This window comes from Dendropsophus ebraccatus, chromosome 7 (genome assembly GCF_027789765.1).
Source record: "Dendropsophus ebraccatus isolate aDenEbr1 chromosome 7, aDenEbr1.pat, whole genome shotgun sequence".
Classification (NCBI taxonomy): Eukaryota; Metazoa; Chordata; class Amphibia; order Anura; family Hylidae; genus Dendropsophus; species Dendropsophus ebraccatus.
In genome coordinates, this window is record NC_091460.1 from 124,933,575 (window position 1) to 124,993,239 (window position 59,665).

The 59,665-nt window shown below is 44.9% G+C and overlaps 2 protein-coding genes across 3 annotated transcripts; both read right to left on the reverse strand.

The window, feature by feature from the left end:
- Nucleotides 1–11,070: 11,070 nt before the first annotated feature.
- Nucleotides 11,071–24,565, reverse strand: LAMTOR3 (late endosomal/lysosomal adaptor, MAPK and MTOR activator 3). Of its 2 annotated transcripts, XM_069976793.1 has the most exons (8): nt 24,495–24,542; nt 22,505–22,550; nt 21,822–21,856; nt 19,484–19,518; nt 16,931–16,989; nt 15,504–15,637; nt 14,064–14,127; nt 11,071–12,043 (listed from the first exon to the last, which is right to left on the reverse strand). In XM_069976793.1, exons 3-8 carry the CDS (start codon nt 21,828–21,830, stop codon nt 11,970–11,972), a joined length of 375 nt encoding a protein of 124 aa, XP_069832894.1. In that variant the 5' UTR covers nt 21,831–21,856; nt 22,505–22,550; nt 24,495–24,542; the 3' UTR covers nt 11,071–11,969. The 2 variants fall into 2 exon arrangements, with proteins under 2 accessions (XP_069832894.1, XP_069832893.1); XM_069976792.1 differs by lacking the exon at nt 22,505–22,550 and having other exon boundaries at nt 24,495–24,565.
- Nucleotides 24,566–29,699: 5,134 nt separating this feature from the next.
- On the reverse strand, nt 29,700–49,636 carry DNAJB14 (DnaJ heat shock protein family (Hsp40) member B14). The gene is made up of 8 exons (XM_069978376.1): nt 49,366–49,636; nt 43,999–44,164; nt 42,551–42,696; nt 40,199–40,384; nt 37,869–37,963; nt 36,625–36,734; nt 35,719–35,885; nt 29,700–34,802 (listed from the first exon to the last, which is right to left on the reverse strand). Exons 1-8 carry the CDS (start codon nt 49,496–49,498, stop codon nt 34,678–34,680), a joined length of 1,128 nt encoding a protein of 375 aa, XP_069834477.1. The 5' UTR covers nt 49,499–49,636; the 3' UTR covers nt 29,700–34,677.
- Nucleotides 49,637–59,665: the final 10,029 nt, after the last annotated feature.

Below are 59,665 nucleotides of genomic sequence, written 5' to 3' on the forward strand. Positions count from 1 at the left end.
ACGTTAAACAATGACATCTGTATAAGGATTTGTGGTCTACAAAATTTCTATCTTCAAAGTGAATGGGACCTCTTTTTGTAATCTGTATACCATGCATGTTGTGTAAGGGTCCATTTAAACAGATTATCTGCCAAAGACTTGAAGCCAAAGCCAGGAGTGTATTTGAAAAGAGGAGAGATCTTTAGGCTTTCCTTTATGACCTGATCTGTTTAGTCTGTTTCTGGCTTTGGCTTCAAATGTTTGGCAGATAATCTGTGTAAATGGACCCTAAAGTTTATAATTCAGGGTAGTGAGGTTATGCAGTGGCCACAAAAGGAAACTGAAGATCATTTCATTGAAAAATATAATTACAGTGGCTCAGAATCTGACATTTGTGCGGAGCATAAATATTGGAATTTGACATTTGTGTCAGTTACATTCTCTGTTTGCTGGTGTACTTTATCATCTACTGATCAAAACCAAACCTTGGACTTTGTTACAGTGATAAGAGAGGGGTTTCATTGAGAGGATGAACTCTGCTATCTTTTTTTCCTCAAATTCATTAGTAGGGACCTAACTGAATAAAAAGTTCAAGTTATACATGTACATAGTTGTTGAAAGGAGTCGGTCAGCTGTTTGTGCTGCCCAAACGACAGGCAGCCTAAAACAGACATGGATGACTACAATGACTGTGTCCTGCTCTTTCTAGTCTATTTGCTGATGACACAAGAGTGCAATAAGGTGGATATTTCTAGGGGTGTCAGTTGTGGAAAATTATTTTGATTTACTAGATAAGTGGTTAAAAACAATGGAAACTGCAGTTCAATAATTCCAAATGTAAAATAATGCTCTTGAGGGGGAGGAATCCTCTATGCGAGTATCTTATCGGCAGTTCTGTGTAAGCAAAGACTTCAGAAGAGAAGGATTTAGAGGTAGTGATTTCTGACAGCCTAAAATGAGTCACAAGTGCAACCAGGCAATAGGGAAAGCAAATTGTATGCTGGGTTGTAATAACTACTACTGTACAACATCTTAAAGTGTCACTGTCGTTTAATTTTTTTTTTTGCAGAAACTTTGTAATTTGGGTTTATTAGCCAAGAAAATGCATTTTTATCATGAAAAATCAGTTTGAAGCTCTCTCCCGTCTTCATTGTTCTCTATGAAGAGGGGAGGGGTGGAGGGAGATGAGGCATCAAACAGGACAACAGAGTTAATTTAGATACATCACCAGGCTATCTCCTGACAGTCAGCACTGACCTCTCTGACCTCTGAATAGGGGCTTTCAGCGGCTCCCTGCTGTGTAATCCTTTGTTCTCTGCTGCTGACTAATCTCCCTCCTCCCCCTTCCCCTCTCACAGCACAGACAGGATCCGTCTGATATAAACCAGTTGAAATTTCCTGATAATGAGCAGTGGACAAGAGAGAGGAGGGAGGAGGGGACCTGGGAAGTGTCTTTTAAATGCAGATAATGGCATATTTGTCTAATAAACCCAACTACAAAGTTTCTTACAATTTCCTGTACTATTGACTTCTGCAAAACAAATTTCAATGACAGTGACGCTTTAAAGGGGAACTCCAGATAAGGTAAACTTGTTTTACATTAGATAGACACAGCTATATAACTAAGACACAGCTATATAACTAATATATTACCATGTCTGTGTGGTTCGGCCACACTGGTAGCTGATTGACATCCAGGAAGTGAAGAAAACTGGCCTCTGTGCCAATCCACTTTGTCTCCTGCTCCCACTGCTCTCCCACCTTAGGAGACAAAGGTTACATTGCTCTGTCTCACATTGTGTGTGTCTGCTGAGGACAGGCTGATGATGCAGACAGGGCGTGATGTTCTACTTGGCTGGATCCCCCAATCCCCTGAGTGATTCACCATCTCTAACTGGCCAGAAGCAGCTGCTGCACTGATTTCTCTGATTGTGGAAAACTCTGCAGTGAAATTAGGGCTGTGTTCACACATGTTGGCGTTTCATTGCAGTACTGAAGCGTATTCACAGAAATGATGCAGTAACACAATTAAATTATGCTAAACGGCAGAGAGGATTAGAGACGGCACTGCCAATCCCACCTGGACAAAAAACACTATATCCCATGTAAGATAATATTGACTAAAGTCCTTATTTTGGGCCTCAACTTCAAAGATAAAAGATGCTGGATCATATGTGTGTGGAGATGAAAAGAAAAAAAAAGAAAATTAAATTCAAAAAGTTCTTTACATTATTCCAATATCCGCATAAACTGGGGAAAAAATTTAAAATTTTTGCGCAAACTTTTTTCAGCGCCAAACGGCAGACATAGAGGGGTTGATAAGTAGAGATGAGCGAAGCTCGAGTCGATCCGAACTTTCGGCACTTGATTAGCTGTGGCTGCTGAACTTGGATAAAGCCCTAAGGCTATGTGGAAAACATAGATATAGTCATTGGCTGTATCCATGTTTTTCAGACAACCTTAGAGCTTTATCAAAGTTCAGCAGCCCCAGCTAATCAAATACCGATCGTTCGGGTTCGGATCGACTCGAGCCCGGTTCACTCATATCTATTGATAAATTCATCCCTCAGTGCCTCACAAATAGTCACATAATATTGGCTATGATCATCTCATAGCAGAACACAACACCTTTTCCATCTTTAGTATAATAAAATCATGTTTTTTTTTTTCCAGAAGATAAAAAAAATCCTTTTTTTTTTTTTTTTTTTTTTCTGCAATGGAAAAATTCTACTTGTAAAGTATTCGAGTTTGACAAACAGCAGCCGTCCTAAGTATTTCACTTACGTATGGTGTCAACTACACCCACTCCTAGAATGTGTGCGAAAGTGCCATGCACTGTATTATTCCTTGGCAGGTCAAATGCGAAGCCCATTACACAGATATCAGCATCCATTTAACGGAGTATTGTGAATGTGGATTGCTTAAACTTCTTTCAAAACTCCCATCCACTAGGTAGAAATCTTGAACTTGTTCCTGACCCAATGTAACCATCTGAGCGATCATTCCATGAATGAACAAACCCTTGTTTGTTTATTGCCCGATCACATCTATTACGAGGACATTATTCAGGATTACTTCTCCCATGTAAACAGGGCAGGTGCTGGCAATAAACAATCTACGTCTATTACAGGAGGCATTTAAACAAAATAATAATTTTTTTTAAATTTTTTTTTGTCAGCCTGATAGCTTTCAGATGAAAATTAAACTGTTTCGAGTCAACATTCTATGGGGGAGATGGTGTAAAGTGAAACTGTCTCAGTTGCCCCTAGCAACCAATCAGATTCCACCTTTCATTCCTCACAGGCTCTTTGAAAAATGAAAGGTGGAATCTGATTGGTTGCTAGGGGCAACTGAGCCAGTTTTACTTTACACCATGTTTGATAAATCTCCCCTATAGCTTTAAAGGGCAACTGCTCTGCTGGAAGGAATCTATATCTTGCGTGTATTGGATGCAGGGCAGGAGCACGGCTGCAGGTTTTGTGAGAGCGTATCCTGCCACACACTAAACATTATAGTTGCCCTTTAATCAATGCTTCATCCGCCTGTATAAAAGGACATTTATTTACAACCCATCTAACCTAAAATATTTATCCAATGTGAACAAAGACTGTTTGTTTTTTGTTGGGCCAGTCCTAGGACAAGCTTATAGAATTCTACAGCATTTAGAGTGTACCTGTCATTTGATGTGTGTACATTAGTAGTGCTATTTCTGTCCATTCTATAACTTGTCTTTCTAATTTTTCACTAGTTTTCCTTAAGTGATTACAAGGCCCGATCACTGAATCGTGGCCCTTTTACATTTATTATTGCCCACCACACATCGCTTCTTTACACAGAAAGATTATCTGCCAAACATTTGAAGCCAAAGCCAGGAAAGAATTTGAAGAGAGGAGAAATCTCAGGCTTTCCTTTATGACCTGATCTCTGTTTATAGTCTGTTCCTGGCTTTGGCTTCAAATATTTGGCAGATAATCTTTCTGTGTAAATGGACCCTAACACAAGACTATGTGAGGCCTTGTTTGTTGGGTTATCACTGGCCGATTATCAGAAAGGAGAAACTATCTAACCTGCTGTTATCTCCCTATAGGGCACAGAGTAAAGAGGAGTGAATTAACAGTAATAACAAAGAGAAGAGCTTCCTTCCTCCCCTTCCACCAGTTTCCCAGGACTGGATCTAGCGTTTCCCAGGAACCAGGGAGAAGTGTCAGTAAGCTAAAAGCAGGCTGATGAGCGAAATGCAGAGATAAGGAAGTTCTTCATTTCGTTATTACTGTAAATTCACTCGTCCGGTCAAAATTAACCCTTTAAGGACGGGGCACATTTTCGTTTTTGCGTTTTCGTTTTTCCTCCTTGTGTTTAAAAGGCCATAGCACTTGCATTTTTCCACCTAGAAACCCAGATGAGCCCTTATTTTTTGCGTCACTAATTGTAATTTGCAATGACAGGCTGAATTTTTGCATTAAGTACACTGCGAAACCAGAAAAAAATTCAAAGTGTGGTGAAATTGAAAAGAAAAACGCATTTCTTTTATTTGGGGGGTCTGTGTTTTTACACCATTCACCCTGGGGTAAAATTGACTTGTTATGCATGTTCCTCAAGTCGTTACGATTAAAACGATATATAACATGTATAACTTACACTCACCGGCTACTTTATTAGGTACACCATGCTAGTAACGGGTTGGACCCCCTTTTGCCTTCAGAACTGCCTCAATTCTTGGTGGCATAGATACAACAAGGTGCTGGAAGCATTCCTCAGAGATTTTGGTCCATATTGACATGATGGCATCACACAGTTGCCGCAGATTTGTCGGCTGCACATCCATGATGCGAATCTCCCGTTCCACCACATCCCAAAGATGCTCTATTGGATTGAGATCTGGTGACTGTGGAGGCCATTTGAGTACAGTGAACTCATTGTCATGTTCGAGAAACCAGTCTGAGATGATTCTAGCTTTATGACATGGCGCATTATCCTGCTGAAAGTAGCCATCAGATGTTGGGTACATTGTGGTCATAAAGGGATGGACATGGTCAGCAACAATACTCAGGTAGGCTGTGGCGTTGCAACGATGCTCAATTGGTACCAAGGGGCCCAAAGAGTGCCAAGAAAATATTCCCCACACCATGACACCACCACCAGCCTGAACCGTTGATACAAGGCAGGATGGATCCATGCTTTCATGTTGTTGACGCCAAATTTTGACCCTACCATCCGAATGTCGCAGCAGAAATCGAGACTCATCAGACCAGGCAACGTTTTTCCAATCTTCTACTGTTCAATTTCGATGAGCTTGTGCAAATTGTAGCCTCAGTTTCCTGTTCTTAGCTGAAAGGAGTGGCACCCGGTGTGGTCTTCTGCTGCTGTAGCCCATCTGCCTCAAAGTTGGACGTACTGTACAGAGATGCTCTTCTGCCTACCTTGGTTGTAACGGTTGGCTATTTGAGTCACTGTTGCCTTTCTATCAGCTCGAACCAGTCTGCCCATTCTCCTCTGACCTCTGGCATCAACAAGGCATTTCCGCCCACAGAACTGCCGCTCACTGGATGTTTTTTCTTTTTCGGACCATTCTCTGTAAACCCTAGAGATGGTTGTGCGTGAAAATCCCAGTAGATCAGCAGTTTCTGAAATACTCAGACCAGCCCTTCTGGCACCAACAACCATGCCACGTTCAAAGGCACTCAAATCACCTTTCTTCCCCATACTGATGCTCGGTTTGAACTGCAGGAGATTGTCTTGACCATGTCTACATGCCTAAATGCACTGGAGTTGGAGTTGCCGCCATGTGATTGGCTGATTAGAAATTAAGTGATAACGTGCAGTTGGACAGGTGTACCTAATAAAGTGGCCGGTGAGTGTATATTGTATCTGATGGCCTGTAAAAAATTCAAACCATTGTTAACAAATATACGTTCCTTAAAATCGCTCCATTCCCAGGCTTATAGCGCTTTTATCCTTTGGTCTATGGGGCTGTGTCAGGTGTCATTTTTTGCGCCATGATGTTTACTTTCTATCGATACCTTGATTGCGCATATACGACTTTTTGATCGCTTTTTATTAAATTTTTTCTGGATTTGATGCGACCAAAAATGCGCAATTTTGCACTTTGGGATTTTTTTGCGCTTACGCCGTTTACCGTTCGAGATCAGTAATGTGATTAATTAATAGTTCGGGCGATTACGCACGCGGCGATACCAAACATGTTTTTTTATTTATTTGTTTACTTTTATTTAAAACCTGGGAAAAGAGGGGTGATTCTGACTTTTATTAGGGGAGGGGGCTTTTTACTATTAACACTTTTTTTTTTTTTTTTACACATATACTAGAAGCCCCCCTAGGGGACTTCTAGTATATATACTTTGATCTCTCAATGAGATCTTTGCTGTATAGATATACAGCAAAGATCAATGAGATCGGCACTCGTTTGCCTTCGGCTGCTGCAGCCGAATACAAACAAGTGCCGAGTCGGGGACAGCGCCATCTTGGACGAGTCCCCGGCCGGCATCAGACAGGGAGATCGCTCCTCCGGGACAACGTCCCGGAGGAGCGATCTCCCCCACTAGACACCAGTGAACGGTTGCCTCCGGTAATCAGAGGCAGCTGTCAACTTTGACAGCTGCCTCCGATTAGCTAATTAGCGGGCACGGCGATCAGACCGTGCCCGCTAATAGCGGTGGTCCCAGTCTACACGTGGCACCCGGGACCGTGTGTAGATGTTAAAGTGTCACTGTCGTTAAAATTTTTATTGCAGAAATCAATAGTACAGGCGATTTTAAGAAACTTTGTAATTGGGTTTATTAGCCGAAAAATGAATTTTTATCATGAAAAAGCAGTTTGAAGCTCTGCCCCCTGTCTTCATGGTTTTCCTATAGAGAGAGAAAGTGAAAGCAGCAAAACAGGACAACAAAGAATTAATTTACATTGACATTGGGGGCTCTCTCCTCTGACAGTCACAATTGACCTCTCTGACCTCTAATTAGGGCTCTGAATAGCTCCCCCACTGTGCAATCCTTTGTTCTCGGCTCTCAGCTGCCCCACAGATCTGACTGATGAAAAAACAGTCGAGATTTCCTGATTCTGAGGTGTGGATGACAGAAAGGAGAGGAAGGGGGGCCTGGGAAAAGGCTTTTTACATGCAGAAAATGGCAGATTTGGCTAATAAACCCAATTACAAAGTTTCTTAAAATCGCCTGGACTATTGATTTCTGCAAAAAAAAAAAAAAAAAAATGTTAACGACAGTGACACTTTAAAAGATTCTGCTGGGAAGGTAACAACCATGAATAGTAAGATCTGTTTATGTCGAGCGGTCATTTCCTGTCCATACATCAGTGGAAGTTTTAAAGATGAGTACAAGGCAGACATTGTGGCGGGCCTTGGCATAAATAGCAAGAAGAGAGAGGAACTGCAGGCCTATGGCACAGATGCTCTAGGCCCCACGCCACTCAAATAAGATTTTTTTTTTTTTTTTTAAACAGAATAGGGAGAAAAATAGACCCCAGCACCAGCCATGGATTCAATAAAGCTACATGAGGTACCAGTGCCTTACAGGGGGGCTCTGTACAGATTTGCCTAAATAAAGCGACTAGTAGCATCAAGCCATGCTCCAATTGCAACTGCTACAGCCAAACCGATTACCTCAAGCTAAGATACACCCTGGGCTACCATACATCACAACGTACAGCTCAGCGATGCCTTTCTAACTTAAAGAGGTTAACTTGGGGGACACGAGAGAGAGAGAGAGAACATTTGCTTGTTGTATCCAATTTTCAGTGATATCTCAATAAATTCCACATAAGTATGCTCTAGTCTTTTTACTATATTGATAAGGTATATATCTATATATTTTTCAGTCAGTTCCTGTTGTCTACATGGATCTGATTTAGCATCTTCTCTTACCAGGTCATTGACGTACAATAAAAGAGGAGAAGTCCAGCGAAAATTTTTAATAAAGTATTGTATCTCCCCCCCCCCCCCCCCCCCCCCCCCCAAAAAAAAAAAAAAAAAAAAAGTTATACAAATCACCAATATACACTTATTAAGGGAAATGCTTATAAAGTGCTTTTTTCCTGCACTTACTACTGCATCAAGGCTTCACTTCCTGGATAACATGGTGATGTCACTTCCTGGATAACATGGTGATGTCACTTTCTGGATAACATGGTGATGTCACTTCCTGGATAACATGGTGATGTCACGACCCGACTCCAAGAGCTGTGCGGGCTGTGGCTGCTGGAGAGGATGATGGCAGCTTGTTGTATCCGATTTTCGGTGATATCTCAAATTCTAAATAAGTATTTTCTAGTTTTTTTACTATATTTATAAGGTTACCCCTCTATATTTTTCAGTCAGTTCCTGTTGTCTACATGGATCTAATTTAGCATCATCTCTTACTAGGTCATTGACGTACATTAAAGGAGAAGTCCGTCAAAAATTGTTATTAAAGTATTGTATTGCCCCCAAAAGTTATACAAATCACCAATATACACTTATTACGGAAAATGCTTATAAAGTGCTTTTTTCCCAGGCTTCACTTCCTGGATAACATGGTGATGTCACGACCTGACTCCCAGAGCTGTGCGGCTGTGGCTGCTGGAGAGGATGATGGCAGAGGGACACTGAGAGACACAGGGCACTGGAGGGACACTGACCATCCCTCTGCCATCATCCTCTCCAGCAGCCACAGCCCGCACAGCTCTGGGAGTCAGGTCGTGACATCACCATGTTATCCAGGAAGTGACATCACCATGTTATCCAGGAAGTGAAGCCTTGATGCAGTGGTAAGTGCAGGGAAAAAGCACTTTATAAGCATTTCCCATAATAAGTGTATATTGGTGATTTGTATAACATTTGGGGGACAATACAATACTTTAATAAAAATTGTTGCTGGACTTCTCTAAGCTTAAGGTTACAAACCCACTTGCCGGATCTGCAGCGAGTCTCCTTGCTGCGTTTTTGCAGCGAGACTCGCTGCAGATCCTGGCCCTATACTTTCAATAGCAGAGAAACTCGCAGCAGGGATGTACATCCCTGCTGCGATTTTGTCTGCAGCCCGCCCCATTAACCCCCCGGCCGCCGGACATTATACATTACCGGGTCCCCGTTCCTGTTTGCTTCGGGGCTCCCGATGTCTTCACGGCCCGCCCGGCCAATCAGTGCGCTGCGGCGGGGCAGCGCACTGATTGGCCGGGCGGAACGTGCCGGGAGCCGCCGAAGCAAGCAGGAGCGGGGACCTGGTAATGTACATCCTGCCTGCCCGCCCCCCTGCAGCCCCCGGCCGCACGATCGCCCCCAGCCCCCGGCCGCACGATCGCCTGCAGACCCCCATCCCCCGGCCGCACGTTCGCCCGCAGCTCCGCAGCCCCCGGCCGCATGTTCGCCCGCAGCCCCCAGCCGCACGATCGCCCGCTGGGGGCGATCGTGCGGCCGGGGGCGATCGTGAGGTCGGGGGCTGCAGGGCTGGGGGCGATGGTGCGGTCGGGGGCTGCGGGGCTGGGGGCGATCGTGCGGCCGGGGGCGATATACATTACCTGATCCCGGCTCCGGCTTGCTTCAGCGGCTCCCGGCACGTTCCGCTCGGCCAATCAGTGCGCTGCCCCGCCGTGGCCGGGGGGTTAATGTCCGGTGGCCGGGGGGTTAATGGGGCGGGCTGCAGACAAAATCGCAGCAGGGATGTACATCCCTGCTGCGAGTTTCTCTGCTATTGAAAGTATAGGGCCGGGATCTGCAGCGAGTCTCGCTGCAAAAACGCAGCAAGGAGACTCGCTGCAGATCCGGCAAGTGGGTTTGTAACCTAAAAAAGATTCTTTGGGTGCAAATAATGATGTAGGTTACATTTCTCTTCTGTTCAATTTGTTGATGCATTTTGTTAATTAATAAAAATATATTAACTTTTTTTTTTTTTTCTACACTAAAGCATTTATCCACACCTGCATCAACTATTTGCATAGTGCTGTATAAATGTTATGCAATAAGTCAGGAGAGGGTGCAACTTTATTTGTTAGTGCATTACAGAACTATAAGCTGAGATTTCTATAGGGTGACTGCAGAAAAAGAAGGGTTTTACAATGGTCTAGTGCTGACATCTAGTGGAGAAAGGAGCATTCCTACTGGTATATGAACTTAGCTGCATGTTAAAGGGGTTATCCGGCTAACCCTCATTTTGAGTCTAAAATGACGGCCGTCATTTAGCTGTCTGGCTGCCCATCAGTGCAGTGACGGCTGTTGGTACTTTATTCTATTTCAGGTGGACTAATTGCCCTTTGGGTGTGTGTTTAATTAAAAAGTCCATTGAATTTAATAGTAAAAATGGTTAAAAGGACACTGGAAAACGAAAAATTGTGTGTGAACAACAACAAAAAAATACTCGTTGTTTGCGATAAGCATCCGAAAATAATTGGCATAATCACTATTTTGACGTCTGCACAGATAATGTCTGTTATTTTATACACTGTGGGGGAGATTTAGCAAACATGGTGTAAAGTAAAACTGGCTCAGATTCCACCTTTAATTTTCCAAAGCGTCTGTGAGGAAAGTGGAATCTGATTGGTTGCTAGGGGCAACTGAGCCAGTTTCACTTTACACCATGTTTGATAAATTTCCCCGTGTGCATTGGACGTCCGTCATTCCCTTGACTTCAATGTATTGCACTGAAGTCAATTAAATCGCAGCAATAACGGACGCCTTTTCTCGGTTTTTGAAATTGTGTGAACATAGCTAGACTCTCCTCCAACACAAAGACCAGCGTACAACCCCAACTTTCAAACTCTCTCTTTTTCTTTATACATTTATACACGTTTACATGTCAGCTGAAATATCCAGCAGCATTTTGTGTACAGAAATCACCTACCACTGATAAATCTCAAATAACATAGGGGAAATCCCATCTAAAGAAGTTATCCCAACAAGCTGATCCTAGAGTATGAAACCCTGCTCATCAGCTTGTTACCCCATTTTCTTTGGTTAGAGGATAACTTTGTGAGATGAGAATATCCCTTTAAAAAGGGATCAAATTAAACTTTCTTAGCAACTTTCAAAAGGATATTGCATCTCATTACAGCATCTGTTCACAAAATATCTGAACGTACGGCAGGTCCAATCTTAGAGTTAAAGTTTAATGTGGTTTTGGATAGCAAAAGCAAACAAAGAAAACAACCGATGCACTTGAGGGGGTACCCTAGTAAAATTTATTTTATTTTTTTTCAGATCGACTGGTTTCAGAAAATTATATGGATTTGTCAATTTCTTCTATTTCAAAATCTCAAGTCTTCCCATACTTATCAGCTGCTAAATGCTCTGCAGGCAGTGGTGTTTTCTTTTCAGTCTGACAGTGCCACCCCATCCAAGACAAAAACGGTCCAGAGCAAGAGAGGTTTTCTATGGGGATTTAACGCTGCTCTGGACAGGTCCTTTCTGGGACAGAGATGTCACAGAGACATACAGAGAATACACTACTTCCTGCAAGTGGTGTATTATTTCCAGTCTGACACAGTGCTCTCTGCTGCCACCTCTGTCCATGTCATGAACTGTCCAGGGCAGCAGCAAATCCCCATAGAAAACCTCTCCTGCTCTTCAGAATGAAAAGAATACGCCACTTCCTGCAGGACATACAGCAGCTGATAAGTATGAATAGACTTGAGATATTTAAATAGAAGTAAATTACAAATCTATATAACTTTCTGAAACCAGTTGATTTGAAAGAAAAAGAGTACCCCTTTAAAAGTCTCTTACCAACATACATTTTGTCTTGCTATGCAAGGAATTAGTCGGTGAATCGCCCAGTGTAACCACAACTACACACATGTCCTAAACAGAGCGTAGCTCTTTCTTCTGGGTGAATATGAAAGTCAGACATACACCTGATACAAGTACAGATGTCTTTCATTTCTATAGCAGAAAGGGAGATAATTCAGGGCACTGAAGGAACTACATCATGTGCTAAGCATCCGATTGCTTTGGAAAGTTCATGATTAATGTTTGAGGATCACAAAGATCAAGAATTCTCCACCACTTGCCGCAGCTCCTCAAACAGGGGACCAAGCTCTTTTTCTAAACTAAGTATTAGACCTAGAAGAAAAAAAAGAAGGTATATATGATCCCATATATTTACATCCATGTTCAATCATTTTCTAAGACATCTTCAGTCTACTGACAGACTACAAGCTACTACAACCACCACCTTTACTCTGTTTTAAGAAATAGGAAATGCTCCCAAGCCCTGTGTAACATACTCCTAAGGCTAAAAGTAGAAATTATATCAATTCCCTGATAAAAATATTTTATTTTTAACCCTTTCAGGAGCGAGCCCACTAATCCATTGCATTAATGAAATTAAAGCAATGTTCCTCCCCGCCTTCTAGAGCCATAGCGCTTTTATTTTTCCACCTACAGGGCTGGTTGGGGTGTCATTTTTTGCACCATGATCTCTAATTTTTATTAATATCATATTGGTGTAACAGCAAAATGTTGATCGCTTTTTATATATTTTTTTCAGATATATATTTTTGCCATCCTGGTGGGTTTTTTTTTTCCTTTCAGCCGTTCACCGTGTGAACAATAATGTTATATTTTAAGAGACGGGGCAATTCCGCACACTACGATATGCAATATGTTTATTTAAAAAATATATATTTTTATTTTTATAATGGGCAAGGAGGTATATTAAACTTTTATGGGGGGGGGGGTATAAGGTTTTTTTTTCCTACTTTTAAAAACTTTTTTCATCACACTTTTTTCACTTTAAAACATGTAACATCAATAGATTGCATATACTAATCTATGCTATTCCATAGCATAGCATAGATCAGTGTTATAAACGATCTATGTACAGAGCCTGCCTGAGAGAAGCCTCTATACATAGAACGCCAATCAGACAGGACGTTGGTAAGTGACTTACCCCCGCCGTACAAGCGATCGGGACCCTCCTGATCACTTAGTGACAAGGGCTTGTCCTGTCCCTGAGTACCCTAAACACCGCGATTGCTATAGATCGTGGCTTTTAAGGGGTTAATGACAGCCAGCTGCTATCACTGCAGCGGTCCCACACACATCTACAGCCCCTCAGTAAGGAATGTAAATATACATTCCTACTGCGTTGGGTATGTGCAGTGGGAACGTATATATACAGATTGCTGACACAAAGTGGTTAATATGCAGTCTCCGAACAGGCAGCACAGCGTTGTAGAGCTCCCCACGCCTTCCCCGGTAATTAGAAGAAAAACACTTTTATCAATGCGGCGGGGCAGTGCCCTAGAGCATCAGTGCCATAGGTCTGTGGTGCCTCTCTCCCCATCTCCATCCAGCCCAGGAGCATTCTGAAAGTGAAGCGAAGCGGGGAGAGAGGCCTTACCATGTAAAATACAGTGCACGTTTGTAAAATAAAATATATATATTTTTTTTTTAAATGAAAGGTTCTCCCTTGTCAAGGCATGGACCCCTATGGTATGTGTCATGGTTTGGAGATGATCCACCCATGACTATGCTTGTTCCAACTTGGGACTTCCCACAATACCTACTATTTTGGAGATGATCTAACCCAGCCATCTAGACATCACAAAGTGGCTCAGAGGTTAAAGGGGTGCTCCAGCATGGGGGCACTTTCTGGGGGGGACCCGGGAGGAGGTGGCTGAAATAAAAGACATCCACTCACCTCCCTGGTTCCAGCGGCGGGTCACTCATCGCGGTGCTCCGGTCCCCGGCCGCTTCCTGGTGTCTGACGCCGCCCGAGACGGGATCAGAGCGGACTTCAAACGGATCCCGCCTCCTTCACTGAGTGGCTAAGCGGCCCTGAGACGTAGCGTCTCGGGCCGCGTCAGACACCAGGAAGCGTCCGGGAATCGGGGACCGGAGCGCCGCTATGAGTGACCCGCTGCTGGAACCAGGGAGGTGAGTGGACGTCTTTTATTTCAGCCACCTCCTCCCCGGTCCCCACCGAAAAAGTGCCCCCACACTGGATAACCCCTTTAACACTTTTTCCACAGGTTGAGCGTTTGGGTTCAGATGGTCCCGAGCCTGAGATACGCTCATCTCTACTTGTCATCTGTACAGATGGGTGCAAGATAAGCAAATGTAAAGAACAAACACCCACCTGTATTGGCATTGCTGCTGGCTATGAAGCTTACAACTAATGGCAATCTGTTGAACTGGACAACCTGAAACACAAATCAATAATTTACAAGAAAATAGTTAGAAAGTAATACTGTGGACCTTAAAGGACAAGTGCCATGAAAAACTTTTTCCCAGTAATTGAAGCACATTACAAAGTTATATAACTCTGTAATATGCTTCAATCACCTATCTGCCCCCCTTCCCTGTCTTTTCCCCCCTCCACCCCCCACCAGGAAGTGTCCTATCTCACACAGACCTGATTACTGTCGTCACCTTCACCAGGCAGCTCCTTCTTGTGAGGATGAGTCATCAGCAGGAGGGCTGCTCTAGGTCCTGTTACACCAGCCTCCCCCTCCCCTCCTTGTCAGGTGACTCTGCTTGCTCAGCTTATCTTCTCTAGTGACATGACTCCTTCACTGAGTCCAGGGCAGCAGGAGAGAGGGGATGAGGGGAGGGGGAGCTGCCTATGTGCCGGAGTCAGTCAGAGGGAAGATAAGCAAGTGAGAAGTGACAAGTGATGGCTTGCTAATGGGAGCTGAGCAAGCCTGTCACCTGACAAGGCAGGGGAGGGGGGAGGCTGGTGTAACAGGAGAAGGAGCTGAGAGAAGAGCTTGGTGACGGTGACGACAGTAATCAGGTCTGTGTGAGTCAGGACACTTCCTGGTGGGGGGTGGAGGGGGGAAAAGACAGGGAAGGGGGGCAGATAGATGATTGAAGCACATTACAGAGTTATATAACTTTGTAATGTGCTTAAATTACTGGGAAAAAGTTTTTCATGGCACTTGTCCTTTAACATTTCCAGGATACTTGAAGAGGACTTTCATTCTATCTAAATAATGATTTATTGCACAATGGAAGGTTCAATCATTTTAATTCCCACCATGAATGCTGGGCATATGACTCCTGGCAGCTGCAGAAGTTGGCTGCTCCCTAGAGACTCCTGGAAAACATGGATGCAGCTATAGGCCATATCCATGTTTACCTGGCAGCCCTAGGGCAAGATCCAACTTCTCCATCCGTCGGGAGTCAAATGTCTAGCATTTGGGGTCGGAGAACACGGATGAACCCAAACAGATCGGAAAGTCCACTCAACACTATGAGGGAGATCTATCAAACATGGTGTAAAGTAGAACTGGCTCATTCGCCCCTAGCAACCAATCAGATTCCACCTTTCATTTTCCAAAGAGTCTGTGGGGAATTAAAAGTGCAATCTGATTGGTTGCTAGGGGCAACTGAGCCAGTTTCACTTTACACCATGTCTGATAAATCTCCCCCCATATATATTAAAATCAAGGTAGAGGAAAAATTAAGGTTATATTGCGGTCTTGAAGGACTTTAGGAAATTGGGGACAGGAGTCTGGTTGATGCAAGTGTGTCCTCCACTTTGCATTAGTAGTGCCACCTCTCCAACCTCACCTACCTGATATGTGTTGTAGTAACAGATGATGCTCTTGTTTTTGGACAGTCCCAGCTTGCCTCCCTGGTCAGTGGCCAAAGCAAACGTGGAGAGGAAAGACGGCCGCAGGGCATGTTCAGGGGAATTCTCATTAGCAACTGATCACAAAGAAACCAAAGGCAACAATGAGGAAAACAGTGCCTGAATCAGAATATTCCTATAAGTCACTTTCAAGATGTGATAAAACCTATGTCTGGGGGGGGTGGGAGAATAATATACACTTAGCTCCACGGCTCCCACGCCCTAGTATGCTGCTCTAGTCTTCATTGAGAAGGCTGAGACGAGACAATGCTAAAGCCACTAAATAGCTGAATATACCTGCAATGTCACTGATGCACAACGGGACACGAAGCAGCATAGTACAGGTGGCGGCACGGGAGCCTGGGAGGCAGGTGTACGTTATTCTTTTCACTCACCACTTCCCCGTGCACAGAGCACAAATGAGTCCTTGACGGACAATCCCTTTATAATTTACTCCTGAAATAGGAGGGAGACGCCCTCCTGTTAAGGTCTCTTTAAAAGCGATATTCAAGATTAGAAAAAACATGGCCAATTTCTTCCAGAAACAGTTCCACTCTTGTCCCCAGATGGTATGTGCTATTTAAAGGGGTTATCCAGCGTGGGGGCACTTTTTTGGGGGGACCAGGGAGGAGGTGGCTGAAATAAAAGACATCCACTTACCTCCCCGGTTCCAGCGGCGGGTCCCGCATCACGGCGCTCCGGTGCCCGGCCGCTTCCGGGTGTCTGACGCCGCCCGAGACGCTACATCTCAGGGCCGCTCAGCCACTCAGTGAAGGAGGCAGGATCCGAGCGGACTTCAAACGGATCCCGCCTCCTTCACTGAGTGGCTGAGCGACCCTGAGACGTATCGTCTCGGGCGGCGTCAGAAACCAGGAAGCGGCCGGGAAACCGGGCTCCGGAGCGCCGTGATGCGGGACCCGCCTCTGGAACCGGGGAGGTAAGTGGACGTCTTTTATTTCAGCCACCTCCTCCCCGGTCCCCCCAAAAAAGTGCCCCCACGCTGGAGCACCCCTTTAAGCTCAGTTCCATTGACATGAATGGAGCCAAGTTGTAATACCACAATACAGTTATACCTCTGTTCTAAAGCATAATCCGTTCTGGAAGGCTGTTCCAGAACCGAGCAGTTCAAGAACCAAGCTGTTTTTTTCCCATAGGGAACAATGTAAATGTGTTTAATTGGTTTTTACACTTAGTGGGTCAGGTGCAGAGAGCCCAGCCCACAGAGGGTTAAGAGTTAAGTGGTTATGCAATAACCTCAGCTGTCCATGTAATACATAGGTGGCCACTATGCAGTGCTACATCAGCTCTCTGATACTGGGACTTGAAGATGGAAATGAAAACATGTAAATTAGGATTTTAGGGCGAGTTACCTTTAATCACTGGCACGCCATCTCTGTCTGACACTACTATGGCATGGAGTCCTTCAACACTATCAAAAAGACAATCAAAAAGTAGGTGACATTATTTCATATAAATGATACACAATATAAACTTCTCTGCCTCCCTCTGCACAATCTATAATGTTAGAACTATATTCCCAGTGAGCCCACAGGTAGACATCTGTATAAGAAAGAACATGAATCCACACAAGACCCCTATGACAACGTTGTACATTGCTTTCCTTCCTCACATAGGGGGAACTCATTAACCCCTTCCCGTCAGTAAAACTTACAAGTCGGGGGTTGTCTTATACACCGGGTATGGTCGCCCAAACAGTAGGGGGCTCAAAAATGGCCCCATCCCCACTGTATGGGGCGACCACTATAAAAAAAAAAAAAAACAGTTAACTCACCTTGGCTGCCCGGGAGAAGTTCAGTGATCTCCGTCTCCGGCACAGGTAGTATACGTCACACTGCCTGCAACGGGAACGGTACGGGAGGCGCGCTGAGGCCAGGAACGGCCCCAGGTGAGTTAAATGTTTTTTTGTTTTGTTTTTTTAATTTAGCTGCAGTTAACCCCTGCCTGATTGCAGCAGGGCTGCATTCAGGCATGGGTTAACATTTTCCGGCGTATAAGGCAAACCCCTGACAATCTGCTTAAAGCTGAGTTCACACTACGTATATTTCAGTCAGTATTGTGGTCCTCAAATTGCAACCAAAACCAGGAGTGGATTGAAAACACAGAAAGGATCTGTTCACACAATGTTGTAATTGAGTGGATGGCCGCCATATAATGGCAAATATTTGCTGTTATTTTAAAACAACGGCTGTTATATTGAAATAATGGCCGTTATTTACTGTTATATGGCGGCCATCCACTCAATTTCAGCATTGTGTGAAAAGAGCCTTTCTGTGTTTTCAATCCACTCCTGGTTTTGGTTGCAATTTGAGGACCACAATACTGACTGAAATATAAGTAGTGTGAACCCAGCCTAAAAGTGCAGAATTGTCCGATCTATTAAAATATAACATTATTGTTCCCGCACGGTGAACGACGTAAACGGAAAGAAAAAAAAAAAAAAAAAAAACGCACCAGGATTGCTGATTGTATTAAATTATATATCAGAACTTTTTTTTTTTTTTTTTATAAAGAGCGATCAAAAATTTTGTTACACCAATATGATATTAATAAAAACTAGAGATCATGGTGCAAAAAGTGACACCCCAACCAGCCGTGCAGAGAGATATAATAAATTGTGGCGGAAATCTACACTAGTTCGCAGCTATTATCCCCCAATTTTTTATTAAGAATTTTGCTTTTTTCCTCCTCGCCTTTTAAGAGCCATAGCTTTTTTATTTTTTTAACAGGGCTGTTTGGGTCTTATTTTTTACACCACGATCTCTAGTTTTTATTGGTACCATATGTGTATAGATTATATGTTTTGGGATCACTTTTTATTATTGTCTTTTCTGATCTACAATGTAATTTAAAAAATTCAGCAATTTTGGTGCTTTTTTTATTTTAAACATCGTTCACCGCATGGGAACACTATTGTTATATTTGATCAGTGTTATCTGCCATACTTCACATACAGTCTGCCTGTGACTCTATTAGAAGATCGCAGAGCTGACTGCAGAGAGGTAAGTAAGAGACCTACAGTAGTCAAGGAAAGTGACAGGAGCACAGTTAAATGTTGCAGGGGTTTATGATGGGCAGAAGTGTGATCGCGATTAAGTGAGCTCAGAATTTCAATAACACCAGCATATGATATGCTTGTAAACTGTCCCCTCATAGTATGGTAGGCAGTATTTCTCCTCATACTGGAACTCATTTGCACATTTCTATGTGTGGGTTTCATTCCTGGTTTTGGCTAAAAATACTGACCAAAGTCAGTGTAAAGCCACTATAAAGGGCAATGCACCCCATACACTTGCATTCTATTAAAGGGGTAATTGAGCCAAAAAAAAAAAATAGTTTCAAATCAACTGGTGCCAGAAAGTGACAGAGATCTGTAATTTTTTTTCTATTAAAAAATATTCATTCTTCCATTACTTATCGGCTGCTGTATGTCCTGCAGGAAGTGGTGTATTATTTCTAGTCTGACACAGTGCTCTCTGCTGCCACCTCTGTCCATGTCAAAAACTTCCAGAGCAGCTGCAAATCCCCATAGAAAACCTCTCCTGCTTTCCAGACTGGAAAGAATACACCACTTCCTGCAGGACATACAGTAGCTGATAAGTACTGGGATACTTGATATATTTAAAAAGGAGTCAAATACAAATCTCTGGCAATTTCTGGCACCAGCTGATTTGAAAGAATTTTTTTTGCTGAACTACCCCTATAAAATCTCAGTTACAGGGGAATTCCATAAGCTTTCCTTAACTCCTGCTATTTCACTGCAGAGTGGTCGTACATGTATGACTAGTCAGATTTATATTTTTGGGGTTTTATTTATAGAGACCTTAGAGTAGCCTAATACACCAATGCACAAATGTTCAAGGGACAGCTAGACAAGTCACATATAAACAAGAAAAATAAAGTACCTTGGAAGCTTTTTGTACAGGAACCGCCTTAAGTCCTAGGAAAAGAAAAAGCAGATCAGTATGACCACTGAAAACTGGCAATCAAGAATAGGGCGGTAGGCTTAACCCCTTAAGGACCGGGCCTGAAATGGCCTTAAGGACTGGAGCAAATTTTATGAATATGACCTGTGTATGACTTTATTCATTAATAACTTCGGGATGCTTTTACCTATCCGGACGATTCTGAGATTGTTTTCTCGTGACATATTGTACTTCACATTTCTAGTAAATTGGAGTCGATACTAATAACGAATCTTTATGAAAAAACCCAAAATAGCGTGAAAAATTGTGAAGAAATGCATTTTTCCAGCTTTAAAACTTTTCTGCTTATACAGAAAATGGTTATACCACATAAATTATATATTAAATAGCATTAGCAACATGTCTACTTTATGTTGGCGGCATTTATTAAACTATCTTTCATTTTTTTTAGACAATAGAAAGTGTAAAACATTAGCAGCAAATTTTCAAATTTTCAGTAAAATTTCAAAATCAGATATTTTTAGGGACCTGTTCAGGTTCAAAGTGTATTTGAGGGGACTGTGTGTTAGAAAGCCCCACAAAGCACCCCATTTCAGAAACTGCACCCCCCAAACTCTGCAAAAGCATATCCAGAAAGTGTTTTAACCCTTTAGGGGAGTCACAGAAATAAATGCTAAGTGTGTAAGAAATTTGAAAATTTTAATTTTCTGTGCAGAAATTTTTTTGTAATCCAATATTTTTCATAATTATGAACCTATTACCAGAGAAATGCACCCCAATATTTATTGCCCCGTTTCTGCAGTTTATAGAAATACCCCATATGTGGCCCTATTGCGCTATTTGACGCAACCACAAGCCTCAGATATAAGGGAGCGCCTAGTGAATTTCAATGGCTCCGTTATATTTGGTCATTTCTGACCGTACCACTTCAGGTTGGCAGAGGCTCTGGGGTGCCAAAACCTAAAAAAACACCCCTAAAGGGACACCATTTAGAAAACTACACCCCTCAAGGAATGTAACTAGGGGTGCGGTGAGCATCTGGACCCCACAGGTGCTTCACAGATTTTCCGAACAATGTGGCGTGAAAAAAGACAAAAGTATTTTTTACACTAAAATGTTGTTCTAGCCTTCAATTTTTCATTTTCACAAAGGGATAAAAGGAAAAAAAAAGCACAAAACATGTAGCGCAGTTTCTCCCGAGTACGGAAATACCCCAAATGTGGACATAAAGTGCCAAGCGGGCGCAGGACGAGCCTCCAAAGGGAAGGAGCGCCAATTGGCTTTTGGAAGCTGGATTTCACTGGAATGGATTTCAAGGGCCACGTCGCATTTACAGAGCCCTCGTGCTGCCAAAACACTGGAAACCCCCCACAAGTGACCCCATTCTGGAAACTACACCCCTCAAGGAATCTAACAAGGGGTGTAATGAGGATATGGACCCCACTGGTGATGGGCACAAATGTGGAACAATGTGACGTGAAAGTGAAAAATTTCATGCCGTCCTCGGACAGCACCGACCGCCATTTTTTTCTGGGTCATCGGGTTACCGATGGCCCGGAAAGGTTCCGATCGCCGCTATTGGCTGATCTGAACTGATAAGCCAATAGCGGCGATCGTCGGCATGGGGGGGGTTAACAATCCCCCATGCCGACAGGGAGAGATGGCCTGCAGTGTATTTCTGCAGGCCATCTCTCCCGATCGCATGCGGCCGGTCCGCGGTGCCCTCTTAAAGGACCCGCGTACCGGTACGTCATGGGTCCTTAAGTGACAGTGATCCATGACGTACCAGACGTCATGGGTCCTTAAGAGGTTAAAGGGGAACTCCACATAAGGAAACGTTTTTTCGATTAAAAGTACATTAAAAGTTATATAGATGTGTCTATACAATGTATTACCGTATCTGTTTGGTTCTCCCCTACTGTTAGCTGATAGAAATCCAGGAAGTGAAGAAAAATGGCCTCTGTGCCAATTCACATTGTCTCCCTCAACGCAACGTATAGTTCCGTATTAATCACGGCCATTGTTGCAATCGGCAACAACGGCCATACTTTTACGAAAATATACATTGTGTGAACATGGCCTTACTGTGTATTTGAGGGTGCCACAGCTCTGGCAAAAAGCTGATTGACACACGGCTTCCTGCCATCACCCTAACTATCTGATATTGGAAACCAACTCTAAGGATTGGCCACAAATAGTAAAAAGTCCCAGAAAACCCCAATAATGCACGTTTGACCCACATTCACATTAACATGAGGTTAGACTGCAGATGAAACAATAACACAAGATTATAATGATGCACAGACTGGTTCCTTACCTCAGCCATGTTTTCTCTACACAGTCACCAGGGACCTACAGAGAACAGAAATTGGGTATTGGTAATAATGGAACCAAATAGACCGCAGAACTACCAGACACATAAGCTACACTACACTCCAGGGAGCTTGGCAGACTTTCTTTATGCTTGTTAGAGGAAAAAAAAAAAGGTTTGTCTCCAGAAGAGAAAGAAGTAAAATGTTACAAAAGGTTAGTGAAAATACAGAAAGGGACTTTGCAGCTTTTTACACCAGGAAATTGGTTTAATAATTAATAAACCTCACTACTATGATCAGGCATCTGTTCAACATGAAAAAACCATGGGGGAGATTTATCAAACATGGTGTAAAGTGAAACTGGCCCAGTTGCCCCTAGCAACCAATCAGATTCCACCTATCATTTTCCAAAGAGTCTGTGAGGAATGAAAGGTGGAATCTGATTGGTTGCTAGGGGCAACTGAGCCAGTTTCACTTTATACCATGTTTGATAAATCTCTCCCTATGTTTTCCTTCCTCTCTCCACTGCAGTCGCCTTCAAGGAGCACTTATTTAAAACATTAACCCCAAAAAGTGTCACTGTTATAACTTTCAAAATGTAAATCAGTAGTGATATAAAGCAAGTTTGCAATTTACATTATTTATTTCTTTATTTAGTTATCATGTTTTAAAACAAAGCTGAACTTACCAGAAATCCAGGTCCAGTCTCCTAAAGGCAGATTTTTAGTCTTGTGCTGATTAAAAAAAAAAAAACTCATGAAGTCTCAGTCATCTGCCCCTAACAGAGAAGGCAGTCATTTGATTGACGGAAACATTGATCTGTGACTCTCTGTACTGGCCAAGACTATATGTGTTTAGTTTCTTTTTTTTCAACCAGCAAAAAGAGTAAAAAGCTGTTGTGAGGAAACTGGACCTGGATACAAGTAAGTATAGCTGTGTTTTAAATTGCAAACATGCTTTATATCACATCTACTATTGATCTAGAAAGTTATAACGACAGTGACAATTGAATGACACATGACGTACATGTATGTTATAGTGTTGGCAAGAAGGTATGGAGAGGGCTCATGATTCAAGCCCTCTCTATACTCCTGGCATCTCTTAGCAGTAGAGGGCTGCGGCTAATAGCCGACAAGGAGTGGTCTCTGTCAGCTATTATAGTGTGGTGCAAAATTTTTATTAAAGTAATGTATTGTCCCCCAAAAGTTATACAAATCACCAATATACACTTATTATAGGAAATGCTTATAAAGTGCTTTTTTCCCTGCACTTATTACTGCTAAGGCTTCACTTCCTGGATAACATGGTGATGTCACTTCCTGGATAACATGGTGATGTCACTTCCTGGATAACATGGTGATGTCACTTCCTGGATAACATGGTGATGTCACGACTAGAGATTAGCGAACCTTTCAGACTTTTGGTCCAAAAGCAGTTTGCTCTATCGGCATGCCTGTGATCCCGGCCGCATAGTTGCGCTCCCGGGAATATGCTGCCAGGATCACAGGCATGATAATAAGAGCGCAGTCCGCTCATCACTAGTCACGACCCGACTCCCAGAGCTGTGCGGCTGTTGGAGAGAATGATAGCAGAGGGATGCTCAGTGTCTCTCCAGTGCCCTGTGTCCCTCAGTGTCCTTCTGCCATCATCCTCTCCAGCAGCCACAGCCCGCACAGCTCTGGGAGTTGGGTCGTGACATCACCACATTATCCAGGAAGTGACATCACCATGTTATCCAGGAAGTGAAGCCTTGATGCAGTAGTAAGTGCAGGGAAAAAAGCACTTTATAAGCATTTCCCGTAATAAGTGTATATTGGTGATTTGTATAACTTTTGGGGGGCAATACAATACTTTAATAAAAATTTTGGCTGGACTTCTCCTTTAACTTTTTTAAATACCACTGTCAAGTTTGACTGCCTGTCATTAGTGCCGCAGTGGTAGGATTTGGTGCATCGCCTGAAACTGTCCATTGTAAGAACAGCCCACAACCTCTATAACTGCCAGGGTTTGGCAATTAAAGGGGTTATCCAGCGCTACAAAAACATGGCCACTTTTCCTCCTCTGTTGTCTCCAGATTGGGTAATGTTTCAAACTCACCTCCATTGAAGTAAATGGAGCTTAATTGCAAACCACACCTGCACTGGAGACAAGAAAGGGGGAAAAGCAGCCATGTTTTTGTAGCGCTGCATAACCCCTTTAATAAAGTCTGCTGAGAGCAGGCTGTAGCAATCGAGTGCTGATCTAAGGGATCAATGCAGTACATGAGTAGTGCATTGATCTCTATAAGCAATGAGGTTATTGGAGGGACTTATTTGTTGTGTGACTTTTGATGCCATGTGATGTCACTGCAGGTCTTCTGGCAGTCATACATTATGGGCTCTACCCAACCTGTGGCTCAGCAGCTGGAGCACAACCATCATACCAGCTGGAGAGCCACAGGCTAACATAAGCCACACACTATTAGTATGGGCTGGAAGTTATACAGAAGGGAGGTGCACCATGGGCACCACAAGTCTCAGCAGTCACACGAAGAAGTGAACACACATGGTTCTATCGTCTGTATACTACAGAGAAGCGATACACCGTGTCCGTCCAAGTCACGTGTACTGTAATATACTCTGCTTGTCTCTATACCAGTAAGTAGAAGTACAGACAAAACGCTTCCCCCAGTAACTCACCTCCAGCTTCCTCCACTACTGTCTCCAGTGCTGTCAGCTGAGAGGAAGTCGCTGTCACATGACCCGCTCGTCTTCCGGTTGTTGAGTCGCGTGACTAGGGCGCGGTGTGTGGGCGGGGCTGAGTGACGTCAGATCAGTGTTCCGTCTCTCGCTATCAGCTGCCTATACAGCCCCCGCCCCCTCAGCACGGACGTTATATTAGTGCCCGTATTATCCCCGTCACGGCCTGTCTCCTGCTATTAGGCTGCGTGCACACGCCGTGGTTTCCCAGTGGGCACTGCGATCTGTAAAACCCATCGGGCCGCATTTTTGGCACATAACACGCGCCAAAATACGGACCAAAAAGTATTTCCTGTCACTGAGTGTGGAGTACACACACGTGACCATATATTCTTTATATAACATTAACTCTTACCTGCCGGATGTTACCCAGTGCTGAGAGGGACAGCTGTGACAGTAACTATAAGGCCATGTTCACACAACGTATGTTCCGCAGTAACAACGGCCGTGATTAGTACGTAACTTACGCTGTGCTGAGGGAATCCCGGCAGGAATGTATTCACTCCCTTGTGCCGCCGCGATGTCAGTTTTCTGTGGCCCCTATTCATTGAATAGCGGGCACAGAAGACCCTGTCAGTGCACACAATAGAGAGTGCGGCTCCGGCCGCACGCTCCATTGTGTGCAGTGGGGAGTTCGGATGCACCCGCATCCAAATTAAGCGGCTGTAAAGATCATCCGGCTGTTACTATCTTTTCTGACACCGGCCGGGTCTCTTACAAGGTGTGAACATAGCCTAAAAGTATAAGGCTATGTTCACACACAGTATTTTTGCTCAGTATTTTATAATCAAAACCAGGAGTGGATTAAAAACACAGAAAAGGCTATGTTCACACACTGTAAAAATAAGGGCCCAAAGTCAGTGGGCACAACTAGGACCAGTGCAGAACAACCACAGGCAGCCATAATAGTCAATAAATACAGAGAGAAAGAAATAGGATGACGCACTCCAATATATGAAAAATATCAAAAAGTTTATTGTAACTTTAAAAACCACCATGGGGAGGGGGACCCCCCCCCCCCCCCCAGACCTCAGCAACTCCCCAAAAAGAGATTATGGCGGCTGGCACTGTGTAACAATGACCTATGGGAAAACTCCTTATTATGGTAACATGCAAATAAAGCGGTAAATGTACATGACATGGCAGCCACAGAGTACTGGTTCTGTGTAGGTACCAGAAAAGCTACAGTCATTATAAAGCGTACCCTCACAGGCTATGGTGGCATGATCTGTCTGCCCCAATATTCTCTATGCACATGGAGCCTGTAGTGCATCAGGTGAAAAGGAGGAAGCAAACATAAGCCCCTAGAGCAGTGTCCCCAATGTGCAGTTCTCAGGAGATGAAGAAAGATGCCATTTTGCCACAGCCGGAGAGACACAGGGCGGAGTAGGGAAGTATCTCTTAGTGTTGTGCAAACTTGCCCAACCGTTCAGGTTCAGCAACGCTCTCTGAAACCAAACATACGGAATTTGACTCCCGGCAGCCACCATCCCTCCTGCCTTATAGGGGCTGCATAGGGCACACCTTGTAACAGAGGGCGGATCTTGGTTACAGGGTGCATACCTAGCTACTATTGTTACTGGGGAAGGTGGCAATGTGACTGGCTACAGGAAGCATTATAGCGTGTCAATGAGAATTATTACTGGGACCTTACAGGTTAGTCACATTGTTATGGGAGGATCGGATCTGGGATAGAGACTATGTTCCTGTTTCTATAGGGAAGTACAGAGGAGTCCGTGTTTTTCACTTGAGGGGCAAATAAAAAAAATTCTGTGGCTCTCAGGGCATAAAGAAATGGGGAATTACCTCTATTAGGCTATGTTCACACACTGTAAAAGATCAGGCGTTCGGGTCACGAAACAGCCGGTCTCTAAAAAGATCATCCCAGCCAGTACTGCAGTACCGGCCAGATAATCTTTAGGGCCGCAGAGGTCTGATGCAGGCGCATCCTTGCACGCCCGCATCTAAACTTCCCACTGCACACTATGGAGCGAGCGGCCGGAGCCACTCGCTCCATAGTGTGCACTGACAGGGTTCACTGAATAGCGGCCGCAGAAAACTGTCATGTCAGTTTTCTACGGTGCAGCGAGAGATCCCAGCCGGAGCATATACTGTGTGTATACACTCCGACCGGGATTCCATAGAGGCCAGGTAATGTATATTTTCGTATTAATCACGGTCGTTGTTGCAATCAGCAACAACGGCTGTACTTTAACGAAAATATACGTTGTGTGAGCATAGCCTTACGGTGCATTTACACAGAGAAATGTATCTGACAGATGTTTGAAGCCAAAGCCAGGAACAGACTATAAACAGGGAACAGGTCATAAATGATAGACTGAGATTTCTCCTCTTTTCAAATCTCTTCCTGGCTTTGGCTTCCAAAATCTGTCAGATAAATCTCTCTCACCATTAGTCTTGAGCCGTTCTTCTCAGTTCCAGTCCTCATGGCCCACCACAGGTCATGTTTTGAGGATTTCCTTAGTATATCACAGGTGATATAATCATACTCAGTGCATCAGGTATAATCACAGGTGATATAATCATACTCAGTGCATCAGGTATAATCACAGGTGTTCTTTGTATGGGATATGCACAAAACATGACCGGTTGGTGAGGCCTGAGGACTGGAATTGAGCCTGAACACTTTGCATTTGACTCCTGGCGGCTGGAGAAGTTGGATGCCGCCCTGAGCTGCATTAACTCCTTAATGGCCAAAGGTCATTGATGCACGTTGTTTCATTTGGTCCTAAAAATATGCTAAAGAGGTTGTCTGGGAAGGATGAATACTTGGCCAAGTTGCCAAGGCTGCGGAGGACATGTCAGTAATGCATAGTTGTCCCAGGCCACCTGCTCTGCAACGCTTCCTGTGTTTTCAGAACATCTGATGACGTTGCACTCGCATAGGACACGGCCGCTCACTATAGAGTCTATGCAGAGCGTCCATTTCCAGAGCGCAACGTCAACATATGTTATTAAAACACACGAAGAATTGCAAAGCAGGTGGCTCGGGACCTAGGGCTATGTTCACACACTGTATATGTCAGAGAGACATGTCAAAAGTTTTGATCAGACAGTGTTCAGACCCTGACCAATCAAGAGAACGAGCAGAGAGAGGACCACGCTACCCACTCCCTGAAGCTCCACCAGTCAGCTGGTTATCTCTTATGCTGTGAAGGGGTTATGCCAAGAATATAGGGTATCGCTTATCTAATGTTAAAGTGACTCTGTACCCACAATCTGACCCCCAAACCACTTGTACCTTAGGATAGCTGCTTTTAATCCAAGATCTGTCCTGGGGTCTGTTCGGCAGGTGATGCAGTTATTGTCCTAAAAAAACAACTTTTAAACTTGCAGCCCTGTGTCAAATTGGCGTGGCCTAGAGTGTCTGTGTGCCCAAGTCTTGCACCGCCTCTCCGCCCCTCCTCCCCACCCATTATTAGGAATGCCCTGGGCAGGATTTTTCCTAGGATTCATCACCTGTCTGAACACTGCACATGAGCTGGATCATTAAGGTAAAGAGTAGAGGGAAAAAAAAGGGAACAGGTGAGACATGGTGCCTTGTGTGATACTGTACAGTACGGGAAGGTGAGGTAAGTTGGAGGCTCAACTTTTTGCCCCTTGGCCTAATGCATATCACCCCTGAAATGGGGCACTGATGTAGAGTCCGAATGGTCCTGGTGCCGAAGACTGAAAGCTAGTATGGAGTAGCATGCCGGGATGCTCCCTGAGTGGGGGCCTGTGTAAAACTGCAGGAAAGGAAAAAAAAGAAAAAATTGCCAAACTCCTTGGAAACACCAGCGCTGTCTTTACAAAGTCATGAGACCAAAGTTTTTAGGTGAAAGCAATAAGAAGCGTTTATTTCAGATAGCACAAATATAACGCGTTTCCAGAGCCTAAGCTCTCTTCATCAGATACAGTGCATGTAAAAACAGTGCTGGTGTTTCCAAGGAGTTTGGTATTTTTTTTCTTTTTTCCTTTCCTGGATCATTAAGGCACCTGTGCAGTGTTCACAAGTGATGAATAGGAAAAATACTGCCCAGGACATTACTAATAATGAGGAGGGCAGGGTGGAGGTAGAGGCGGTGCAAGCCTTGGGCACACACACTCTAGGTAACGCCAATTTGACAAAGGGCTGCAAGTTTAAAAGTTGTTTTTTTTAGGACAATAACTGCATCTCCTTCCGAACAGACCCCAGGACAGATCTTGAATTAAAAGCAGCTATCAGATTGTGGATACAGAGTCGCTTTAAGCACGCATTGTGAAACTGAACAGTTTGGTCCCCAAAGTGCAGCTGTCCGGTACCATTTGTGCTTTGCCTCCAAAGCATTTTAATAGATGTAGAAGAATCCAGACACGGCTATCCACTCTAATCATCAATTATTAAAGGAGTAAATCAAACTACTTGGTTCCCTCTCAGTATACATACTCTGATGAGAGGTTAAGATAAAACATTCATATACAGTGGTATGGAGGTAGATGAAAATCAGCACTCACCCGGGAACATGAACAGCTTGGCTTTATTTCATAGAACACGGGATGGTGGGAGGGAGGCTCATGAGGTGCAGGATGCGACCTGGGACGGCAGTTTCAGGCGACGTGCCCTTCGTTGACCAGATGTGACGAGGGGCGTGTCACCAGAAACAGCCATCCCGGGTCGCATCCTGCACCTCTTTATCCTCCCTTCCCGCATCCAGTGTTCTATGGAATAAAGCCAAGCTGTTCATGTTCCCCGGTGAGTGCCGATTTTAGCCTACCTCCATACCACTGTATACATTGCTTCTATTACTCCCCTGTTTAGCTGATTGTCTATCACAGAGGGGCTTGTTTGCTCCACTACCGTCGATCCAGTGTAACTGGATTACGGCGCAGCATGGTGTGGGTTAGCAGTGTCTCCACTCTGCATTCATATCCCTACGGTATGATCCATGAAGAAAACCGACAACTGCTCAATATTGTACAGCTAATTGCTTCCCTGCCTGACAATGCTAACTCCATGGAAGTGCTCCTTAATAAGATAATAATGTAATGGATATTAAGAGATTACCATACAATGAAAAAGTATAAACCAATCATAAAATAAGCTCTAATACTGGTATTACAGTGTAACCTCTGATAGAGCTGAAGAAGGAGACCAGGCAGACGTATGGTATTAACACATTTTATTCAAAGACAGTGTACAAACATAACTCAAGTTGTTCCCGCCAGTTCCTTTATGGATTCTTAATCTAATGCCCTAAGGGCCAGTTCACACGTAAAACTGGCAGAAATCTAGCCAGCCTCAGTGTCATACAGACAGTCGATGGAAAGGCTTGTGCACCTCCTCTCTCCGCTCAGAAGAATTGACTTGTCAATTCTTCCGCTCGGAAAGAGGAGACATGAAATTCTGCCAGTTTTACTCCATAATAACTGGCCCCAACACGGCAGCCAGTGAACCCCACAATATTTGGCTCATGCAGTTCAATACACCATATCATCCAATGCCTACTCAGCTGCCAGCTGTTCGAGTCACAAGTTTGTCATATACCACCTGATGGGTGTCTAGGAAGGCATCAGTTCTGTTTTCCTAGGTTTGGGGTAAGCAAATCTTAGGATATGGGGCACATGAAAGCAGCTTGGAAAGAAACTAAAAGAATATAAAATAAATAGTGAATATGTTTTAACGGGATATAGTATGTGGCTATGTATACTACAAGTATACTCCATACTGTACTATGCTATCTTCACCAGGGTCATAGTTATATGAAGCGTCAGCATTTGGACCACCACAGATCAGACACTTATCACCTAGTCATTTACTAGTAGTCTCATTGAGGGTAGGTTCACATGTTCAACCAACACCAACTATGGAATAACAATGGAAATCTACATTGGTCATCATGTGTAACTACATCCTAAATGTAAAGTGCATAGAATAACATGGAAAAAAGTGGCAGCTCAGTGACAGTGAATGGCTGCATACTCTTGGAGAGGGGTAAAAGGCACATTGGGGGTCATTACTATTAGTATTTCTAGAGACCATGGGAGGATTATGGTTCTGTTAATATAGTGTAAGATTAGAGGTACCAAGGCAACGTCCGCCCAGGCAGTCCTGGCCACAGGTGAGTCAAGGGAACAGAAAGGCATGATGCGACTCTCACATTTACTTTAAACAACATGAATAGCAGGTTTGGGATGACCGTGTTAGTAATATTTACCATGTGCAAAGGTTACATGACTGTGGCATGTAAAAAAAAAAAAAGTTAAAGGGGCTATCGGCTCCAGACAACATCTACTTCTTATAAGTGTTCCTTGACAATAAGCTGACCATTAAAGGGGTTATCCAGCGAAAATCTTTTTCTTTCAAATCAACTGATAACAGAAAGTTATATAGATTTGTAATTTACTTCGATTAAAAAATCTCAAGTTTTCCCGTACTTATTAGCTGCTGTATGTCCTGCAGGAAATGTTTTATTTTCAGACTGACACAGAGCTCTCTGCTGACATCTCTGGTCGAGACAGGAACTTTGTCTCTGTTTTATATGAATCCACATGTCCTGTGTCAGACTGAAAATTAAAAAATGTCCTGCAGGAAATTTGGTTTTAAGGGGTTATCCAGGGGGGGGGGGGGGGGGGGGGATAGCTACTCTTGCAAAAACAGCACCACCCCTGTCCTTAGGTTGTGTGTGGTATTACAATTCAGCTGTATTCACTTCAGTGGGACAGAGCTGTAAAACCCACACCCCAAGGGAGGGCAAGACTGGTGCTGTTTCTAAAAGAAAGCGGACGTATATTTGTAAGGAGGGACAACCCCCTTAATAGAAGTAAATTACAAATCTATATAACTTTCTGACACGAGTTGATTTGAAAGAAAAAGATTTTCACTGGACAACCCCTTTAAGTGTTCCCTCTACTGGGACTGTCATTGATCAATTGTGATCTTAGAGGGGTCCCTATCATGCTATAGGAGAAGTAGGCAACTTTTTTTTTTTTATCCCATGGATACGTGATGTGCTCTAAGTAGGAAAACCCTGCAACTAACCTGATCACCACCCAATGTTGTGATCATCAATGTAATCCTGTACCTATAGATATTGCTGCTGTGCTAGTACATGTCTAAGCTGCCATATAGATTCATGAAGCTGGATAATCCATAATAATATTTTGTTGAGGTTAGGTGGAATTTACAGTCTTCGTTTTATTATTTTGTATATTTAGAGGGGGACCTGTGGCCTAGTAAAAAAAACAAAAACTGGTGCTTCAGATTACTAATTGTATTTTTTGGCTACGCCTCCCCCTCATTCACTAGCCATCAGTGCTTATTCCTGTGCCCAAGTTATTACCCTGACTGTTAACTGGCAGCCACCAACACTCAACAAGGAGGGCACAAAAGGTTCATACCCTATTGAGAGCAGCAGTACCCATCCGGTACACAGATCGATAATTGGCCGAATCACGCAGATTTGGACGATTATTGCTTTGTGTAATAGAGACAAGATCTGCCGATAAAAGCTACTATTGGCTGATCGTTTCTTTAGGTCCAAACACAAAATAATCCGCCGACCGCGCATCGCTAGGTGTAATAGTGACGGGCGGCCAATGGCTAACGTTTAAATAAACTGTTCATACTTTACCTCTGACATATGACATATAGAGTCTAGTAAAGTAATAAAGTAATGTTAAAACAGATTAAAAGTTCAAGAAAAGGCATTATTATAGTCAATTAAAGGGGTTATCCGGGGGGGGGGGGGGGGAATAGCTACTCTTGCAAAAACAGCACCACTCCTGTCCTCAGGTTGTGTGTAGTATTACAATTCAGCTGTATTCACTTCAGTGGGACAGAGCTGTAAAACCCACACCCCAAGAGGGGAAAGAATGGTGCTGTTTCTAGAAGAAAGCGGACGTATATTTGTAAGGAGCTACAACCTCTTCAGAAATATAGCCAGGTTTTGGCAAAAACTGTAAATGTGACCACAACATGTAAGCACTGACTTTTCCAAACTGGTGCAAGAGGAAAGTAGAACAGCTCCCCAATCTCCAGTCCTTTGGAAAATGAAAACGAAAAACAGATTAGCCACTATGGGTAGCTGCTCCTATAATTTAAATAATTCTCCCTACGCTGTTTTCCCATACATGTCCTTCATGTTGTTATCTTCACATTACAGTTTTGTAACTAATAAATAACACAGTGTATTGCCATTCAGAAAATATGAGACCCACAAAGTTTTTGCAGAAATATGGTTAATATAGCAGCAATCCAAAACTAAAAAAAAAAAAAAAAAAAAAAAATCAAAGACAAGTTGGTGTATGTCAGCCAAGCAACGCAACGTTTCGACTCCTCTATGAAAAAAAAGACTCCGTAGAGGTGTTGAAAGGTTACGTTGCTCAGGTGAAATAAACACTACTTTTTTTTGGGAGTGCTATGATGATGTTTTTGCTTGGATAGCTGAATAGAGATGAGCACAACTCAAACATGCTTGACTCTGATTGTTCCCCATTTGAATAATGGTGGTTGTTAGATGTAGCCCTAAGGAGCCTGGGAAAATATAGATAAAGCCATAGGCTGCAGCCATGTTTTCCCAGACTTCCTAGGGCTGCATCCAACAATATTCAAATGCCAAATAATCAGACTCGCACATGCTCAGGTTGCACTCATCTGTATAGCCGACTGCCGCTGTGGTCACGAAAGGTCCTTAGGCTAGGTTCACACTGCGTTTTCAGCATCCGTTTAACGCATCCGTTTTTTGCAAAAAACGCATGAAAAACGGATTGCAAAAAACTGATTCATTTGTGTGCATCCGTTTTTCCATTGACTTCCATTATAAAAAAAACGGATCCGTTTTTTTTGGCGGACCAAAAAACGTTGCTGACCCTATTTTTCTGGACGTTAAAAAAAACGGATCCGTTAAACGGATGCTGAAAACGCAGTGTGAACCTAGCCTTACCGCTATTTTTATGTAATATGTAAGTGATATAACATAAAGTAAGGTTTAAAGGCCGCCAAGCTGTTTGCCATTGGTTCCTCCTCAGTGTAGTGACAATTCATACTGCAGTGGAAAATAAGTTGAGACAAACTGGTCTCTTAGGATGTAATGCCGAGCAACGCCACTAAAACAAACACTGTCGGGCTGTTTTCACGCATCATGGTTTTGGTCTGGTCATAGTGGAAACCATGATGCAGTGCCAAAGCTTTTGTATGAGTCTACCACCACTATCTAATGGACCCGATTGAGTTGAGTCCCTCATTAGACAGGAGCTAACGGTGCTAGTCTTCCAATCATACATGATGGAAGTTACGATGGAGGCTTAGACTGGGTCCACTAATGCCAGTGTGTTTTTTTAAGCAGTGTACTGTCTATACTATACAGCAACTAGTCAGCATCGTCTGGCTACTTCTCCACTCTTCAGTATTTTTCATGTTTTTGTAAACTCTTTTATAAATGTATGTATATTTAGCCGGTTCTCTGCTATCCATATACTTTCATCAGAGTACACTGAGAACTCTTTCAGCATATGATCTCTTTTTTTTTACCGATATTTAAAACAATAAAAAAATGCTTATATATAGAAATGAGCAACAATTTCTACACATACAGTGTATAATCATGTTAGTACTGGGGATAGGAAATAAGAGTATAAATTACCGCAGTGACATAGCGGAAAGGTCCCTTGAAATATTCATTACCTTTAATAGGAGGTTAAAATGGTCCTGGAAGGATTAGACAAGAAATGACATAGGAAATAAAATACTTTTTGGTGCAGGGATTCTTCGCAGTTAGTGAAAACAAAAATTAACGAAAAAACAAAACAAAACAAAAAACAGAACAAACTCCACATATAAATTCAGTAGCTCTTATATACAAGACAGTTTAGTGCCATATGTACAAGATACCCATGAACATAGGAAAAGTCATGTCCAGGGCGTTCTATATAATTTTTACACTTAGTCACCAATTCAATGGAACTAAAATAAAAAACAAAAAGGAAAAAATGACTCTGTGACCTTCAAGTTGTGTCCGGAAGTTACAAGATGAGCCACATGAGCTTGATGGACGCGTCGTATCTCACCCCTCCTTCACGATAAAATGTATAGTTCTTATATTACATGGAAGAAAGTATATACTAGGCAGAGCGCTGTGATCCATCATCCACCTCGGTAGATTGAGTTCAGTCGCTGCAGTTCTTTACAATTATCCATAGATATTGATTCTGCTTTCACTTTCAGTCTATTATCCCGGTATACCTTTGCTGCATGTATTAAATCCGCTTCTAAAAAAGAACACACATAGTACAATAAGAACAACCTGGGAGAGGTATGAACATTTCAAAGTTGCAGCATTACCATTAAATGGTCACTGGCTTTTCAGGGGGTTCAGACGTCTCTACTCCCCGCAGGTCTTCATATCGGGCCCCGGATTCTGTATTATGAATAGAGCCGCGGGTACGGCACATGAACTGCGCCTCTATTCATTCCTATGGAGCAATGGAAAGAATTGAGTATGCCAGAGGAGCGCTGTACTCAGCTCTTTCCGTCCGCTCTATCTATGATACAGAAGCCGGGGGCCTGATATCGAGATCAGCGGGGGAAACAGAGGTTGGACACCCTGCGATCACCTACTTTTTCTCTATCCAGAGCAGCTGAGAAGGTGGTTCGCCCATCAACAGGAGAATCTGGTAAGTTTGACATCATGGTATGAAGGGGTGGGCCCTCACAAATTGCACTGCTGTATAGTGCTGAAGTGCACAGGGAGTAGAAATAGTAAGTGTGTGCTGGGTGGTGGTGGGGGGAGCAGTGTAATGAAGGGTTAGTGATGGTATTTATATAGGACTGTATGTTGGGGAACCTGAAGGGAGGTGAGTGTCCCCTATTTGTTGGAGTATTACTACAATTATTGGTAGGGGAGGGCTATAGTAAATGGAGCTAGGCTGGTTTCACACAGGCATATGATAACGGGCCTGGTGACTCAAATGGACAGCTGCATCATCAGGTCATCAGACCCCAAGTCAGCCCTAAACCCAGACATTGACAAGGCAGGCCCATTTACAACTGCGATAGAAACAGCTATCCAACATGTACAGCTATTCCTTATTATTTGCAGTTTCGACAGTCCACTAACAGTCTGCATGAATGGGTTTACGTATGAGGTGACACAGGTTACCAAAGCTAAAAAACAATAGTACTTACTCTGCTGTCTCTCCCGCCAGCAGTTATTCCGGACATTAGCCACATAATCCTCTTCAATGTTCTTCTCCAGCTTCTGTAGTAACATTCCACTGTATTCAGACTGAAAGTCCTTGCTGACATAGTAAGCTACGTGGAGATTTTCTGTCACACGTTTTATGGTTTGACCGCTAAAAAGGGGAGAGTGGTAAACTTGAATGACCAAATGAATCGTATTAGTTCTCATCTAATACAGAAGTAGGCAAATACGTAAAAATGAAAAATTAACATGCTTTTTCAACATTTTTTTTTCTAAAACATGCCTTTAAAGGGGTTGTCCAGCGAAAATCTTAATGGATGGAACATTAATGGATCAGCACCTGAACAGCAGCTGGATTTTTCTTTTTAAAGTGATACAGTCACCCCTCTTACGCTACGTGAGGTTCTGTGCGGGGGGACAATGTCACCTAGGTGGGACTCCTATCCCTTGGGGGAGATGGCCTAACTGCAATGAACCCCGCCTAGATGACATTGTCCACTAATAAAATGAAGCAATGTTAGAGCAGAAGGAAGACACAGACACGTCTTATACAGGTATATATCGAATGTGCAAATTCTAAGCTTGTGAATGGTGCAGACAGTAATGTGGGTGACAATATGAGGGGATTTTTAAGAGCTATGCATTAGACTTGCTGCATGTAAACAGGATGACGTCCTAGGCAGAGGAGCAGAACCTCTTGCCTTCGCCTTTTATTACTATGGATTCTGTAAACTGTAGAAATCAAGTTCCAAGATTTCAGCAGACTGTAAATTGACATGGTTCTTACATGTCACCCCAATACGTTAGTGGCATAAGAAACAACACGTTTATCTTACTGTAAATCGGAATAAGCACGTTCAATGTTACTTAGAATCTAACACTTTACTTACGATCTGGGATACAAACTGTATGGAGCATTGGAGACCAATAACTGGCTAAGCAAAGACACCAGTATCAATACGATTATAGGCAGTAGTTGGATTAGCATGGAGAAACCACCCTGTAAAGGAAAAGGAACATTAGACTGGAATTGAGATTTAAAACAATTTCGTACTATGTTGGTATTAAAGAGAAAAAAAAAAAAAGTTTGGCACAGTTTCACTGGTGGTAACTTATTGGCACGATATTTTTTTAGTTATGACAAAGATTTTTGAGTTAAAGGTTGAAAAAGAATATGAGTGTGCAATATAGATTTCTATGGGGGTGTCCGGGCCGGAATTCCGGACGAAAATAGGATCGGTTCTATTTTCCGGAAGGGTGTCCGTTACTAATACAAGTCTATGGGTCCAGAAATCCATCCATATTTCCTGATAGGAAATCCGGGTGGTTTTTCCGGACGTGTGAAGGGGGCCTTAGACAATTTCAAGGAAACCCCTCTCCCCTCTGTCCAAATACCAAAAAATACATTGGTGCAAATTTACTATGACTTTTGTACAAGATTCTGTACTCAAATGCACCAGGCAAGTAGTTCACAGCAATAGAGACACATTAGGCCCTGTCCACACTACGGAATGTCAATTCTTTAAGCTGAGAGGCGTGGAGAGTGGAAGCGCGTGAGCCCTACCATTCAAACACATTAAATGCTGGACTTGGCACCACGCGGGGGGTTCCGCACAGAATCTTGGCGCCGACTTTGTAGTGTGTAAGGGGCCTTCGTCTAAGTACACCAAAGTAGGTCCCTCCCCAGTGCACCAAACACCGCATTTACATATTAGGCTGGGTTCACACTACGTTTTTGCAATCAGCTTAAAAAAAAAAAAAAAAAAAAGTGAAAAAACAAAACAAAAACATTGCATTGAGTAATCCGTTTTTTTTATAATGAAAGTTAATGGAAAAACTGATCAAAACGGATGCACTCAATGCAATCCGTTTTTTTTCATCCTTTTTTTGCAAAAAACAGATTGCAAAAACGTAGTGTGAACCCAGCCTTACTGAAAGATGTACCAATAACTGCGCTGAGGATGATGGTTAGAAAATGGCCTTCTAACTCAGCGTCTTTGGTGTTAACCTGCTGTTCATTTCCCTTTAAAAGCGACTAAACTGACCCATATTTTTACCCTTTGTAAATTAGCACTTCCCCATGCGAATTGTGGAATTTCAGATATTGGTTCAACAGGGCATTAGAGATACTTACATCCCCCCTTTCATCTTCTCTTTCATGACCGCTGTGATGCTGATGCTGGTGGTGGTTACATGTTGTCCGTCCATTGGAAAACGTCCGTACATTTGCTGATAGAAGAAAATATATATATTTCTCATAGTGCCAACACATCTGGCAGCACTGTACAGAGATACATTGACCATTCACATCAGTCCTGCGCAAGGGTGACCTCAAGCATGCAGGCTTGATAGTCCCCAGAGTCCTCCTGCCGTGTCTGTGGGTTCCCACCCGACTGCAAAGGTCACCGACACTGCAGCAGTGGTGGCAGTGAGCAGATCCATAGACACGGCAAGAGGACACCAGTGAAACATGGGTAAGTAAGCATAACATCTTCATTAGAGATGAGCGAACCGGTTTCGGGTTCGAGTCGATCCGAACCCAAACGTTCGGCATTTGATTAGCTGGGGCTGCTGAACTTGGATAAAGCTCTAAGGTTGTCTGGAAAACATGGATACAGCCAATGACTATATCCATGATTTCCACATAGCCTTAGGTCCTTATCCAAGTTCAGCAGCCACCGCTAATCAAATGCCGAAAGTTCGGGTTTGGATGGACTTGAGCATGCTCCAGGTTCTCTCATCTCTAATCTTCATATTTTCTAAATACCAACACTGGGGTATCCTTTAAAGGGGTTATCCAGTGCTACAAAAACATGGCCACTTTCGTTCAGAGACAACACCACTCTTGTCTCCAGTTCAGGTGCGGATTGCAATTAAGCTCCATTTAGGGATGGTCCGAATCTGCCGAGGTTCGGGTTCATATGAACCCGAACGCTCGGCATCAGATTCCTACTGTCTGCCCACTCCGTGCAGCGGGTGAATACAGCGGGAGGACCGCCTGGAAAACTGGTATACAGCCTATGGCTATGGCTGTATCCCAGTTTTCCAGGCGGTCCTTCCGCTGTATCTACCCTCTTAACGGAGAGGGCAGACAGCGGGAATCATTTCCGAGGGTTAGGGTTCGTACGAACCCGACCTGAACCAGGTTCGAACCATCCCTAGCTCCATTCACTTCAATGGAACTGAGCAGCAAAACCCCGACCAAGCTGGAGACAAGAGTGGGGCTGTCTCTGGAAGAAAGTGGCCATGTTTTTGTAGCACAGGATAACCCCCTTTAAATCAGCAGTCGGCCGCGCAGCAACTATTACAAGAAGCAACGTGCAGCCAGTGCCTGAGGGTTTTTAAAGGGAACCTGTCACCAAGACATTGCTATCAAACCTATCACCATTATGTTATAAAGCAGGAAGAACTGAGCAGATTAATATATAACTTTGTGGGAAAGATTCAGGATAATTTGTAACTTTCATTGAAATCCCTGCTCATTCTGTATTAAGGAGTCCAGTGGGCGGTGTCACTCAATAGACTGGACTCTTTAGCATGGAAACATAAGAGATATTAAAGGGGTTGTCCGGCGAAAAAAAATTATTCACAGAATAACACACATTACAAAGTTATACAACTTTGTAATGTATGTTATGTCTGTGAATGGCCCCCTTCCCCGTGTTTCCCCCCACCCACGCTAGTCCCGGAAGTGTGGTGCATTATACTCACCGCATGTCGTGTCGTCCACGGTCTCCGATCGTCAGCAGTGACGTCTTCTTCGGGAGCTTGGCGGATCTTCCCGAGTGCCGGCCACCCTCTGCAGCGTCATCCGAAGCTCAGCCGCGATTGGCTGAGCATAACTGTGCTCAGCCAATCGCGGCTGAGCGGCTGATGACGCGGCCACGTCATCAGCTGCTCAGCCGCGATTGGCTGAGCACAGTTATGCTCAGCCAATCGCGGCTGAGCTTCGGATGACGCTGCAGAGGGCGGCCGGCACTCGGGAAGATCCGCCAAGCTCCCGAAGAAGACGTCACTGCTGACGATCGGAGACCGTGGTCGGCACGCGACAGGTAATGTATAGCGCACCACACTTCCGGGTACACGGGTGGGGGTGGTGGGACACGGGGAAGGGGGCCATTCACAGACATAACATACATTACAAAGTTGTATAACTTTGTAATGTGTGTTATTCTGTGAATAATTTTTTTTCGCCGGACAACCCCTTTAAAGAATAAATTACAAGTTATACTGAATCTATTCCCATCAAGATATAGATCAATCCACTCAGCTGCTCCTGCTCTATAACATAATGCTGATAGCTTAGGGAGCATTTTCATGGTGATTTCCCTTTAAACTTGTTAGAAGACAATGATCAGCTGATAGGCGAACAATTGCAAGGCAACAGTGTCAAATACTCAGATGCCATGCTTCCCATCTATTTGAAAACTTTCAATATACATACCAATCCTACACCAAACGTACCTGAAGGAAAACCCCCACCGAAGAACATGTTAAACAGATCCTCCGGAGTTATATCTGCTTCGAATCCCCTGTGGTAGTCAAATCCACCATTTCTGTGGTTGCTGTGCACATGCTCCTCGTTTCCCGTTAGGTCGTATTGCCTGCGTTTCTCTGGATTGCTTAGTACCGCATATGCGTTTCCAATCTCTATAACCGAAAGAAACCCATTAAGTGATCTGGTTAGTTCCACCGCAGACACACATGACCATGGAGCTCATAAGATGTCAGCAGAAATGGATGTAATCCAAGTGCCATTTATATTCACATTAACATCACAAGTGCCATGTAATACCTGTATTGAATTACAGTACAAAACCTTTACATAAAGGAGGAGATTTATCAAACATGGTGTAAAGTGAAACTGTCTCAGTTGCCCCTAGCAACCAATCAGATTCCACTTTTCATTTTCCGTGAGGAAAGAAAGGTGGAATCTGATTGGTTGCTAGGGGCAACTGAGACAGTTTCACTTTACACCAGGTTAGATAAATCTTCCCCAAAATGTTTGATAAGTTCTGAAAAATGGTGGGAATAGCTGTAACACATACTGATCACTGGGGAAGAAACTGGGTCATACAAAAGGTATTAGTCTCAGCATCTCTGAGGCTTAAAGGGGTTGTCCGGCGATAAAAAATTATTCACAGAATAACACACATTACAAAGTTATACAACTTTGGAATGTATGTTATGTCTGTGAATGACCCCCTTCCCCGTGTCCCACCACCCCCACCCGTGTACCCGGAAGTGTGGTGCGCTATACATACCTGTCACATGCCGACCACGGTCTCCGATCCTCAGCAGTGACGTCTTCTTCGTGAGGCCAGCGGATCTTCCCGAGTGCCGGCCGCCCTCTACAGCGTCATCCGAAGCTCAGCCGCGATTGGCTGAGCATAACTGTGCTCAGCCAATCGCGGCTGAGCAGCTGATGACGTGGCCGCGTCATCAGCCGCTCAGCCGCGATTGGCTGAGCTCAGTTATGCTCAGCCAATCGCGGCTGAGCTTCGGATGACGCTGCAGAGGGTGGCCGGCACTCGGGAAGATCCGCCGGCCTCCCGAAGAAGACGTCACTGCTGACGATCGGAGACTGTGGACGACACGAGATGCGGTGAGTATAATGCACCACACTTCCGGGTCTAGCGTGGGTGGGGGGAAACACGGGGAAGGGGGCCATTCACAGACATAACATACATTACAAAGTTGTATAACTTTGTAATGTGTGTTATTCTGTGAATAATTTTTTATCGCCGGACAACCCCTTTAAAGGGAAACTAACAGCAGGTTACAAGCATGAATATCCATCCGGTGCTCTGCAGTGGCCGGAGTGACGTCACTGCTGAGCGCCACCTCAATATACATACAGGAGGGGCTAGTAGTGATGCCCCCTGAGCACCAAACAGATTCTTTTGCAAATTAAAGAAAATAGCCTTCATTCTCAGTGTTTCGGCCCTATGGGAACAAAATAGCAGGTTAGAGACTTGTAACCTGCTGTTAGTTTCCCTTTAAATGACAGGTATCAGCTATTCTGAGCTATTCTTTCTAGACCTAGGCCCATGAGAGGTCAATTTTTTGAGCAGAAAATGACGCACACAGAGGCACCCGAGCCCTCCCATAGAGAAACAGTATCACCGAGGCAGGCGGGATTTCGCGGCAGAGAGTTCCGCCACATTTGCTCAGTGTGAATATTTCCATATGGAGGAAATACTTCAGAAAGTGTTTTTTCTGGTTGTTATAAATAAGTCCCTTAGATTTATAGAACATAAACTAAATTAATAAGTGACACTTACGCTGCGTTTACACAAAGCGATAATTCGCCCAATCGATCGTTTAACGATTTTGAAGCAACCATTTGGTTTTTATAACGATCAGACGAATAAATCGTTGGACAAATAGTTAGAAAATTCGTAAAAAAATTGTTATTGTGATCGTTTTTAAGATCGCTTAAGCCCATCTTTCACATTGGGCGAATATTTGAAAAACTGTTTACACGAAGCGATCTGCGAATTTTTAGCAAACGACAATTTAAGAACATGTTGGAAAATCAAAATGAACAATTTCTTCGCTTGATCGTTTGCTGTGTTTACATGGAATGATTATCGCTCAAATGCGATCGTTATTGCGAAAATTCACATTTATAAAATGGTTATGAAAATTCTGCTATAAAATTTTTAAAGAGTTTTTTTTAAAGCTGGAGTCAGAGTCTGTGCACCTTTTCCAAACTCCTGCCCAAACTGCATTGCAGGACCTTTGAGAAACTGATCACATGATGAGAACATGACCATGATGCACATGCAGACTGACATAAGCAGCCGGCCTTACTCTTAAACGCCTCTGTGGCTCCCGGAGCACGGTTCTTATCTGGATGAAACCTTAGCGCCAGCTTCCGATAAGCCTTCTTCAAGTCCTCCTCTCCTGCATCTTTACTCACTCCCAGGACCTCGTAATAGGTTTTACAGCTTTTTATCCTGCAAAAGATCAGAAGCAATATGGATGTGTACAGACAGAAAACGCAGAGGACAGACTGCAGGCTACTGAACAATGTACAGAATGGCGGCAAAGAACAAGATGCTGCTGAAACACACAGTAAGAAAAATTCTAGCGTAGTGACCCAGAAGACACTTCTGTGATATTTCTTGCTGATATTAAAAAGACAACTGGTCAGACTTTCACATCAGCAGTGTAGCCTGGCCAGATGTATAACCACAATAGAGTCCAACACACCGTATTACTCAGGGTGCCTTGTGTCTTTTAAAGGAGTCGTTAAACAGTTAAGTGTCACTGTCATTTAATTTTTTTTAATTTTTTTTTTTTTAGGAATCAATAGTACAGGCCATTTTAAGAAACTTTTTAATTGGGTTTATTAGCCAAAAAAGTCATTTTTAATCATGAAAAAGCAGTTTGATTCTTTCCCCAGTCTTCATTGTTTTCTATAGAGTGGGGAGAGGTGGAGGGAGATGAGGCACCAAAACAGGACAACAAATAGTTAACTTACAGCTACCTCCTCTGAAGTAAGCACTGACCTCACTGACCTCTGAATACAAGCTTTCACACAGCTCCCGCCGTGTAATCCTTTGTTCTCTGCTCTCTGCTGGTGACTAACCTCCCTCTTCCCCTCTCCATAGAACAGACAGGGCACGACTGATGTAAAAGAGTCAAGATTTTCTGATAATGAGCAGTGAATAAGAGAGAGGAAGGGAGGGGGGGACTTGGGGAAAGTCTTTTTGAATGCAGATAATGGCATATTTCCCTAATAAACCCAATTACAAAGTTTCTTAAAGTCGCTAGTACTATTGATTTCTGCAAAAAAATAAAAAATACGACAGTGACACTTTAACTACTTTTAATAAACATGCAGAAAAGTAAGTGACGGATAACTTACTGGCCATCTCTTATCACAGTGCTTTCCGGTTACATATAATGAGAAGGCTCCATCCCCTTCATCCCCTGACAGGACAGCCTATCCATCCATAACATGACACCCTATGAAGGAACATGTGACCGTACATCAGCCTCCTCCACTTGTACATGGTTGTACACAGTGCGCTCCTATGAGCCGTGCTATGGTCACACATGCTCCTCCTTAGGGGGGCCATCTTATGGACGATAAGCAGTGCGGCTGGAACAGCAAGACGGGGGAATCAAGGGGACTGAGCCTCCTCACTATGAGAGCAGGGCAGCACTGTAATAAGAGACGGACACTAAATGGAGGAGTAGACGGTAGCGGCCAAGCCCTTTAAACAGTCTTAGTAAAAAAGTAAGGGGCCTACCTTTTTACACCTTCCATCTGCTCCTTGGTAAAACTTTTGCCAGTATCCCCAGCTGCACTGTCCTTTTCTGTACTGGTTTTGTTTGGTTCGACTCCATTCGACATCTTTGCACATTTTGGTCCGTTCCCTGTTGTGCCCTCCTGCTTTTCAATCTTTTCTAGCAGCTCTGAAAGCAAAAATATATATGAAGCCCATCAGAAAGATTAGCAGTGAATGCAATACTCTGTAACCAGGTCATACAAAGCTAGGCCAATAAAATACAAAATTATCTAAATTATTAATCGAAGCACATTTTAGTCTCTTATTCCACCATAAGTTCAGCAAAAAAATGTGTGCTTTCAAATCAACTGGTGGCAGAAAGTGCCAGAGATTTGTAATTTACTTCTATTAAAAAAATCTCAAGTCTTCCAGTACTTATCAGCTGCTGTATATCCTGCAGGAAGTGGTGTATTCTTTCCAGCCTGACACAGTGCTCTCTGCTGCCACCTCTGTCTGTGGCAGGAACTGTCCAGAGTAGTAGCAAATCCCCATAGAAAACCTATCCTGCCCTGGAGAGAATACACCGCTTCCTGCACAACATCCAGCAGCTGATAAGTGCTGAAAGACTTGAGATTTTTTTAATAGAAGTAAATTACAAATCTCTGGCACCAGTTGGTTTGAAAGATTTTTGAATGCAGCTCTAGGGAGTCCGGGAAACCATGGATACAGCCGATGTCAGTACCGGCTGAATGATCTTTACTGCCGCAGAATTCAGATGCGGGTGCATGCATCCGAATTTCCCGCTGCTCACAATGGAGCGTGTAGTTTTTTTGTAAGTTTTTTGCGGCACCGCTAGGCTTATTTAGTGTTTAGGCTTGTACGGACCTAAGCACGCTGGAGTTGCGCTCATCTCTAATCATTTGCATTACAGTGGTCACATCCTAGACAAATCCCAAAGAGAACAGTGTCAGCCAAGATGCAACAGAATGCAGGTAGAAGGACACCCGGCCGAGCTGTGCATACTATAGGCCCCCCTGCATATAGCAGATACAGAGGCACAGGATCACTAGCAAGCTCTTCAGCACAGGCCCTGTCATGGCTTTGTATGGATTAAGCAATAAGGAATTGCAGCTCCTAAGATGCAACGGAGTCTTGTTTTGTGCTGACGTACCGGATCACCGAAGAACATGGAACTCTAGACAGGATCTCAGCAAAGTGATAATCAATTAATAAAAGCACAGGGTCCTATTACTTAGTGCACAGACACTATCACCACAGCACGTCTACACCGCCATGAACTTGCCGAGGTCAACACCTAGTGTGGAACTAATGCAAGATGTTTACATACAAACATATGACATACACAAACATAGTTTTGTTTTTAGGCAAACATACTGGAAAGCAAAAATATTTTAAACCTGTACATTTTAGGAGACTCGCTTATTTCCACATGCAAACAATAAACCAGGCACCATTACGCCTCGTGTCATACAGCGATACAAGTTGGTAAGTTTCCGAGCCCGATGGTGATAAATGTTCAAAAAACAGTATAACGGATACATTTCAAGTTAACGATTTTGGAGTCATCATTATTCAGGAGGATATCTCCCAATCGGATGCAAAGAACAATGAAGCGAAGCATCATTCTGTCACTAGGTTATGCTACCCTAAGGCCTTAAAGGGGTTATCCAGCGCTAGAAAAACATGGCCACTTTCCCCCTACTGTTGTCTCCAGTTTGGGTGGGGTTTGGAACTCTGTTCCATTGGAAGTAAATGGAGCTTAAAGGGGTTATCCAGCGTGGGGGCACTTTTTGGGGGGGACCGGGGAGGAGGTGGCTGAAATAAAAAGACGTCCACTTACCTCCCCAGTTCCAGCGGCGGGTCCCGCATCACAGCGCTCCGGTGCCCGGTTCCCGGCCGCTTCCGGGTGTCTGACACCGCCCCAGACGCTACGTCTCAGGGCCACTCAGCCACTCCGTGAAGGAGGCGGGATCCGAGCGGACTTCAAACGGATCCCGCCTCCTTCACTGAGTGGCTGAGCGGCCCTGAGACGTAGCGTCTGAGGCGGTGTCAGACACCCGGAAGCGGCCGGGAACCGGAAAGGTAAGTGGACGTTTTTTCCCTCAGCCACCTCCTCCCCGGTCCCCCCAAAAAAGTGCCCCGACGCTGTAGCACCCCTTTATTGCAAACACCACCTGAACTGGAGACAACAGTAGAGGAAAAAGTGACCATGTTTTTGTAGCGCTGGATAACCCCTTTAAAAGGAGTAGTGTGGCGTTCAAAATTTATTCACTAAATAACACACATTACAAAGTTATACAACTTTGTAATGGGTGTTATTTAAGTGAATGGCCCCCTTTCCCATGTTTCCCCCCACCTCTGAAAGGTGCATTATACTCACGCAATCACTGTCGACCCCGGCCGTCATCTCGAGTCGAACACGTTATGTTCAGGAGTTATGGTCAGCAAATGGCGGCTGAGCAGCTGATGACGCGCTGAAGGGGGGGGTCGGCATGAGGGACGGCTGGAGCGGTTTGGCCGGCCGGTCTCCTAAAGATTAAGGTGTTCGACCCAATATGGCGACCGGGTTCGACAGTGATTGCGTGAGTATACTGCACCACACTTCCGGGGGTGGGGGGACATGGGGAAGGGGGCCATTCACTTAAATAACACACATTACAAAGTTGTATAACTTTGTAATGTGTGTTATTTAGTGAATAAATGTTGAACACCGCACTACCCCTTTAATCACATGTCCTGTAATCTACGGATCCGTATTTCCGTATTCGAGTGCACAATGTTGTCTTTTGGGCTATTCACACGATCAGTAGATTACAAGGATGCAAAGCAATCCTTTACAGATCCTCTCATAGAAATCAATGGGAACCTGTTTGGCATCCGTATTTCCGTGTAAAAAAAAAAATACGGATGAGTTATAATGGACATTAGAATCAATGGAGCCGCATCATAGAGGGGTGGGGGTTTCCTCCCACTAGGGGTGGGTCGGCCCGCCTCCAGTGCTCCAGCTCAGACCTGATGGTACATTCCCTTTAAGCAGGCTTTACTCAGATGAGTCACGTTTTTAAAATCTGAACACACAGCATATACGTTGGCGGATTGGACTGCATGTTATCACAATTATGCCCGATTTACACACCTGCAGAGCTGTCCGCACTCGTCCTGTAGCTACAGATTGTCTGCACCGTCTGCATTTGCACAGATCCATTCAATGAGAATAGGTGATCTGTGCTGCAACTACAGGCCGCACAATGACTTACCTGTAGGGCTGGGCAATATGGCCAAAAAATAAAATCTTGATTTTTAAAATATTTTTGGACGATTTTCAGTTTAAATCTCGATTTATTTATTTTTTTGTGCTAAAATCTACCTCTAGCTATCCTTATGCTTTCCTGCAGTAACCCCTCCCCATGCCATACAGGTAGAGAGGAGAACTGTCTGTGTCTGTATACTGTGGCAGTGTAATGTCTGTATACACATTACCAGAGCGGTCAGTGTACATGGAGGAGACTGACACAGTATATACAGACTCTGGATATACTGTGGCAGTGCAGGAGGACTATATACAGCACCAGGGCTGGCACAGTGTACATAAAGGAGACTGTCACAGTATATACAGACTCTGTATATACTGTGGCAGTGCCGAAGGGCTATATACAGCAGATACAGTATACAGACACTGCACTACTACAGTATATACTGACTCTTTATATACTGGGTCAATCTCCTTCATGTACACTGTGCCGGACCCGGTGCTGTATACAGACCTGCGTCAGTATATGCAAAGGGATACCTTGAGTCCCCACTGCCATGTTGCTCAAACCAATAGCAACCGCAACAAAATACAGCAATATACACAGACAATATATAACTCTCAGGCATCCCCTGCAATAAGGCACCAGTCACACACAAGCACTGGGTGATCCAAGAGCAGCTGTCAGATGGTTTCATGATGTGGCAAGGAATCCACCCGTGCAGTCAGACCTGTTCTCTGGATCACCCCGCCGGAATGTATCGCTCCATGCATATTCATTCTTCTATTTCACCACATACTTGGCTTTCTTGGACTGTCAGGATGAGTAACGGGTGATTCTCACATCCGCAGAATTCTGTCCGTGCATGGCGGTGTTCTGCGGACCGTACCTGGGAGCACCTGGCACCATGAATAATTATCATGTCAGGACCTCCGAAAGAGTTATAAAAGTTTGCACTAGTGTACTGACACAGCCACGCAGCAGGAACCGCCTGCTCATCCAGCCTCTGGCCGCAGTGGTACTCTGCCTTTCCCGGTGATCGTGTGCTGAGACATCTGCAGGATGTGCTGATCAGTCAGGAGCAGGAGCTGTCATAGCTGCAGGGGATTTGGTCAGTGACTATTACCTCCGCTTTAGCAGGATTCGGCGTCAGGTTTGCGCTGGTCACACTCACCGACCGTCAGTAAGGAACACAAAGTCTCTGAGAAACCTCCACAGAAGATATCAGGTCCAATTATGCTGCACTGTGTTACCTACAAATGTGTTACCTACAATAAAAGATGTCACTTCAGGATACTGATGCCACAGCCGCTCTTCTGGGGACGTCTCTGAGATGTGTCTGCGAGATACTCGCAGTCTCTATATCTCTCTTCTAGCAGTCACCTATACCCGGCCTGTGAGATCCCAGCAGTCACCTATGCCCGCCCTGTGAGATCCCAGCAGTCACCTATGCCCGCCCTGTGAGATCCCAGCACTCTCTATATACCACTACTAGCAGTCACCTATACCCGGCCTGTGAGATCCCAGCAGTCACCTATGCCCGCCCTGTGAGATCCCAGCACTCTCTATATACCACTACTAGCAGTCACCTATACCCGGCCTGTGAGATCCCAGCAGTCACCTATGCCCGCCCTGTGAGATCCCAGCAGTCACCTATACCCGGCCTGTGAGATCCCCGCAGTCACCTATACCCAGCCTGTGAGATCCCAGCACTCTCTATATACCACTACTAGCAGTCACCTATACCCACCCTATGAGATCCCCGCAGTCAGTCAGTGACTCTATACAATAGGAAACACAGGTCCTGTTATACAGCTTCCTGCTCCCCTGTATGTGGGTGACAGCACAGACATATACATAGGAGCTGTCACATCAGCCCTCCCCATAGTACAGACACTATGTATACATTATGCTGAGGCTGGGGCTCTGGGTGCCTGTACACATGACACATATATATATATATATATATACACACACTATGCTGAGGCCGGGGCCCCGGGTCTCTGTATATACATGTATATACACTATGCTGAGGCTGGGGCCCCGTACACATATACATAGCCGTACACCTGACACGGCCCGGAGCTGTCACCAGGACAGGCCGCTCTCCGCTCACCTCTCGCCTCCGTGCTCGGGTACAGCCGCTCGGCTTTGCTGAGGAATTTTCGCGCTTTGTCCCGGTCCCCCTCCAGCAGCGCCGCCTTCCCGATCTGCAGGCAGCGGTCGGCTTCATCCTTATTGCTCTCCATGGTCCCGGGGCTCCTCTACTTCTCCGGCCCCGGCAGGTCAGTCGGCAGGAAGAAGAATGGGGAGGGGCTACAGGGGATGGCCCCTCCCTCCCCAGGCTCCGCCTTCGGCCGCCATCTTTCTACTCCTGTGTTGCTGTGCAGTGTGTACACGGAAGTGAGGACGACGTAGAGAGCCAGTGACGTCATCCCGTATACGTGTAGTAATCCTGCTGTATAGACCTGATAATACAGCTGTGCACGTGATGCTGAGGAGCCTGGGGGGCACACATACAGGAAGGGGTCTGCACTGGGGTTGGCACAGTTTTTTTAAATGTGAATTAAACTGTTAAACAGTATTAGTAAATGATATTTTAAACCTGTCTCTAAAGATAACTTTTGACATATCATCAGGTGTATCACACCAGCAGGTCTCACTGCTGACACCCACTGTGATCAGGAGATTGAGCCAGTGACAGATAAGGGAAGCGCAGTCCATCAAAATGTATAATGTAAGTCTATGGGAAAGTTGGAGTTTCTGAGCTGCCGGCCAGGAAGAGCATTGTGCCGCTACGATATTTCCCCGGCTATATCTTCTGATCAGCGCAGGTGCCGGCAGTGAGACCCGCTGTGATCAATAACTTGTCAAGTTGTTATTTTTAGTGACAGTGCCCATTTATATAAAGCTGTGACCCTAACGTATAACTTACTAATATAGGGGGGTGATTTATCAAACATGGTGTAAAGTGAAACGGGCTCAGTTGCCCCTAGCAACCAATCAGATTCCACCTTTCATTCCATGTTTGATAAATCTCCCCCATCGTGTACAGAAAGTAGTAAAACTAGAAAATGTGTATTGTCTCCAGCTCCTGGGCTCCTCCCTCTCTCGAGACAGCGCATCATCATCTTCTTACATCTTCTGGATCTTTGCTCTATCCCACCTGAGTGATGTCACCATTAGAGATGAGCAAACTTACGCAAATGCTTGGAGTTTTACACCCACTGCCTGGAAGAGACAGATGCAGCCCTAGGAGACCTATGCCTGCATCCATGTTTTCCAAGCAGTGGGATTCAAATGCCGAGCATTGGGGTTTATGGGAACTTACTGTAAGTTTGCTCATCTCTGACTTAGCTTTTTCCTGTATTGTAATACTTGTATTGAGACATACTGTACCTCTATAGCAGGGGTCTCAAACTCGCGGCCCACGGGACACTAGTTTGCGGCCCCCACCTCAATGGTAGCTTTCCTGTAAGTGCGGCCCTCATCAGCTGCTCAGCCGCGATTGGCTGAGCTTAACTTTATGCTCAGCCAATCGCAGCTGATGACGCGGCAGAGGGGGGGGGCGGCATCAGGGACGGCTGCAGCTGTTTGGCCAGCCTCCCGAAGACGACGGAGAGGTGGACGGCGGTGGTGGTGGTGGTGGTGGTAGGGGAGGTGTGCAGTGCAGGAGCCTACAGCCGCCTAACAGAGCCGCTGCCCCCTAGCGTCCCTGCCGCACATGCAGCTCTGGAGGAGGAGGCCGCGGGGACTGCAAGGTGATGGCATCGCTGCAAGTCCTGGGGCTGTTCAGCAGGATCGGGGGATGCAGACCCCCGATCCTGCTTTACAGCCCCAGGACTTGCAGCGTTGCGATCACTGCACCCTGCAGTCCCCGCGGCCTCCTCCTCCAGAGATCGAGGAGCTGCATGTGCGGCTGAGAGGAGAGCGCCAGTGCCGGGGGTGAGAGGAGGAAGAGGAGGGGTGTGTGCCCAGATACCTATAATCCCTTCAATGCATATGGGCACAGTCTCAGGCCAGCTCTACCATTTTAACTGTTTTCAGCTATAACAAAGCTAAATCTTATGCAGAATTAGCTGATAAAGTTGCCTGGTTACACCCATGAGGCCGGCTTCACACCGTAAAATCTTGGAGAACGCCATGGCTTTTTCTTTGCAAAACTCCCAATGACCAGATAATGGCTGGATGTCAATAGACGTTTATGATTTGCCCTACACACAGTCTCTTTCTTTCTCTCGCTCTCTAGCATTTTTTCCATAACACCGTATGCTATGGCTTTTTTTCTACCATGGACTTCAATGGGATTGTTCTGATGGTCTCAAAATGCCATTACTGTGGAGAAATCATTGGCAGTTTTTCGGAGGCCTTAAAACACTGCACAAAAAAACGACATGCAAGGGCACCCTATTTCAACCATTTTATCTGAAAGGGGCTGAATATAGACAAGGGTCGAAATTTTTCAAGCTGCTTAAAAGATGGTCATACACCTTCAATAACTGATGGGCGAACAATCTCACCATCTGTTATCTTCCATACACTGGAACATTTGACATGGCCTCTAGAGGGGAGAGCACTCTGGCTTTGGCTTCTTTCAGAAAGGGGTTGGGTGGTGGTTCATCATACCCAGCCCACATCTTCAGACATGATAGTGCAGTGTCCCAGAACATGCAGACTACTACTCCTATTATGGCCATTTCTATTGCTGTGTCAATGCCTGTTGTGGTAAGTGTTTGCACTGCAACTGCTGCTGGTTTTCCCCTAGTATTCTCTGGTAATGTGCATTCTCATGTGTATTCTCATGTATTCCTGTGTATTATTGCATTGTACAGTGGTATGCAAGGCTGTTGATCACGTGACCTGTAACCATGGTTCCTCCAATGGCCGACTAGCTCTGGCCAGGAGCAACCATGTGACCTCCCACTTCCTCCTAACAAGGAGTCTTCCCCCTGCTTCCAAGCAAGGAGGATGTGTGTCGTCCCTCTCCTGCCTCAGAGGAGTTGGGCTTCTTCTCTGCAGCTCCCACTTCACCACTAGAAGTGTGGATCAGGTGCTCTGCTATATTCAAGTCTTCGGCTGTATCTGCCTGCTCAAGTGTCCGGAGTCTTCTCTCTCATCTGGGTGTCATTCCGTTATCTCTCCTCATCGCTACAAGGATTCACAGCAAGTATTACTCTCAAGCTAATCCACCCAGCAACGCTATTCCTCTCATACTCCTACTCCCATCATCCGGCACGTATTCTCACAGCCTATGCAGCACCATTCCTGCCTTATTTGTCAAAGCCTGCTATATACCCGGTTGCATCCGGATAGAACTGTTGCTACTAGTTACCTCATCTATAATAAAACCGCTGTTACTGAACCCTGGCATTGGTGTCCACTAACTGGTGCCCTGACTAAGTGCAGCGAAGAATCGCATGCCCATCATCACCCGCAGATTCCACAGACCGGCTCTACAGCTGTGCCGCCCTCAGGCCTATACCGTGACAAGTATAACCCCTGCAGCTGCCCCGGTCATTGCCCGCTCATAACACCAGCACTGTGGAAGTGGCCCCCAGGGGCCAGGGCATCGCATTTTTGGCGTCACGAACAGGATATACCCGCCACGCGGTGTACCAGATCTACAGTTTAATATCGTCTCCAGAGACTGTGCTAAAATTGCCATGGGAGTTCTGATAACTGAGTCGCTGCACGGCTGGGACTGTACACAAAATGGCCGCTTCTTGCTGTTATTTCTACCTGCGCCATCCCCCGGTGACGAGGGGGTTAACTGCCATGCGGCCGAGAAGCGGGAATTGTTTGGCGCCATTGATAATGACTGTGTCTCTCCTGATTGGCCGGCCGCTTCCACTGACGTCATTGTTGCTGGGCAGACTTTGGAGCCTGATCCTCCAGCCTGGCGCTTCTCCCCTTCCTGCTACAAGTTCCAGTGAGACAAGATGGCGACCCCTGAGGAGTGCATCTTCGCTGCTGCTGCTCCCGTTGTGCCTGAATGGCCTACAAGCCTAGCGGAGGTAGATCCTGCCTGTCTCCTAACTCCGCTACCTCCGGACAGCGACTCCAGCTGGGGCTCCGTTGCGTCGGACGACATAGGTTCCACCCGGGCTTCCACTCCACTCTGCGCTGACCCGGACGGGGGACCATCATCCGGCACCAGTCCTTCCCCGGAGACCGGCCGTTCCAGCGAGTCCGACTTGGCCTTCTCCACCGGAGGATCGACTTCGCCGGAACGGGACGAAATAGTGAGTACCGGACCTCCGGACACCCCGTTACCCGGCCCTAGTAAAGGGAAAAAACCGAAGGCCTCCTGTTTCACCAGCCCCTGGGCAGCCGCTATCACCAGGCCAAAACATGCGGTGCAACGGCCCTTCCTGCCTTCTCCATCAGAGCAATGGGACGAGGACTGGCCTGATTTCAAGCCCCTGGGCTCACTTGTCGCCGCGCCCCCTGCTCCGGGCCCATCTACTTCGGCTGCTAGCACCGCTCCTTCCCCTGCCGTGGCTAAAGCTGCTGTCTCCTCCACTACCACCACCTACCACGTGGCCCCTACTGTCTCTCCTGTGACCACAGTAGCCCCTACTGTCTCTCCTGTGACCACCGTGACCCCTAGCCTCGTGGTCACCACCGCAGCAGATGATGCTCCTGCTCCGGCTTCCTCCCGGTATTATCCCTGGGAGAAAAAGAGGGGTGCCACTTGGGATCCTCCAGGACATTTCTGTTAAATGTCCTCCCAAGGGCTGAGTTCTATGACTGTGTTTTTTTTTGTGTGTGCTGTTTCACCATTCTAGTGTATGCAACGTTCAAGGTTCGTGCCTGGTCCTCCTGACCAAGTTCCCTGTACTAACCAGCCATGAGCTGATGGACACTTACAGTAACAAAAGGTTCTCTAGTGCCTGTCCCAGAGCCTTTTACATGGACGATGTCTAATTGCCTAAAAGAGACTCTACCTAACAGAGACACTTAACCCATTCCTTCCTAATGCACTTTCCTGTGATTGTGTGTTCCACACAGGGTATTATTGCACTTATTTCATTATTGCACTTATTGTACTATTGCATTCCAGTGTTATCGAAGTCTTTGTATTTCCTCCTCTGAGTAAGCAAAAGGTTACATAGATAGCCTCAGAGTAGAGCGCCTCTTTTGTAAAACAGTATATTTTTCCAGTGTCAAAGTCAGATAGCTCCTCCTCTGAGTAAGAGAAGTCAGGTTACATATACCTCAGAGAAAGTCCAGTTTATGTAGGAGTGTATTTTCTCATCCAGTCTCATTATTGTGTATTATTATATCTATATTATATCTATTATATCTATCTATTATCTATAGCTGGAAAGATTTAGTTGAGCCAGTTTGTATTCAGATTTTTCTCAGATTTTCATTCAGATTTTTCTCAGATTTTCATTCAGATTCATGTGAGCCAGTTCTCCTCAAGACCTCGCAGTATTTGTTGTCTGTTGTGTTTCCCTTCCTTTTGTTTCCAGTATTTGTTCGCCTCTGTTTTGTCCCAACACAGTAGTTATCACACATAGTCATACCTAACCTTCACACTTGTCCATACATATCGCACCTTGGATGCCTTTTCGTGTGTTTGGCCTGTGGAGTGCTTGTGTGTGTGATTGAGTGATATGAAAGGGAGCTCCCCATGTATGTTTGCTTTTATTATTTTGTTCTTTTCTCTTCCAGGTATCCAAGACACTACTCAGACACGCCAAGGTAGTACACAGGTCTTCACAGTTCTCTTTTCCAGTAGGGTAACGCATTTAACAGAAAACCTACTGTCTAACTGGCTGGAATATTGAGGGTCCCCCGCCAGCAGTTAAGTTGTCCTGGCTTACACGTCAGATGGTTCACGCACTAGCTACCTGGTCGCCAGAGTACGTTAGGCACCCCTAGGTGAAGTCCTGCCACTAGGGTTTCTCATTCTCTCTCTTCTCACCTGTGCCTTGGGCGTGGGAAACACACACCTCATCACACTCACTCTCATAATTCATTCCTGTTGTTTGATTGTCCAGTCTATTCATGTTTGCTGCCTTCTAGATTCGCCGAGGTCGGCTCAAATTTGCTAGGGAGGTATGCAGTGTCCCAGAACATGCAGACTACTACTCCTATTATGGCCATTTCTATTGCTGTGTCCATGCCTGTTCTGGTAAGTGTTTGCACTGCAACTGCTGCTGGTTTTCCCCTAGTATTCTCTGGTAATGTGCATTCTCATGTGTATTCTCATGTATTCCTGTGTATTATTGCATTGTACAGTGGTATGCAAGGCTGTTGATCACGTGACCTGTAACCATGGTTCCTCCAATGGCCGACTAGCTCTGGCCAGGAGCAACCATGTGACCTCCCACTTCCTCCTAACAAGGAGTCTTCCCCCTGCTTCCAAGCAAGGAGGATGTGTGTCGTCCCTCTCCTGCCTCAGAGGAGTTGGGCTTCTTCTCTGCAGCTCCCACTTCACCACTAGAAGTGTGGATCAGGTGCTCTGCTATATTCAAGTCTTCGGCTGTATCTGCCTGCTCAAGTGTCCGGAGTCTTCTCTCTCATCTGGGTGTCATTCCGTTATCTCTCCTCATCGCTACAAGGATTCACAGCAAGTATTACTCTCAAGCTAATCCACCCAGCAACGCTATTCCTCTCATACTCCTACTCCCATCATCCGGCACGTATTCTCACAGCCTATGCAGCACCACTCCTGCCTTATTTGTCAAAGCCTGCTATATACCCGGTTGCATCCGGATAGAACTGTTGCTACTAGTTACCTCATCTATAATAAAACCGCTGTTACTGAACCCTGGCATTGGTGTCCACTAACTGGTGCCCTGACTAAGTGCAGCGAAGAATCGCATGCCCATCATCACCCGGAGATTCCACAGACCGGCTCTACAGCTGTGCCGCCCTCAGGCCTATACCGTGACAAGTATAACCCCTGCAGCTGCCCCGGTCATTGCCCGCTCATAACACCAGCACTGTGGAAGTGGCCCCCAGGGGCCAGGGCATCGCAATAGCGTATGGGGACCTTAAAGCCCACAATATTTGTAAGATACAAAACAAGCTGTGTAACAGCAGCAGGATAAATCTGGGCCAGGGTATTAAAACACACCTGTCCGCTGCTCTTTTATACCTAGAGGGCTTCTGATCCACACTTTTTGCAATCCAGTGCTCCAGCAGATACAAGCATTAGAAATATGCTAAATTGGGAATAAAGCCCACAGGATTTTCTTCTGTGCCACAAAACCTTAGTTCAGCCACTTCACTCTAAGGATCCTATTACACTGAGCGATTTTTAGCTATTAGCGACTATAAATGATCGTAAACGAGATTGTTTATAGTTAACCTGAAATCATTCACCATATTACACAGAACGATAACCGTTAGTCGTGATCGTTACAGTCTTTATTGCGATTACTATGATCATTTATTTCTTCTGATCCCAGAAAAACAATAGGCAATTACACTAAACGATTAGTGAAAAAACGCAGAACTTGAGCGAACAAATGTGGAATTACAGCAAACGATTAGCGAAAATTTTAGGTTCAGACAGGGGCGTAGCTAATGTCTCTTGGGCCCTGGTGCAAGAGGTCAACTTGGGCCCCCCCCCTTACCACATACTGACTAACACAACCGCTGCTACTGAATAAAATCCTCTGTACATATCCAATATCACCTCATCCAGTCATATAGAGGTGGCCCCAGCTCTACACAGGCTCTATACACCATATACATTACAGTGCAAATATATCAGGGGACGTCTTCTCTGATCGGAGTTCTTCCCTTTTCATCTTCTCCATCTGCCCAGGGCCATTATGAGAACTTTTTGGAGCCACGAATCCACAGAATCTGCCAGACAGACATATTAGGCTCCTCACACTGACACCATCCTCATCTCTCTACAAACTGCACATCTGTAATGGCCCCTTCATTTAGTGGGTAGCCTGACTCTATGTGACTCCCTTATACTACATATCCCCCTATTGTATACACCCCCTGTGTAGTCCACCTTATAGATGGCCCCCCAATGTTTCCCCCTTATAGATGGCCCCCTGTGTTGTCCCTATTATAGATGCCCCCCATGTTATCCCCCATATAGATTGCCCCCATGTTATCAACCATATAGATGCCCCCCATGTTGTCCCCTCCTCCTGCCCCTCCATCATCATACTACTACCCCTTTCATCCTCCTGCCCCTCCATCATCATACTACAACCACCTCCACCATAATACTACTACCCCTTCATCCTCCTGCCCTTTCATCATCATACCACTTCACCCCTCATCATCCTCTTGTTCCATCATCATCATACCACTACATCCTCATCATCCTCTTGTTCCATCATCATCATACCACTACATCCTCATCATCCTCTTGTTCCTTCATCATCATACCACTACATCCTCATCATCCTCGTTCCATCATCATACCACTACACCCCTCATCATCCTCTTGTTTCATCATCATACCACTACACCCCCCATCATCCTCTTGTTCCATCATCATCATCATACCACTACACCCCTCATCATCCTCTTGTTCCTTCATAATCCTCTTGTTCCTTCATCATCATACCACTACACCCCCCATCATCCTCTTGTTCCATCATCATCATACCACTACATCCTCATCATCCTCTTGTTGCTTCATCATACCACTACACCCCCCATCATCCTCTTGTTCCATCCTCATCATCTTCTTGTTCCATCATCATACCACTACATCCTCATCATCTTCTTGTTCCATCATCATACCACTACACCCCTCATCTTCTTGTTCCATCATACCACTACATCCATCATCCTCTTGTTCCATCATACCACTACACCCCTCATCCTGCTCTTGTTCCATCATCATCATACCACTACATTCCCATCATCCTCTTGTTCCATCATCATACCACTACACTCTCATCATCCTCTTGTTCCATCATCATACCACTACATCCCCATCATCCTCGTTCCATCATCATACCACTACACCCCTCATCATCCTCTTGTTCCATCATCATGCCACTACACCCCCATCATCCTCTTGTTCCATCATCATACCACTACACCCCTCATCATCCTCTTGTTCCATCATCATCATACCACTACACCCCATTATCCTCTTGTTCCTTCATCATCATCATACCACTACACCCCTCATCATTCTCTTGTTCCATCATCATACCACTACACCCCCATCATCCTCTTGTTCCATCATCATACCACTACACCCCCCCATCATCCCCTTAAAAACAAAAAAAATCTATACTCACCTGCATGATTTCTGTAGCCCCCAGGTCACACGCGCTGGCGGGCTTCCCCCGACGGGAGGCGGGGCTTAGCGCGGAGGGGGCGGAGCTTCGCTGGACCTTTTTTTTTTCTTAAGGCGATGCTCCCTGCGCTGGAAGTACTTCCCCTCCCCCCGCCGCACACAGAGCTCCCTGGGGGCCGCAAGACAGCCGGGGGCCCCTGCCTCTTGTGATCGCAAGCAAAACATTGCTTGCGGTCACAAGAGGGAGTGGGAAGCGGGCAGTGCAGTGGTAAGGGGGGGCCTCGCAGGCCCCCCCTTGGTAGCGGCCCGGTCGCGGCCCCTGCGACCGCGGTCGCTACGCCACTGGGTTCAGATCTAAAACGATGAACGACATCCGAACAATTTTTTGATCGTTAACTGCAAATGCACAGAACGATTATTGTTTAAATTTGAACGATTTAATGATTTTTCGCACAATAATCGTCCCGTGTAATAGGGCCCTAAGGCAGGGATGGGGAATCTTTGCAACAGCTGCTCCAGGGCCAAAACACATCCAGACTCTTGACCAGCAGGCAAAAAAGCCTGTACTTTAAGCCTGGCCCAACTCTGCACAATCCCTTGTGATGTCACCAGCAGTGCATGATCTGCTATTGGCTTCAAAATATAATCTGTACTTAAAACTAGGGATAAGCAAATTGCTTTGTTCCCATCTGTATTCTGCTCTTCAGGCTGCAGGGCTTTGAAGTGTGCACCACTCCATCTTTTCCCAGCACCTGGGGAGGAGCGGCACAGAGCACACACTTCAAAGCACTGCAGCCCAATGAGAGGAATACAGATAGTAAAGTGATTTGCGTCGTTCCTACTGAAAATTTGCTCATCCGACTTACAGACTTTGGCCAGATGAGGTCACTACTAGAGGTAGGAAGGAGACTACACAAACTCCTCTGGCTCACTCTGGGCAAAGCATACATGCACAGACATGCCAATAGGACACCTGTGGCACCCATGAGTAAATAGGTTCCTTTAAATATTTTTTGTCTGCATCAAAGAACTTTTCCAGCATAGCCCAACACGGTATGGGTTGATGTGCCATTACTGTCCCCCATGGGAACAAAGAAGTTGCATTTTACAGTACACTACAAGCATGTGACATGGAAGCCATAAGTCAAATGTAGTAAACATGGTAGTGTATAAG

Bases quoted from the DNA above. Each gene is read 5' to 3' on its own strand.
- LAMTOR3 (XM_069976792.1), bottom strand. The intron at 16,990-19,483 runs GTACTTTATTTT...TCTTTTTGATAG, and splicing joins CTGTACAAAAAGCTTCCAAG to TGTTGAAGGACTCCATGCCA. The intron at 14,128-15,503 runs GTAGGTGAGGTT...TTTGTGTTTCAG, and splicing joins GTTACTACAACACATATCAG to GTTGTCCAGTTCAACAGATT.
- DNAJB14 (XM_069978376.1), bottom strand. From the start codon at position 49,498: ATGGAGAGCAATAAGGATGAAGCCGACCGCTGCCTGCAGATCGGGAAG. The intron at 37,964-40,198 runs GTACGTTTGGTG...TTCTTCTATCAG, and splicing joins CGGTGGGGGTTTTCCTTCAG to CAAATGTACGGACGTTTTCC. The intron at 36,735-37,868 runs GTAAGTATCTCT...TTTCCTTTACAG, and splicing joins GAGAAGATGAAAGGGGGGAT to GGTGGTTTCTCCATGCTAAT.